Here is a 70,651-nt window from a genome sequence, read left to right as displayed (position 1 = left end):
GCCTTATTTGGGCTTTCCAAACAAGTGAGCTGATAGGTGCTAACGTTAGGTGTGAGCTTCCAGGTTAAAGACGTGCGTCTGTCAAGCGAGTTGGTGGCCCTCTTGATCTCAGATTCTAAGACAGACAAGGAGAGTAAGGGGTTAATGGCACAGATTTTCTCCTTGGCGGGCTGTCTGTTATGTCTGGGTTAGAGAGTTCGAGTTGGCGTTGGGCCTTATTGCTTGGAGGAGTTAGGGTTACTTCCTGGGCATTTTGGGTCACACTCCTTTCGTAGTGGAGCAGCTACGCAGGTGGCCAGATAGGGACTGGGTGAAGATTTTAATACCAAGATAAGAAGATGGAAGTGTTTCAGGAGTTCATTTGTTAGAAAGAAAAGTGTACTTTGTTCTTTATGTTAGGAAGTGGTGCAAAGAAGGTTTTAATGTGTTGTTTCAACTTGTTGTTTCAGGTTTCCCAGGTTTTCTGGTGTGGATCCTAGGCCACTCTTACGTCTATTGGGCAGCATGCTCGACAGCAGTTAGGCCTTAGGGACCGCAGTTGGGTTTGGAGCCTGCACGGGTTCAGGTTAGGTGGTTGGGTTTTTCGAGGATTGTGATGGGAGGGCATATATTTTGGAGACAGCACATCAGGCATAGTGGCACGATGCACGTAACACGATGTGGTACACATGGCTGGTAATGATTTGTGATGCAAACCCATTAGGAAATAAATAAAGTATATGAAGGTTGAGTTCTCGCGCCTGTGGACCAAGTTTCCTGGAGTTGTATTGATGTGGCCTAAGATAACCCCCAGCCTGCTCTGGCGTGGGGCTAGTTCAGGTTGGTTGACAGAGCAAGACAAAGGGTTAACAGGGTTATGTCTTGTTTCATTGCATATAATGGTAGAGTGGTGGTTATGCACAAGGTTATGGAGGAGGACCCCACTGAGTGCTGGTTTAGAAAGGGATGTACAGTTGTGGGAGGGCCAACTTGCATACATTCTGGTTGAAGCATGTTGTCTGTGGCAGAAGAGTCCCAGTTTAAAAGCTGAACTTATGGTGAGAGATGATAGATGTTAAAGTAACACATTATAGTAAAGGGGATGCAGTACTAAGGGAGACTGTTAACTTGAACCACTGTGTTAAGGATGAACGACCTGTCATATGCGGAGGGGGTGACTTACCGTGTCCCAAGTGGGGGACCTTAAAGCTGCCAGGTTAGATTAGTTAATGACATGGTGATGCGTTTAACAAGGAGGAAAGAAAACTGATAATGTACAAAACTGTGAAACTATTTTTTCATGTCTTATTCATAGGAAAATCAGTTTTGGTACATAGTACTCAATCCCTTTGTAAACCAGCCTACCTAAATATATCTGTTGTCACGTGTTCTATTTCTGTAACAGAGCGAGTGGTGATTGTATTCACACTCTAATGACAAAGGCTCAGCAGGCATCAAAACACTGAGTTACTGATTGGTTTCGGTGGAATTTCAAGAATGCATGACAAATAGTTTTCCCTCTCTCATGGCTGATGCAAAGGCACTGACACAGCTGTGATGCTAGCAATTTTACTTCCAGATGGCCTTGCAGCAAACTGGACCTGGCTGACGCGTAAAACGTAACAGCACTAAGGGGATGGGCAAAACAAGAGCACAACCTGTCTATTAGGGCAGCTGCCATATTCAAATGTCCAACTTAAACATTGGGCCTGAGTTGAGACACAAGTGAGACTTTGTGGCATTTTTACATCCAAAAAGTAACAGTTTTCCAATATTTTTAGCAATAAATTGTGCCACAGTTACAGGGTTAAAAATCCAATGGTTTTGGCAAGTTGGCACCACATTGCTAATCTCTTTCGCAGTATAGCTGCATGTCCGTTAGGGTCTGCTTGAGTTATTTCAAGGTAGCAACCGTTCAACAGCTTTAATGCCTGATGTGTTCATAATTTCATTTGACAGTCTGGATTTCAGATAGGATTTAAGCAACAAATTAGTTATAGTCAAAACATATGGTGACATGTGATAAATCTGGCTCCACTAGGTAAATTTTGTTACCGAACAATTAATTAATAACATTAATTTGGCAGAAGGAAGAGCAGCTGTTTGTGGAAGACCATGTTGATCACACATGTGACAAATGAGTTTATGCTTCAGAAAATTATTCTTCTAGGGCCTTCACAACCTTTTTTTCCAGGTTGTTATGTAATGTTCTACTAGCTTATGTCCTGTTTACCCGTTGTACAGTGCTGTGGAATATGACGAAACACTGTAATTCAATAGATAATAATAATGTGTCAGGCAACCAGTAATATATCCCATGATTTCTTATGTAAATGAATATTTGAATCACCTGTTTAAATCTTGGAAACACATGGATTGTCGAGATGTCCTTTATTAATCTTAAAACCGTCAAGAGCCTTCACCTCAAATTTCCTAATGTTACTCGAGGCTCTGATCTCAAAATGTTTAATTGATCTCAGATGTAGGAGTGGGTATATTTTGGTGTCTGAATTCAAATTAGTAGTATGAAAAGTTATCAGTATATTGCACATCCAAAATGCCAAAGAACATAATGCCCCATAATTTGGGTCAGGCCAAGGTTTTTCCCAGAAAAACGCTCACTAGGCAAATGCACTCAGGTCAGGGTATTATCATGGGGTTGGTTTACTTTATTATATAAATAAACTATTACGAAAGTATATATTTATAATTAATTCTCCTTATTTTCCATTTGCTCAGACGCTGTGAAATGTTATTGTTTTGCAGCTTAGCAGGCTCTCAATCTCCTCTTTTTTGACTGTGACCCCAATAAGTGCCTGGTTCTTTTTTTCGCTGTATGATATATTTTGTTGTCCATTTACAACACTTTTAATCTTCCTTTTTTGGTGATTGGGATACTTAATCACATGCCAAGATTGTGTCCGATTCTCTTTTTGTCTCAAAGCATATTTATTATTTATACAGCACATTGTTTATGTAGCAGTTGATAGCGTAAGACAGTTTGGATACCTACCTCTATCCAATGCTGCAGTTTTTCGACTATAATTTTATAGGTCACATTACTACCATTTTAGATGACAAATTAACCCCAGGCAATTCATAAAGTTATTGACTAGCTTTCTGAATGTCATGGCCCTGTGCATCGGATCACCTGATATTAAGTTCATTGGCCCGAGGCGCTGGCTCAGCATGCGCTTCAGAGTACATATGCTGTGATTGCTCTGTTCTAGACCTTCACCTGAGCAGAACTTCGATCACAGAGCATCCAGCCAAAAGAGTGCACTAAAGGTTAATATGTATTTGTTCAAATTATTTACTACACTTTAGTGGTAGTTTTAGTTCTAAATGGAAGCTTGTGATATTTCTGTCACACATTTACACACTGACTTTGCAAAGGCTTAAAGGGGTAAGTTTCACATAGAGTAGGTAGACTAGATCAACCCCCTTAAAAAAGGAACACATGAAATCATACAGGGCAGTCGTGCTATGTATGTTTCCATATCTTAAAGGGATGTTTGTTTTTACAAATTTGTCTTTTGACAAAGTCATTGAATGGAACCAATAGTCATAATGGAAAATTGGTTGATATGTATTTTGCAGAAAATTGTGTTGTCAGAAAATAAAAGAGAATGAGGACGGTGCTTATGAGATTCAACAGGGTGTGTAACTGAAGGCTTCAGCAGCCAAAAAAAAACGGTTGCTTTCTGCTTTCTGGATATATCTTCATAAATGAATTAATTTATGATAAAGTCTGTGAATATGGCAGGTATGGAAATCACAAGCTGAAAATAGATAAATGATGCCTTCATCAGAACAGGGTATATCACATACACTATGTTTTGGTAACTGAATTTTGTCACTGGAATCCATAAGATTCAATGGCCATATAATTATACCCTCTGTGTAAAATAACAATGCTTTCCAGCCAAAGTGGAATAGGGACGTTCTGATTCCAGAGCTGCAGCCGTCTAGACTGCTAATTTTAGAAAGCAGCTTTGTCAGTTGGCCTAATTAAAAAAATAAAGAGAGATCATTTTAGTTCAGGCTCTTTCACAGTATAGTTGCAGTTTTAAGCACTGCGGCTTAGTAAATCAGTATTTTATATATTTCTTTATAAATCCTAACTAAAAGAAAGTCTGTTTTCACAGGCCTCAAGCTGTTTTAGTCTTTCACAGGTTAGGCATTCATAACTTTATGAGTTTAGTTTATTTGACTTGACTATTTTTTTTTTATATAATTAAACTAAACAGTCTGGGAGGAAAAGAGAATAAGAAAGGGATTAGAAAATGTACTTTTCTTTAGTTTCTTTTTACTAATACCTGTTTGGTAGTCAGTGAGAATTTTAAACCCTTTATCGCAGGTTGCTTTTGCTAAGACTGAATGATCTATTTTATCTGTTAAAAGAAGCATACGTCAGCAATACTATTGTATTAATAGATTGTGATAGGACTTATGCAGAGGCATATTTTCATAGGCCTGAGACCATGCAGGGCCCCCGGGCAACCAAAAGTCATGGCGATGGCAGCTCATAGGAGTGATGAGCCCTCAAAGAAGTGTCTGGAATCACAGTCATTTGAGGGCACATAAACACCCAGATGTGCTGTCAACCCCCCTGCGAACAGACCCCTGTATCTCAGACACTGGGATGCAGGCATGGGTCTCCAAGGGAAGTGATGGCAACTAAGGGGGATCATGGACCCTCAAGGGGTTGTCTGGATTGAAAAACCGGCAACATCATAACTAGTTACTTTAAAGATTAGTGAAGTTTTAGTGCTAGTGCTGGCAGTGCTTGTTCACTGCATCAACTGCAATGAGTCTGCCTTAGCAGTGCTTCACTGTATCATCACATGCTGAAGGTGACTGTGGGAGGGAACTGCCTAGTAGCTGGAATCCCATGTGACCACTGCCCACCTATGCACTACACACTTTTTATTTTCAGTCATTAGTATTACCATACTGACTGAGCATACTTGTGCAGCCTGCGTTACTTGAGCATTCCCTCCGCTTATCCTGATAAAAATGCTCAAAGTGCGTAATAGTACGCATGCATGCACATTGGAATTTCAGCTTCCCTGAGCAATGAAGACTCAGGGGAGGCCGGTTTAATTTGCTGCGGTGGGAGCGTTTAATAAAAGTAAGCGGCAGGAGAGGTGAAATAGTGTCAGACGGGGGAAAAAATGTATTTAATACGTTAAATAACTTCAAATAAATACCATTTGCTGAACAGATAATACTGCTTTCTATAATAACAAAACCAAAAAAAACATTTCTGATATTGATCAATTACTTAATCAAAGCTTTATTCATGTTCACTATATACTGAGCCAGACATTACAGTGGTAGAGCATAACTCCCATCACTATATAATAAGACAGACAATGACGGTAGTACAGCAAAACTCCCATCACTATATACTGAGCCAGGCACTGATGGTGGTGCACCATAACTCCCATCACTTTGTACTGAACAAGCACTAATTGGGATACACCTTAACTCCCATCACTATATACTGGTCCAGACATTAATGGTGGAACAGCATAGCTCCCATCACTGCATAGGGAGCAGAACATTGACACCAGGTCAATACTACAGTAGAAACACTAACTTTTGTTGACTGCATCTACAACAGGGCTTGACAAATTTGTTGTGAATCTAGGCGCCAGGTAAAAAAGTTAGGAGCCAGGATTTTTGGAAGAGTTGGTCAGGAGTGATCTGATCATCATCAGCCCACTTACTAAACTCACAGCATTTGACCTGGAAGCACCCTGGACTTTCAGGTCAGTGCTGTTTTTTTTTAACCCTTTCAATGCTGATGTTCCATTGGAGCACAGCATTGACTGATATTTAGTCCCCACAAGCTTGTGGGGACAAATGTTAACCCCTGCAATGCCACAAATGTGTCATACACAATTGTGGCATTGAAGGGGTTAACGCTGCACTGTCGCTCTCAGGGAGCGATCAGGCAGCAAGGGGGTGACTCACGGGGAGACCTAAGAACCCTCTCCCCTGTCCCTGAAGCTGCCTCTGGCAGCTGGCACTCAAATTGCTGGTCTATAGACCAGCCATTGCAGGGGGAGTCTCTGGTGACTGCTGTAGGCTTCCATGCCTACAGGAGTCATCACAGGGCTTGTGGGGGCTTGTTTTTGCTGTTGCTGGTCTGCCAGGCAGACCACCAGCAGCAGAGCCCCGTACAAAACGGGAATTAACCCCTAAATGCCGCGATCGCGGCATTGAAGGGGTTAACGCTGCACTGTCGCTCTCATGGAGCGATCAGGCAGCAGGGGGGTGTTGTGTCAGGTCCCCACACTTGTGTGGGGACCCAATCAACACACAACCCCCTTCCCTGAAGCTGCCTGTGGCAGCTGAAAACGCGATTGCTGGTTTTGCAGCAACCGCGTTTTCAGCCTACAGGCTCACTCCGTGGGAGTGATCTCAGGCTCGGGGGCGGGCTCTGAGTAGCTGTGCTGTCTGGGGCAGACAGCAGCTGCAAGCGCCCCCGTGTGGTGACTCAGCCTCTTACATCCACAATTTTTTCTGGATGTAAGAGGCTGACAAAACCTAGGCGCCAGGACAAAATTCTCTGTCGCCATGGCGACCTGGCGCCTGGGATTTGTCGAGCCCTGATCTACAATAATATTCAGTTAGCGTCATTGCTAGCTGAACTTCACGAAAATTGTTTGTTATAGACTGGGGTTGTGGTGGCCTACACACTAACTTTTTTGTTGACTGCAGCTCCCATGATACACCATTGATTGAACACATAGAAATTTTAGACTGGGGTAGTTATGGCTAATCTTTACCACCTCAGATATTGAAAAGAAAGTTCTTATGTTGCGCAGTTACAGGCTGGTCTGTTAGCTGGTCTTCCATTGTTATATCATATTTTCTATTAATGGGTAACTAACATTTGCCTCCTACCAGAAAACCCCTCACTTGAGCCAACAGAAGTAGGAGATACGGAGGTATTGAGGTGGAAGTTGGGAAAGCTGGGGTGGATAATTTGCCTCCGCCGTGAAAAAATCCTGTGGACCGCCATGCATGGGGCAAGGGAAAGGAAGAGAAAGTCAGAAAAGGAAATAGATTAAACATTTGTTTGAGAATGTGACTGTTCAGTGGGTAACATCAGCAAGGTTGTTTGGTGAAATATAATAAAATAACAAAATTGTACTTGCACCAAATGCTTAGAAAACATTAACAAAGCTTGTGATCATTTTATATTTGACTACTGGAAGAATCCAAGTCAAGCAGAATGTTTCATAATGTTTATACAGTATGTGTTTTGACCATCAAGGATACATAGAAAAAAGACTACTAATGATAAACATTGTCTGTGGTAGTTACAAACAACCTGTCTGTAACTTAGACTGAGGTGGCCATCTTGGCAGGTGATTTAAATATGATATTTTAGCTATGTTAAAATATCATAGTATTAAAATATTCAGGTATCTTCCTTTCACATATCTTTTTTGTTCCATTATCAGTCCAGTACTGGCCTGAAGGGGACATACACGCAGGGCCAGCATGGCTGGACTGGCCATAAATTGCCCAATGTATCTTTTTAGGTGGTAGCCCAATAGGGGCCCTTTGATAAGTACTATGTTATCTGTTACCCCTCCCAAGGGGTATTTATTTCTACACAGGGGGATTTCCTTTCAGTTTTAGAAAGTTATAAAGAAGTGAAGTTTCCACCCACCCTCCCTTATTTTGTTTTGTTCTGGGTATGGCAGGGGGTCCCTCGGGGTCTGACGTCAGTGCAGGAGTTGGCCATTTGAGGTATGGCAACTCGGGTGGCATTAGACAGACGGCTACATGCAGGACTCCCCAATGGGATGGCCCTGGGGAGTTCATATTGGTTTCGCTACTGTGCAGGGAGGACGCCGGTAAGCGCTTTTAACATCGTTTACCCCTGCGCCAGCATTCCCAGGAGATTCCGTCCTAGTAAGCTAGGACGTTAATTGTTTATGCACTTTATTACAATGTTATTAGCTGGGGCTTTTTGTGGGATATTCATATACAGTATATCTGAAATGGCAGTCCCCTGTGGGCGGAAACAAGGGACTTCTTTCCTGGGGTGCTCTTTGGTTTAGCACTACCCATCATAGGATCATACAATAAAAGGACTTAATCACAGGAACAACACCCAATAAGATATTTTAACAATATTGTAAGAGAAAACACACATCACATGTCATTGTAACCAGCTCCATATTTATTGTGTGCTACACAGAAAATGTGATAAACAGATAATGTATTACACAAGATATTGCAATCGGTCCTACATTATTATGATTGAACATTTTTGTGTCAACAAACTCTGCCCATGTCAACATTGCATTATGTCTATAAGACAGTGCCAGTTACATTAGTGTGAGTGTCACATGCAATGTGCAATAAGTCATATGACATTTTAGTAAATACTTTTTTATGAAGCCGCTCAATAATGAAAAACTTCCCGTCCTTTTCAGACCACCATGATATCAGACCTCTTCATTAGTTCATATGTATTTTGGATGCAATCAAGAACTCTGGATAATAGATTAGCAGGACTCTCTTCTCTTTCTGTTCTAGTATGCCACAACGTTCGCTAATCGTATTGTCAAATGGTATCTTGTCAATATTATTCTTATTCATTTTCATTGTCCCCCTTTTGTAAAAGTGCTAGAATCTGCATAAAAAATTTAGTTAAAGTTGTACAGTGTGGTTACAAGGACACAAACACTGCTTGATGCAGACTTGTTGTATCTATAGAAACTTGTACACTTGTACTGTTTATCTTTAGTAGTAGTTATGGCAATTAAATGTCTTTATTACATGTGTTTTTTAGGTGCCACTAACATAGTGATCTAAAGCCGAGCAAAGCAGAGATTTATTATTAAGTATACTTTATGGCGTGCTGTTTTGGGTTTCACCTAAGATGTAGTTCAATTTTAGTCTGAATTGTACAACGGCTTAAAAAGAGCAGAGTCACTTTGCCAGCTTTGTTTGAAGGCATGCAGATCTTAAGTGCAAGAAGCTGACACGTGTGACTGTTTGGTTAGGGAAATGGATCAGTTCAGAGAACGTTCACATCTACAATATAGAGATTTGCATGGGCTGGAAATGTAATGTCTATAGTCATTTTTTATTGTAAGCGACATAATAAAATAATTTCTAATACAAACCAGAAAAACCTGATAATGTATTTGCTATTTTTTTCCCAGTTGTGATTTTGTAAATGCAGTTGTATATTCTTTTCCCAAATGTGTTATTTACTTATAAAATACAAAGGTTGAGGGAATATTTTTAAGGGAGTCCATTATACAAATCGGGTTAATCGAACCCTGGCAGTTGTAGCTCTCTTAGTAAATACAGTTTACGTTGCTATGTACCTTTTCATGCAGTCCTCAATGCTTGAAGATGCCCCATGCATTATGTATTCACAGGGAATTTCCTCTCGTGGGGGGAGGTAGTGCTGACTAATACTTCCAGGCTTTTCTCCCACTTCAGTCATTTTCCATAAGATTGACAGGATACCATTAAATTATTCCTTTTGTCTTTTGATTCAGACTTTAAGAATTATTTTTTATTCAATTTTTCGCAATTTTAATACAATCATATAAAACAAAGATCACATCGGAAGTTGAAGAGAAAACCAGCAGATCATTGTCACAGAACAGTCCTACAGCTTCCATATCGAAACATTCCGACCAAGAGTAGCACCCCCCCCAAAACCCCACTATCCCACTCCCAACCCCCCCAAAAAAAACCCAAAACAAAAATGTATTTTTTATATATGTGTAGCCCATTATTTTTATTGTTTTTGTTGTATGTAAATGCTATTTACAATATTTGGACTTCTGAGGACACTATACTTCACTTTGTGTGGGTGTGGCTCTAGCCTCTGAGAACTATCCAGAAGGAGGGGTGGCAGAACCTGACAGGGAAGAAGAGAGGCCATTTTAGGAGGAGTTAAGGCCTATTCCCCATCCAGCAAGACCAAGTGACTAACTAGCAAGTGCAGGACCAAATCCTGATCTGTTTTGCCAAGAGGTTGCTTGATACAAACCAGAGCTGCAGCTTAAGGTCTTGCAGCAAATTCATCTCTACAGAGAATCTGCTCTCAAGCCTTCCTGCAGTTAGCAAGGACTGTATCCAGGCTCCATCTGAGGACATCAGACCAGGGAAGTAACATCCTCATTACACAAAGGATATTGCTGTATATCTACCAGGGCCCCAACGTGCACCAACACCATTTACTGGAGCTCCTGGGTGGGCAATTATCCAGCTTTGGGTGGGCTATTGGGTTTCTGTATTTTTACAGTATATATATATATATGTGTATTTCGGCACTGGGTTGAACACACAGTTACTGTGAACTGCCACTTTCAGGACAAATGTTTATTTCCTGTCAACACTGTTATTGTATGTATCTGTTCCCCTATATTACAGTAAAATAGGTTTAATTTGTTTATCAGTTATTGTGTACTTATTAGTACTATTGCAGGGCCACTTCTCAGTGAGTGGATTTCCTGTATCTAAATAAATCACTGAGTGGAGGCACTGAATGCAGAATTCAAATATGTCCCAATCTCCCTCACTCATTGCGGAGGCTCAGGAGCCATATCAGCGCCAAGAAGCAACAGGGATTGTTGCTGATCCTGACCGTATTTTCCAAGGGAAAGGAAAAAGGGTTACAGATGGAGGCACTGCTGAGATAAATTGGGACTTTAAGGACTCAAGTATGGGGATTACATACCCCACTCCAAAAGAGGTTAGAGACTGGGCCCGTGTCATGCGGGTTCCACCCAGCCAGGCAATAGCAATATGCCATACCCCTCTCAATCTTGATAAAGAACAGTTCCGGGCGGCCCTCGGGCAGATCCCTGGCTTAGTGAGGCCCAGAATAGTCCAAACCAAACGTGACCTGAATGGAAAATGTGGGTTGGCGTTGATCAAGGGGAAGGCTGATCTACCTACCCGAGAACGCATCCTGACTCTTCCACTGCCTGGAAAGAGTAAGCCGGGGTGTACAATAGTCTATGCTACCAGAGATACTGATACAGATACAGACACAGATGAGGATGAGGATTCAGGTCAGATCTTTAGTATCCCTCAACCTTTATTCACTGATTCTTCCCCCATAGTAAGGCCTAAACGAAAGTTACCTAGTACCCCTGTGTCATCGAAGGTTGCCTCAGAAGGGAACTTTGTATCTACACAGGATGAAAATTCCCCTATGCTACAGGCAATACGCCAGTTAGCCAGTGAATTTGCTCGGGCTGCACACAGCCAAGAATATCGGAAGCTACAGACATTTTCTGGGATTACCCCACTCCCTAAGGGAGAAGAGGGTTTTGAAGTCTGGCGGGACGTTGCCGCCCAAGCCATAAGGGAATGGACTTGTGGGGAAGACACAAAGAAAAGGCGGCTCATCGAGAGTTTGAGGCCTCCCGCCTTGGACTTGGTAAGGCATCACCAGGTAAAGTCCCCTCACGCTACTGCTGGGGACCTACTCCAAATTCTGAGTGGTGCTTATGATCCAGGGTCAGATGAATTTGAATTAAGGCAACAATATGCTGCCACCAGACAAAAGAAAGGAGAGTCTTTAGCCAGCTTCTCCCTCCGAGTGGAGCTCATTGTGGGCAAGCTACTGGAGAAGGGAGTGATTTCCCCAATTGAGGAACCCAAATACAGGCATCGGCAACTTCTTCATGGGCTGATACGAGGAGAACCCTCTACTATCGCATTTGAAAGCTTGCTTGGCGTGAAAGGGCCTCTATCTTTCCTAGAGACAATGGAAGAAGCTCGGGCTATTGACCAGCGACATGCTCAAATACACACAGGCGAAGTTGATTCTCATCCTCTGCCATCTGGAGGTAAGAAGGAGAGAGAAAAAGGAAGGAGAGCTCCATATACCTCTCTGCCCAATTGGAAACCACTCAAGTGCCAAGAGTGTGGACTCCCTGGTCATCATACATCCAAATGCCCTCAAAAAGAAGAAGCATTACCAGTTGAGACTCTTGCTGTTGACCCGCATCTCCCAACAATCCCCTCTCGGGGTACAAAAAAGCATAGACGTCCGTATAAAAGGATGGATCGACATTTGTCTACTGGTCCCAGAGTTGGGCCCAAGTCCATAGTCTCTGTCATTGTAGAAGAGATTCATGCCACTGCCGTACTGGACACAGGATCGCAGGTGACTATTGTATTCCGTCCCTTTTATGATACCCATCTGAGCCACATTCCTCTCCAACCAGCAGAAGATGTCAACCTTTATGGGCTTAGTGACAAGGCTTACCCAGTCGATGGAGTGATTAAAATTCAAATAATTATTCCTCAACTGAATACTGGGAAGATCTGCCCCATGAATGTGGAAGCCATAGTCTGCCCTAGCCCAAGACAATCCTCAGCTCCTATTTTACTAGGCACCAACACCTCCATGGTTCGGGACCTTTTCCGGGCTTACCTGAAAGAAGTGAAGGATGTCTCTATGCAACGAATGGACGAATTGCCCCTTGTTTTGCGCGAGGAGTGCCACCGACTGGTTATGGAGACCCAACAAGGTTTTTTCTTCTATCCTAGTCTCAAGACTCTCTCATTGCAACCTGGTGAAGCTCGGTCAGTTATGGTGCAATCTGCTGTTCCATTTGCTATTTTGACAGGAGACCGGCAGTTTTGTATAGAGTCCCTTCCTGAGGAGGATGTGAAGAAAGGTTGGACAATTGTACCTGAGGTCAAGGACTGGAGAAGATGGAAGGGTACCCCTTTTGCTGTGACTGTTCACAATATGTCCCCTATGGAGGTTCACATCTACCCTGGACAGCGGATGGGAGTCATTAGCCTCCTAGAAACAATACTCCCTATAACCACCCTGTGTGCTGAAGTTAAAACACCTCCTCTTGCAGAATCTAACTTTTACCTGGAGGACTCACCGCTACCTTCTGAATGGAAACAGAGGCTCTTGAATGTGCTTTTGTCTTGTGAAGATGTCTTCTCCAGAGAAGAAATGGACGTGGGCTGTGCAAAGAGTGGGCAACACACTATAAAGCTCAATAACCCTGCCCCGTTCAGAGAAAGGTCTAGAAGGTTGGCTCCCAAAGATGTGGAGGATGTGAGACAAATCCTGAATAAAATGAAAGATGCTGGTATTATTAAAGAATCCAGGAGTCCCTATGCCTCCCCAATAGTAGTTGTGCGCAAGAAAAATGGTTCTGTCCGATTGTGTATAGATTACCGAACCTTGAATAAGAGAACTATTCCAGACCAGTACACCCTACCCCGAATTGAAGACCTTTTGAATGCATTAACTGGCAGTAAGTGGTTCAGTGTTCTGGATTTACGGTCTGGGTATTATCAAGTACCCATGAAAGATGAAGACCAGGAGAAGACAGCTTTCATTTGCCCACTGGGGTTTTATCAGTTCACCCGGATGCCACAAGGCGTGACAGGAGCTCCCGCAACCTTCCAGAGATTAATGGAGAAGGTTCTGGGAGGATTGAACCCTGCAGAATGTTTAGTGTACCTGGATGATCTGATTATTTTCGGAAAGACCCCAGAAGAACATGAAAAACGACTAGTACGGGTACCGAATCGTCTGAGAGATGAAGGGCTGAAACTATCTTTGGACAAGTGCAAATTTGCTCAGAGTTCGGTAACCTATGTGGGCCACATAGTGTCTGCCGAGGGAGTATCAACGGACCCAGCCAAGATAGAAGCAGTTGTAAGCTGGCCCCAACCAAAAACAATAGAGGAGCTGCGTTCTTTCTTAGGTTTTTGTGGGTACTATCGCCGGTTCGTGGAAGGCTACTCCAAAATAGCGCGGAGTCTCCATAACCTTCTGAAAGTAGAACCTAGCAAGGAAGGAAAAAAACCTTCTGGTTTAAAGGAGCCCATTGGAGAGAGGTGGACACCTGATTGTGCAAAGGCATTCCAAAGTCTCAAGATCCTATGATTGGGCCCCTGCTACAGGCGGTAAAAGTTAAAGATCTCAGTCAACTGAAGGGAGTACCCAATGAATCTCGCCAATTTTTCAGGAAAGAATGGAATAGATTCCAGGTTGAAAATGGATTACTATACAGGATTATGCAATATCATGATCATCCTGGTAGGAAACAGCTTGTACTGCCTCAGAAATATCGAGGAATGGTCTTGAGATCCTTACATGATTATCATGGTCACCTAGGGATTGACAAAACTTTTGGTCTGATACAAGATCGTTTCTACTGGCCCAAAATGAGGGAATCCGTGGAAAGGTATTGCCGAAGTTGTAGAAGGTGCATTAAGAGGAAAACGTTACCCACTCGGGCTGCATACATGAGCCATCTACAGAGTTCCGGACCCATGGACCTGGTCTGCATGGATTTCCTCTGCATTGAAGCTGACTCCACTGGGACCAGCAATGTCCTAGTGATTACAGATCACTATACCCGATATGCTCAGGCCTACCCTACCAAAGATCAGAAGGCCACTACCATTGCCAAAGTCCTGTGGAACAAGTTCTTCATTCACTACGGGTTTCCTAATCGTTTGCATTCTGACCAAGGAAGAGATTTTGAGAGCAGAATAATTCGAGAGATGTTAAAGTTACTAGATATAGAGAAAACCAGGACAACTCCCTACCATCCTGAAGGCGATGCTCTCCCTGAAAGGTTCAACCGGACCTTGCTTGACATGCTGGGGACCCTCTCGGGCAACGAGAAAAGATCATGGAGCCGACATGTGGAGACTATGGTACATGCCTACAATTGTACCCGACATGAATCCACTGGATTTTCTCCTTACTTCTTAATGTTTGGTCGAGAAGCCAGATTGCCAATTGACATTCGTCTGGGAGTATCTTCTGATGGCATGAACCATCGTTCCCATTACCACTATGTTCGTGACTTAAGAGAAAATTTAAAGAATGCCTATAAGTTGGCTGAACAAACTACAGCCAAACTGAATGAGAACAATAAAAGAAGATATGATACAAAAGTACGATACAAGGACCTTCAGTCTGGAGATAAAGTCTTATTAAGGAACCTAGGAGTCCCAGGAAAGCATAAACTTGCAGATCGATGGAAGGACATTTTATTTGAAGTTGTCGCAAAGATTCCTGGGATCCCAGTATATAAGATCAAAGGGCCTGAGGGTAAAATAAAGGCCTGGCATAGAAATCATCTATTGCCAGTGGCAATGTTTGGAGATGATGAAGGAAATGTTCAGAATGATTGTGACGGCTCCACTAACCATCTTTTACCTCCAACTAAGACTGAAGGAAGTGTTGAAGAGGCTCCTGCAGAAAGAAAACAGCCCTATGATGATCCCGGAGGAGTTACACTGAGCAGTGGACAAGACTGGTGGACTCCAGCTAATTCTCAGTCAGTGCCTCTTTCCTCCCTTTCTCCTCCATCTCAGTTAAATCCTCAAAGTCCTAGCTTTGTCCCGGATTCCTGTGTTAGAGACTTTAGTACTATGGGAGGACCAGGGCCTCAAGCCACTGGAATCCTTCCCACAGGTGCGGGGAAAAGAACTCGCATTGAAGACGCCAGCGGACTTCCTCAGAGGAACTTGAGGCGGGGCCGGAGAACAAGAAGACCACCCAGGTTTCTGACCTATGATCAAATTGGGGAACCAACCTACTCCCAGTCAAATCCTGTTTATGTTAAGCTAGTTAATTTATTACATAGCCTGACTGGTTTGTTGGGCGAGTGGCCCCTATTGATGTAATTTCCTGTACATAGTTATACTTCTAGTCCTGCCAGTGGAAGGCAGGAATTTTACAGGGGAAAGAATGTAGCCCATTATTTTTATTGTTTTTGTTGTATGTAAATGCTATTTACAATATTTGGACTTCTGAGGACACTATACTTCACTTTGTGTGGGTGTGGCTCTAGCCTCTGAGAACTATCCAGAAGGAGGGGTGGCAGAACCTGACAGGGAAGAAGAGAGGCCATTTTAGGAGGAGTTAAGGCCTATTCCCCATCCAGCAAGACCAAGTGACTAACTAGCAAGTGCAGGACCAAATCCTGATCTGTTTTACCAAGAGGTTGCTTGATACAAACCAGAGCTGCAGCTTAAGGTCTTGCAGCAAATTCATCTCTACAGAGAATCTGCTCTCAAGCCTTCCTGCAGTTAGCAAGGACTGTATCCAGGCTCCATCTGAGGACATCAGACCAGGGAAGTAACATCCTCATTACACAAAGGATATTGCTGTATATCTACCAGGGCCCCAACGTGCACCAACACCATTTACTGGAGCTCCTGGGTGGGCAATTATCCAGCTTTGGGTGGGCTATTGGGTTTCTGTATTTTTACAGTATATATATATATATGTGTATTTCGGCACTGGGTTGAACACACAGTTACTGTGAACTGCCACTTTCAGGACAAATGTTTATTTCCTGTCAACACTGTTATTGTATGTATCTGTTCCCCTATATTACAGTAAAATAGGTTTAATTTGTTTATCAGTTATTGTGTACTTATTAGTACTATTGCAGGGCCACTTCTCAGTGAGTGGATTTCCTGTATCTAAATAAATCACTGAGTGGAGGCACTGAATGCAGAATTCAAATATGTCCCAATCTCCCTCACTCATTGCGGAGGCTCAGGAGCCATATCAGCGCCAAGAAGCAACAGGGATTGTTGCTGATCCTGACCGTATTTTCCAAGGGAAAGGAAAAAGGGTTACATATGTATAGGAATTATTAAAGTTTCCTGACCAAAGATATGTCTCACAGACAGAGGGAACATGTCCTGTGTAATCAATATATATACGATAAAGGCAATGTTGTCCACTAACTCTACACTCAGAGCATGCGAAGAATTCTCTCATCAGTCTATTAAGTACAGCCTCAGACAGGCTGGGGACCAAAAAGACCACAGCTGGCTTGGAAATAGATATGTAAACTAAAGGCAATCTTGCCAGAAAACTACTGTAGGCTTTGACATCTCTAGTTATTGTGGGGGGGGGGAAAGGTAGACCATTTACTTTAATCAATCTGTCTTTTCTAGTACGTAAAACACATCTCCAGTGCTGACATGAAGTCCTTTGGATGAGAGATTAATACGTTTGAAGATGGAAAGTGGGAAATAATGATCTAACAAATCAACACAAATGGAAGCCAATTTACTTGCACATACTTATTATTATTTCTAAATGGCCTCAATGTCTTGATTATTTACTACAACTTTCAGGTAGAAATTGTTATTAAAATTATTTTATATTTTTATTCATGTTTTTATCATCCTAACCATATAATCTAAAAACACATACAAAACCGTTCTGGCTAGATGACTACGGTAATTTTAAAAATAATCCCTATTGTACCAGCCTTTTGCTGTTCAATTGCAAAGGTATGGCAGATGAGTTTTAGGGCTGTTACAGCACGTTACGCTTGTTTAAGCAGGGTCCTCTTCTAAAAGTCCAAATTGTTAAATGACTACTTGTTATGTCCTGTTTACCCATCCTACTTTGTCACGGAATATGATGGAACAATAAATATAAATAATAAATAGCTTTCTTAAATCATGTCTTCTCTTGAGCAAGCTTCCTCATATATGTGGTAATTGGTTAGTGAATTTTCAAGGATATCAGTTTGGTACATGAAGAAAATGTCAAAACTACCATTTATTGTAAGTTAAGATAGTTCCTGTTATTGAGGAATATTCTATGGAGGGAGAAAACTGAGCATCTACCCTCTTTGAAAATGTTTAGGTTGAGCTTTTCTATTAAATAGGAACTGACATACCGGTAAATTTATAATCGCTGAATGATTTTCTGCTGTGTGTTAAAGAGTGCAGCACGATGCACGTTCGGTATTATCGTTGACTGCTGTGCAGTGATGCTTTAACATTTTCTCTCTGGCTCTCTCTCTACAGCAAAAAGCGGCCAGGTCTGAGTTAATTAATGCAGCACTGCTCAGCATTCTTCTAGGGCTCGCAAATGGTGATGTGACAAATTGCACGTACTGAACTCTCTCTATTCCAATGTGCTGTTGGAAATTCTGTCTGGGGAAACCTGTCTGTCTGGGGAAGATTGTGTCAGTCGGACTGAAACACTGCAGTGCTTCATGGAACTGCTGGGGATTACAGCAGCCCGCACACACACACACATATCTATGTATTCTTTCAGTTGCAGCATTTTCCTATACACACACACACACACACACACATATATATATATATATATATACATTATTTTGTGTAATATCATAAATTCCTACAATAATTATATATAAATAAATATATGAGTTTTTTTCTTTTATTACTAATATTATGTTTTATGTATTTATATTATTTTAAAACAAGACCCAACTTCTGCTGAACAAATTAATGTGTAATTTGTGCCGATTCATCAAATATGGAAAAGGGAAACCATGATTTAACAAACATATGGTACAAATGACTAAAAATATTTTGTTTCTTGGGTTATGAAAACTCCCGGACCTGAAGGGGTTAAAAAAATAAATAAAAATGAAACTGTCACAAAATACACATATTCCTAATGAGGACAAACTTTCATGATTGTGAATAAAGTCCAGCTGGGTGAATTGTAGAAAGAAAATAGCAGACAAAAATTCTAGCCTGCCCTTTTTGAATAACTTTTTACTTATTTAGGATAGTGTTATGTGTGTTGCATGTTTATTTATTTTTATTGCCTTTATTCTGGTTTCCTGTACGTCCACTTAAAGAATACTCCAGGTATCTACATTTGGGACTGATGCACAGCATGGAATAAATTACTTTATATGGCATTAAAAAAAATAAAAACAACACTTGTTTGACGCAACCACCATGATGACTGTTACACTCTAAACAATAGGACAGTGAATCAATATGTTTCTATTTCAGGATGAAATCTATTTCATTCGATGCATGACTAAGCCTGCCCTAAATAGAAAATCTTCAGATGTCCTATGGAGCTTTATGAGAATTAGAATTACCCAATTAGGGGGAAAAATATGTTGTGTATTCTGAAGATTCCGTGTATAAACACATGAACCCTGACCTATAATTATATATATTTACATACTCCTTTATTATATGACCCAACTGATGCAGTCATGCAGTACCATTATGAAACTGTTCTGAAAAACGTGCAATGCAAAAGAATACATAGTTGACAATTAACAGACAGGATGGCGTAGATGTATTTTTAATGCAGTAACGTGCAAGCGGACAGTGTTGTATTGCTCATCCCTCTGACAGTGTTTAACTCAAACAGATGGGTTGCGGTATATAATATACATGTGCGTGTTCCAGGCATGAGCACACAGTAGAGAAATATCATGGGACTTTTTTTCCAGTAAAATACAACAAAATAAGGAATCGGTGCAGGCCTAGCAGATACATACTGCAAGTGCAATAAATGCAACTTAAAATGTCAAATTATACTCATTTTGGGGGAGTCCTATCTAATCCTAACATGTCTTTATAATGTAGCATTTTTACAAGTAGTGCTTGGGCAATGGAATGTAAGGTTTCTTTAAAAAAAAAACATTTATTTTAGGCACTCTTATCAGTGCAATATGGATATTGGCTCGTTGTATTTAGTGAAGTTTTAAATGTATATTTATTTTATTTCTCGTTTTTATTTAAACGTTGTTTCTAACTCTGTTCCCTCCGATCTCCCTGGCACTGATCACTGCAAGGCTCTATAGACTTGCATTGCTAACCACAATGCAATGGTTTAGCCCGCAGGGGAATAGAAGGAGAGTGGGGCGTGTGAAGACCCGGCTCCGGCGACCCTGAGGATTTCACCCAGTGAAGCGGTGATTTTCCTGAAGTTCTCTGGGTCCAACCCAGAGAGTTCCCAGGTATGCTGATCAGGCATTCCTTATGTAAGGGTGTACTGGTGCTTGCGTCGTTACCCACAATCAGTGGGCAGGAAGCCAGCAGCCTGATATCCCATGCAGCAGCTGAGAGATGTCCCTACCACTGTGGAAAATGCATCATGTACTGGTATGTCCTAAAGATAACCCCGGGACACTTTTTGAGGATGCACCTGTAGGTCCACAGGGTAGTAAAGAGGTTAAACCTACCAACTTTCCTGTAATTTATAGCCCTCTTTGGACACCATTCATGAGGTACATTTGTGGTGGAGACGTTGACCCAGAAGCCTGCACAGAATCACAAAATATGTCCAAAAATATGTACCCTTCTGGTCAAACAGCTGACCAATGGGGAATATAAATTCCAGGAGAGTTTCAGTAAAATGGCATCACTGATTCAGCTCTATCGTAAGCGATAAAGCCATGTTAGAAATGAAAAAAGACTTGACGAAATTTCTTTATATCTTAAACATAGAAACTTAGCATTTGATGGCAGATAATAACCATTTGGCCCATCTAGTCTGCCTATTTTTACAAATCAAAATGCTCAGACCTTAATTAGTCATTGGTCTTGTCTCAGATTCAGGATAGCTTTACTTTATGCTTGTCCCATGCGTGTTTGATTTTGCTCATTGTATTAACCTCTGCCAGTTTTGATGGTAGGCTGTTTCATTAACATACCACCCTCTTAGTAAAGGAAAATTTCCTTAAATTACATCTAAACCTCTATCTAATTTTAGATTGATACATTGGGTGGAGAGAGCCTGCTCACAAGTTTACAATCTTGAGGGTATTATATAATTTCTTAGTGATTTTTTTTCTCTGAGATCATTAGGAACATATTGTAATCCTCTACTTGTGGTTTCAGGACTCAGTACAGGCTTGCTACATTTTTTTTCAGGACACGTACATTTCACGTGTTGCCAACCAACACATGTAAAGTGTTACCCTGTATAGTGTTCTAGAAGACAATCATTTACTTGGCTATACATTCCACATGTTATGATAATCGTACCACATTTCCTTGATTATAGGTAGGAAATAAGAAATAGCACCACGATGCCCCGAACACGTCCTAAGGCACAAAATAAAAAAAACTGGAGCAAGATGAGAGGAAAGCAAATTCACTGTACATTCCAAAAGATATGTAGCAGATGACAGCATTCATTAAATAATATGACTAAGAAGAGCAGTATGTGCTTAAGCATGTCATTTCAAGTAGTTTATTATGGTGCTTTCATGGCCCTTGAGGAGTTGATGAAATTTGATTTTAAAATAGAAATACATTTCTAGTGTACAACGCTATTCAGCTTGTGAAATTGGTGTATCGTTATTACAGTATTTTGATACTGTATTTAATAATATCAAGGGCTTTCAAGTGGTCTTTGTATAAATCCAAAAGTTAAATTAACTGCGCTATTTACCTGTGACATTCATATACTGCTTCATGTAATCACGTTAAAATATGTTACATCAAAAGACCTATATAGACACCAGGCATGGTGGGCCATCCAAAACAACTGTAGGCCGTGTTCCATCTTTGAAACAGAAGCTTGTAGCTATCAATGGTTCAAGCTCTTAAGACTGACTGATATGTAATGTTTAGCTTCTTCATAATTATGAAAAGCAGTTTGTAGTTTAGTTTATTTGAACAAATACGAACAACTTTGGGCCTTGCTGGCATCCTAAAAAATCCAGTGACTTTTTAACACATTTGTTCTTGCAATTGATGTAGCACAGCGTATCTGTATACCAGTAGTGAACTCTGACATCCACATTCTTTGGGACGACAGGCCAACGTTAACTTATAATCTTATGTTTGTCTGTGTGTCTTAGGATCATTCTGGTACATACAATACAAAACAGCAAAACCCTTGCTGAGCCAAATGTTACAAGGCTACAACTAGGAGTAGCACATATTTGTATTAAGCGCTGCATAAACTGTTGGCACTATATAAATAAAAGATAATAATAATAATACATGCAACAAAAAAGAGGCCTTTGAAGGACATTGTTAGACCTGGTCCATCATTGGTTAGGAGGCTAGGTCTGCCTTATGATTACTACCATCTTTTACCAATTTTTTGTACCTTTATATCTTCAGTAGTAGCACCACCTAGTGTTAGTAAGAGGGATACTTCAAATGATTCATTAACCATAAAACATGCATTCTGTAGCATAAAAAGAAAAGTAATTTTACAAAGATATACAAATTCTTAACAATTCAGCTACTGTACATGAATAAACTAAACTTCTTAAGAAAAGATGGTGTTTGATCTTGGTATGTGTGTTATTTTGCCTTTTGAAGAATACTCTGACCGTGAGAATCAAAGCCGTTATATGCATATAATGCATTTTCTAGACAGAGCCTTTTGGTTTGGGGTGCATTTTTGGTGCATTAACTAGAAATAAAATGCATTGTTGCATATTTTAATTAAATTAACAAGTGGGCCCCTAGTGATGATTGGAGTGACTACAATAATATTTTTTTCTGTGGTAACAAATCACATCATTCTTAACATACCTTGATGATGTAAAACTGTATTCTTACCTAGGTTACTTCATTGGTATAAAGCCCATCCTTCTACTAATAACGATGAATGTTTGCATCTATATTAGAACAGCTTGGGGATTGCTAATAGTCATATTAAGCACAACCATTAAAGTCAAATACTCCTGTCCAAATTGTTTTGCCACAAAAAAATGTACAGATAATGGCATGGGGCTGTTTTTCAGGGTTTGGTCCCATTAGTTCCAGTAAAAGGTAATGTTAAAAGGTCATGCAAAAACATTTTCAGCAATTGTATGCTTCCAGCTTTGTAGCACCAGTTTGAGGAGGGACCTCTCTTTTTCCAGCATGATTCTGCCCCTGTGTACAAAGCAAGGTCTATAAAGACACGGTTTGATGAGTTAAATGTGACCTACAATGAGCTGAACACTGAACAGTGCCTGACCTCACAAATGTTCTTTTGGCCGAGTGTGTAAAAATTCTCACAGACAAACTCCACATTTTTGTGAAAAGAATTCCCAGACGAGCTGAGGCTGTCATAGACACAAAGTTGGGATCAACTCTATAAATGCCCATGGTGTTGGAATGGGATGTCCAACAATCTCATGTAGGTTCTTAGCAAATAAAAATTCACTTCATTTTCTGCATGGTTATTTAAACATTCATGGGATAGACATAAAGTTATCCTTGCTACGGGACCAGACCAAGGACTGATTGGCAGATTAGATGGGAAGAATGCATCTTATCTGCCAGTACATCTTATGTTTCTATGTTATCCTCCATAATGTTATTGTTTGGTTAAGGAAGTCTGTTGTAAGGGTGGGGTGAGGCAAAGAAATACAATTCAGAGCAGGAAACTGATCAGATAATGGTAGCCCTTCCACAGGCTGCTTCTGGTTTTCCATCTTCTAATCAATTACATTGATAAACATAATAAGCTTTTAATTAGTTATGAATGAATCATGATAAAATTCCAGTTTTAATAGTTCATGATTAAAAATGATATACTGCTTCTAATGTGTATACATTAGTGGAAACTCAATAACACCTGAAATAATAATAATAATTTTATTGTTCAAAATGATTGTACTTTCATACATTTACAGATTGTACAGATCCAGATGTAATATCATCACTCTTGTTGAAATGCATTCATTACCATGAGGAACAATGCATAAGTTGTAACATGTTCAGTGTCATAGCTTTATCTTGAGAAAGAAAATGCTAATCATTGGATACCAATGTTATGCTACATTTTTAGGCAATCTCAGTTTCAGGTATTAATACAGACATGCAAAATAATGAAGCTATTAGACTTTTCCATATAAAACACAATTACATGATTAGTGGTGCTTTTAAGTATTTGAGTCAGATAACAATATATATCAATAATACTTGAAGGAAAACAGAATAAAATGTTGGCATTGAATGACTCCATGGTTCCTTCAAGGTTGCTTAGATAAAAACTCACGTCTTGTGTTGTGTATTAACACATGACTTGTTGACTGACTAGGAAGATATTTTTTTCTAACAGCCAATGACCTTTAAAAAATATCTTGCTCCATTAAAATGGTGCAAAAAATAGAATCCATGTTTAATTTTCATTATCTAATGTACTCTGATTACACAGTAGGAACAAACTGTTACTTGGCAGTCTTTTGAAGATAAGTTGCAACAGATAGGTCTGAATGTAAGACTGTCTCAGCAAACAATAGCTTCCATCTTGGGGTTCACAAATGAAAACTTCTTGAACATATCTTGGTCCATGCTGTTAATAAGCCTAATGTCTGTGGTCGATAATCTTGGTTTCTCGTTCAAGAACTCTTTGTCAAAATTTGAGCAGTCACTTGCTGATTTCTGTAGTGAGAAAGGATGTTATTAAAAATATATTTATTTATACAACTTTGTAATTACAAATATGCACAATAACATATTGTCTCTTAAACAGCTGTTTTCTGATAAGACACTGGACAATCTCTGCTTTCTTCTCAAACCAAATAATTTTCCTGCAACAGCAATTCCTTCCCTTGACAGAATAGAATAACCAACAGTTATGTGGTTGGGGTAACAAGTAGCACCTCTTAAACTGGAGCTCTCCAGAGCCTGGCCAGTATTGCGACACGTTTCAGGTGATTTGCTCAAACATATGTTAATACTATCTAATTCCCATTTTAATTAATGGCAATGCTTAGTGGCTATGGTCTGCTTATGGTGATAAAATAAGTCCCAAAGATATATGTTAGATTTTATTTATAGGCCTTACCACTTTTGGCTTAAATGGCGGTTCTATTTCTCTGTTTTCTAAGCGTTTCCAGTCAATGTGCTGAAAGAATGCATGATGACGAATGTTTCCCTTCACTCCAAGTCGTCTTTCTGGTTCTCTGACGAACAACTAGAATGGCAGATCAATTTAAATAAGTTAAAGCTGCGATTTCTAATGGATTCACTCATGTTCATTTGATGGTCATTACAAAATATAAAATACATTGTTTTATTTAAGCTGATGAGCACAGTCTGGCTTTTATGATGTGTCCTTGTCAATGTGGTAGACCTAGGTCTCCGGGGGAAAAGGCACCTCATATTTCTCTTATAACTTTGCCAAAAATTACTATTAGCTTAAGTAAGCTGTCCTTAAGAAAAACACAATCTTTGATCTAGCACAATGTTATTACCCATAGAGAATAGTTAAGGGACTTCTCATTAACTGTCACAATACTGTATATTAACTGCAAGTTTCATATAATGCTAGCCATACTGTTCAAACACAGAAGAAAAATTACATGTGTGTGACATACAAATGGAGTCAACGGGAAAATAATCTATTACTAAAGGTGAAATATGACGTAGAAGTTTGTTCATCCACATCCACCTTGGAGATTTTGCTCAGAGACATTCGCTTAGCATCTTCTACTTCACAATGAATGCCCCTGAAACTGATGGCAGTTTGGATGGACCATTTCAGCACGAGCATATCGGAAATTATAGCAAATAACTATTTGCTAGAAAATAAACCTAAAACGTATAAAATCTATCTAATATCTAACCCCAGTAGGGTTCCCTTATACAACAATCAGGGGAATACTATGGACGGGTCCTGATTGCTGTTTGCAGCTCTATGACAGCTTGATCTCCTATGCACCAGCAGGTATTTAGCCCTGTCACTATAACAAGTGGACAGGTCAGAACGGAAGGGTTGGATCAGGGCCGAGGCAAAGGGCAGACAGCAGGTCACAAAAAAGGGCACTGAAGGGGATCCGATCAAAGGGGGCAAGAAGGGGCTGGGATGATAAGAGGGGAGCTGGATGGGGCCTGTGAGAAGCTGCAGGCAGTGATGGGCAAGACAGAGACCAGTCAGAGTACAGTATGATCATTCTGATTGGAGCTTACAGTGACAAGGCTATTATATTCATCAGATAGATTTATATTAAACATAGATTATGTTCCTGAGTGCTTAAGCTCTGCAATGTTTGATTTACCATCACCAACATATCTCTTGCTTCCTTGGTGAGAAACCGAGGATAGATCGGACCATCCATACGTATTGACTGGAATAGTTGATCTTCATCAATGCCATGAAATGGAGACTGACCAATTAACATCTCATAAACAAGGACTCCAAATGACCACCAGTCAACTGAATAATTATATTTTTGCCCTAGTAATATCTGTGAAAGAACAATAAACATAAAGTGCCATCACTCTTTGGCCAATAAAAAGAAAAGAAGGATTGCACCAATTGTATTACATTATATTTAATTTATGGAGCATCAACAGATTTGTACGATACGGAAATAGAGAATGTAAACAATATTCTAATTAAAAACATGTAAAATTGCTCTTGCAAGTTACAATCTATTATAACTGCTTACAATTAAATAGATTACACATTAAAAAAAAAACATAATGTACTTTACACTTATAACAGGGTGGTTTTATTCCAAAAACAGTGAGTTGCGGGTAAATTGCATTGAATTGAAACTGTTGATTTCTCATCATTGACTTTGCATGATAAAGGGTCAACCCAAGGTATTTATTATATTATTTCAGTGAAATTAAAGGTTCATCACTCTGTTTAGTGAATCAACTAGTAACTATGTTACCCAAAAAAAAAGCTTAGGCATTTAAAATATCACACCCCTCATCTGTAAAAATCCAAAATAATTATTTATACACAATACTTTCTGAACTATTAAATGCTAAATAGTTATGTTAGCCTAAGTCATGGAAACTAGAAACATTTTCTATTTCTGTCTTTAAGAATAGTAAGGGTTAGTAACAATAAAGACCTTATTGTCAATAATAATACTTCTGCAGGATCACCTCAAGTAACCTTTACTCTGTGGTATAGATCTTCCACAATTGCATATTTGCCTCAGACTCTATAATTTGCTAATATTTGTATAAATTAAAGACTTCCAAAGTAAATGGTGCGTAAATATGTTAATTTGAGCATATTATTTGATGTTTAACCCCTTAAGGAAAATGGGCGGTCCCAAAACCCATTGAAAACATGTACGGGCTTTGTCATTAAGGGGTTAATATTATTTTCCTATTGAATTACTAAATTATAAATGAAAGAACTTACCTCGGGAGCTATATAATCTGGTGTCCCACAGAAAGTGCTGGTCTTAGCATCCCCAAACATGTTTTCCTTGCACATACCAAAGTCTGCTATTTTTACGTGTCCCTCCATGTCCAACAGTACATTGTCAAGCTTCAAGTCTCTGAAAAATAGCAACTTGTCTTGAGGTTCTAATGTGGTGGGACTATAGGTAACAGTAACTGTCCACTTTAAGTCATGCTCTTCCTTTGTCTTGATCACACAGGGAAAAGGTATATATAAACTTGTCTTGATATTTTAAAAGCAAATAGGGGAAAAACATGTCAATTAAAGATGTGTTCATACCTTGTTTGGGCCAACATGGTATATTATGTTATAGGAGTTTAATTAAATAAAATGATTACTTTCACTACTTGGACTGTCCTCCACCAGTATCCCCATGTGGATGTATAGGTGCCTGCATGAGATTTTTTCCTGTAGATGCCACATATATCTTTAACAACACTATACTACAATTGACATATTTTATTCTGTTTAACTTCATAGCCAATAAAAACCACTGCAAATAATGAGAATAGCAGCGGGGACATGCATGACCCCGCATTATACTAAAATGTTTATGGTCAACATAGAAGAGGATTCAAACCTTAGATATAGGCTAACCCACTTAGATTATATTTTTCACATTTGCGTGGAAATCCTACAGATTTTGACAACAATTATACCCAATCTCACCCAACCATTAAACTAGATTACTCCAGCCAGTGCGTCAACTTTCTTGACACTAAGATTAGCATCACCAACAATGGCACAATCACTACTACATATGAGAAACCTACTGACAGCAACAAATATTTCCACTGATATAGATTTTTGGAGTGTTTCTGTGAGGTTTTTTTGGCCATTCATCTAGTAGAGCATTTGTGAGGTCAGACACTGATGTTGGACAAGAAGGCCTGACTCGCAATCTCTGTTCCAGTTCATCCCAAAGGTGTTCAATGGGGTTGCAGTTAGGGCTCTGTGTGGGCCAGTCAAGTTCTTCCACACCAAACTCACCCAACCATGTCTTTAGAAAAGGAATAGAAAAGGGCCTTCACCAAACTGTTCCCACAAAGTTGGAAGCATAGCACTGTCCAGAATGTCTTGGTATGTCCCCTTCAACATACCAATACATTTTGGATATTGCTATTGGTGTAACGGTCAGGTGTCCCCAAATTGTTGTCTATATAGTGTACCGTGGCACATAGGGTTCATTCAATATCAGTACAAATACCTAAATATATCTATATTTTTTCCATTTGTACTGACTATGTATAATTATTTTAGGGCCTTTTTCCCACATTTTTCCTATTTTTTTAAATTTTGTTTGTACTAAAGGAGTTTATCTAAAAAAGCCCTACCTTTCTTTAAAAAAACACATGTAATTTGTGTAGTTAAACTAAACGAGAGAGTGGGAAATAATGCCTGTAAACAAGGTAGCAAATGTGCTAAAAACCCTTTTAGACATCTTAGTGGGAAAAAAAATCCTTAGTCCTTAAGGGGATTAAACTCAAAGGATAGGTGCTTAACTCACTCCCTGAGAAATATTACTCACCAGAGTCATAGGGTTTCCACAAAGCAATATCCCCCCCCTCCAAACTTGACAAATTTATAAGTAATGTATCCTTAATTGGGTCACTCACATTAAATCAAGTGTACCAGCTCTAATATACTAGAAAGTACAGCCAGCAGTGGTAAGCTCATGCAATGTACAATATAAAGGAATACATCTACAGTCATACTGTTAAAACAGCTTCAATAAAGGTGTACTAATGTGTTGTGCAAATAAATACATTGAATTAAACATAGTACCTGTATACCACTCCTTTGGAATGAAGAAACTGAAGACCGCAGACAATTTCAGCAGCATAGAAGCTGCAAAGAAATATATATTAAATTAAAATCACATTCATATATATATATATACACACACACGTGTAATTGACCTAATTCTGGCGGTTCCCCACCCCTTGGCCGTAGCCAAAAAAAGTACACTAAATGTAAGTTATTTTATTTGATGCATTAATAACAGCTTCAAAATAATTGGTTTACTAAAATACATTATGGAAGAATATGACCTTTTTATAAATGCATTCAGGGTAAATGGTTCATAATTAAAGAGGAACTGCTATATTTAATATTATCCCCAATCTTCATTTTTATACATGCTATATATGAAAGATTACACATTGCTGCTGCGTCATGTTGCAAACAGGTGCTCAGGCCGCGGGTGGTCATAGAAATAGATTTACACAGGAAACATGAGGCTGTATATAAATGCTAGTGCTGAGCATCTATAGTCTGCCAAATGATGCATACTATAGGATATTGATATAGCAAGTCTGTTACTACTGGGGGTACATGAGAATCCTCTGGACATGACTTTTGTAAAACTGCATGTTCAGGGTGTAGTCAAATCTAATATTTGAGAAAAAACTACTCAAAACAACGAATCGCAGTAAAAACCCAAAAAACAAACACTTAGAGCATTTACTGTTGGCTACGGGGGGGGGGGGGGGGCTGGTACGTTCTGGCCCAGGGGGGGATGTAAAGTCTAGCATATATTCTCTCCATATTATTTCAGTCTGCTCAAAATAGCTTGAATCATTATAAAGAACATGTGTGTGTCAATCTATATATTGATTAGAAAAAAAAGTCCCTTACGTTGCCCTGGCAAGGTCAAACTTGTGGCAGGCTTGTATATGGAACATGAGATCGCCACCGTTGAGGTATTCCATGACGAAAAAAAGGTTTTCCTGTTGTCAAGAAGGACAAATCAAATTAGCAAGCGTATGAACTATCAAGATATGTATGGCTGCTTTTTTCATACAGAAGATTGCATATTAAATACATGTATTTTAGATTCACAATTTAATATCTTGAAGTTATATAACACAATTCAAAAACATCACTCAATCTAAAAGCAGATTTATCTTACTAAATAGGTATACCTATAACAAAAGTATTTACTGCTCCATATTTTGTATCACTCGGTTACCATTGGGTCAACACATATTTTCCATCCTTCTACATATGGAAACTGGAAGACCCAGAGCCATGATGGTGGGGTATGCATCGACAGCCCACTGCCAGTGAGTACTTGTGAAAAGGCAGTAAAAGGTTTGACATGTGATATGGCCAAGGAGTGGTCTGAGATAAATGCTACTCTACAGACATGGAGATCCAAGGTCTTTCCTGTTATATCTTGTTGTTTTTACCCAAAGTAATTGAAAACTAGAGATTACTCAGTTTCCCTTTATCTTAACATGTCAAAAAGTATAAAAGTGGAATAATTATTTAAAGAACATAAATATATCTCCCTTCTAAATTTACATTTAAAGGAGATCATAATGTTGCTAAAGGCTTCTGAATAAATGTTCTTGACCGGCTTGGAAATCTCTGTACCAACAGCTGTAACAAATTTTTTTTTTTGATCAGTGACATGCTTTTTTTCCAGTAAGTGAACCGGCTTTCGACTTGCTCAGGCTCTCCTCTGGTGAAAATATTTCATGCTGAGAGCTACCACCAGGGGAGGGCTGGCAGCCTAAGGCCTGGGGGGCAAGTCTAGTCAACTGGCCCATTGCACCATCAAAGCGGCTGCGAGCGACATTGAAAGCGGCCGTCGTGCGGCAGTCACTCCACCAGTGCCTAATGAAATTAAAGTGGCCGGCGTGCAAACACCGCATGCCTCAGCTCTTCATTACACCCCTTTTAAGACGTGGGAAGAGGAGCTGAGGCATGGCCATTGGGTCTGACAGCCGCATGATGCAGGGGCGTACCTAGAGTATTTGGCACCTGTGGCAGACCCTGTATGTGGCACCCCCCACACACACTTTAAAACTGCATAGTTTCTATGGTTAGGCAAACATTGACAGGGGTACAGCATATTTGTTATCATTATATACTTAGGGATTACGCAGCACCACCGTCAATGTGTGCCTATACATTGAGCCAGACACTGACAACCCCTATCACTATATACTAAGCCAAACATTGATGTGGTGTAGGCTTACCACTTTAGTGACTGGCATAGTATATAGTAGGGATGCACCGAAATGAAAATTCTGGACTGAAACTAAAAATTCAGCATTCACTTGGCCAAAACAGAAAAAAAAAAAAAAAAAACTTTAAAATACTTTATTAAAAGTAACACCAAAATTAGACAAAAAAATCAACAATAATATTAACACACACACATATATATATATATATATATATATATATATATATATATATATATATACACATATATATAACAACAATCACAATCCTATCATGCCCAGGTTCTAGCATGTGCTGGCTGACTTAGCATGATAGGAGTGTGATTGCTGTTTGCAATTATATATATCAATATATATATATATATTAATACTGTCATTGAATTATTCTGTCCAATAAAAGTGTTAACACACCAAAGTTGGACCAAAAAATAATTTATAAGAGCAATCACACTCCTATCATGCCTAGGCAGCCACTACATGCTGGAATCTGGGCATGAAAGGAATGTGATTACGGACTCCCTATGCCAAGCTATCCCCCAACACTTACACATCCATGCTATCTGGAACCCTCATTCACAAACATTCAGCATAACACCCATCACTCTCACACACTTACATTCAGCATAACACCCATCACTCTCACACACTTACATTCAGCATAACACCCATCACTCTCACACACTTACATTCAGCATAACACCCATCACTCTCACACACTTACATTCAGCATAACACCCATCACTCTCACACACTTACATTCAGCATAACACCCATCACTCTCACACACTTACATTCGGCATAACACCCATCACTCTCACACACTTACATTCAGCATAACACCCATCACTCTTACACTTACATTCAGCATAACACCCATCACTCTCACACACGTACATTTAGCATAACACCCATCACTCTCACACACTTACATTCAGCATAACACCCATCACTCTCACACACTTACATTCAGCATAACACCCATCACTCTCACACACTTACATTCGGCATAACACCCATCACTCTCACACACTTACATTCAGCATAACACCCATCACTCTTACACTTACATTCAGCATAACACCCATCACTCTCACACACGTACATTTAGCATAACACCCATCACTCTCACACACGTACATTTAGCATAACACCGATCACTCTCACACACTTACATTCAGCATAACACACATCACTCTCACACACTTACATTCAGCATAACACCCATCACTCTCACACACTTACATTCAGCATAACACCCATCACTCTCACACACTTACTAATCCACTCTCTCCTACCTTTTCTTCTTTCACTCTCACGTTTCCGTTTCCTCTTCCTCCTCTTCTTCTTCTTCTACTTCTTCTTCTTCCTGTCCTTCCGGTGCACTGAGCGCGGAAAATGTTGGGCGTGGCTTCAGTGTTGTTGCCGCGCGCACCGAAACGGGAGGGGGCGGTCCGCCCCGGCTGCCGCTCATCTGAGGGGTGCCGGCATGGTGGCACCCCTCAGATGAGCGGCAGCCGGGGCGGACCGCCCCCCTCCCTCCCCCGCCAGGTACGCATGACGGCCGCATTCAATCCTGCTCGCAGCCGCTTAGTTTTTAACTTTGCGGCCGCAGCCGCATTGAATGTCTGTCTGCCGGTCGTCCGTCCGGCCCACCGGCCCGGATTTAGGGCGGCCTGGGGGGCAATTGCCCCCCTGCCCCCCGGCCCAGCCCGCCCCTGGCTACCACGGCAAAGGGTCACAGAGATTCTGAGGACCAGAAATCAATTCTCAATCAACACAGGCTTTAAAGGGAACATCTCTGAATTTTGTCTCTTGCCATTTCTAAACATATTTTATTTCATTTGGCCTGTCTAAAATCTTGTTTCATTAAATCAATTTTGACAAATGAGATAATTGGCTGCTTAGTTTTTCTGGACAAATGTCAAATCATTACAGTATTTACATTAGTACAAAGATTAGTCTGAGAGATTTGGGGAATATCCCAATGAATAAATATTTACTGCAGACAGTAATCTGGAAACGGTGATCTTTGGCAGATACTGATTGAAAAACACTTGATAGACTTGTGCACAGCAAGAAAAATCGATAAAGACGAAATTGTCATTTAGTTTTTGCCACCTCCATTTTCAGACAACAAATGCCTAATTTTGTCACCAATATTTATAAATTATTTATTCTGCAAACTGGAGTTTTTGCTGGTAGGGTAAATGTGCAAGTGTCTTAAACTCTACCCAGGAACAGTATTTAAATGTGTGCAAGCACACTCAAATGTCTTTTTTACCAATACTCTTAATGATTTATTATTTTGTTTTGTCCACAAACTAGAGGTTTTACCTATATTAATTTTTCTATTGAAAAACAGCCCTAAAATAAACAAATGAATTATTACATATGAATGAAAGAAAAGAACTGTCTGCTGCAGTCCCTGTATATCAATAATGAACTACTATATACACTATAGCCTCTCCAATCCATCACAGCCCAGCAAATTGACACCAGGATCGTAAATCAATCTCATCCTCAACACTGTCACTGTCCCTTCTCCTGATTGTAAATGCTGACTGACCAGAGTGCCAAAGTAAGGAAAAAATCTCCCATAGAGTTTTGGACCCATCAATCTCAGTCATAACCATCAATAAGAACATTCCATTTTTTTTGGCTACCTCCACACACAGTCCCTTTCCAGGTTACCTCATCGAAGAGCACCAAAACGGGTTAAAAGGGCACCAAAACATGGCAAACAAATCTTTCAGGGATTTTGCCATTCGATTTTGTTTGTTTCATTGGGGACCCTCCTCGTTATCGGGGATTTGTACAAACTGACAAATTTGTAAAAAAAAGAATGCACAAGTCTAATACTTGATTCGGATTTCTGATCAGGATTTTGTTTTTAAGACTGAGATACTCAGTTCTATTCTAAGCTTAGAAATTGAAAAATGGATTAATGCATAAAATATAACATGAAACTATAAGAATGCAGTCCTTACATTTCTACATAAAAAGTGTGATCACTAGATGGAGCCAGAACCCTTTGAAGTATGGTTTGTCTTGGGTTCTTAATTAAACACTAATTCACCGATGAGGTCTCAATGTTACAAGCAGGATCCAAAAAAAAAAAATAGCAATTACATTGCTGTCATACATTGTGAAATACCTACATATTAGATTGCATTTTATGTATTCCAGAAGAAATTTATTACATAAACTTCTGATCTCTAAAGAAGAAGCATTTTGGTTTTATAATATAATTCTAAGAATCATCTTGCATTACATTAACCATTACTTTGCTAAAAGTTTTAATGGCCAAATATGGCGGCTTAAACTTATGATTTAAGCATTTCCCATTATATAAACTAGGCAAAGATTGGCAATTCCATGCATATCGTGCCATACATAATTAAAGTTTAATATTGTCATGATTTGTTCATGCAGTGCAAACAGATTCTGTGGTGTTGTACAAATGAGGCTGCAATAATTACTTGCATTGCAGGGCTAGAAAGGAATCAAAACTGAAATGCTAGCAGGAAGTGACTTACTGAATATTAAAACATCTATCACATCAGTGGAAAATTCACACATAAAAATATAAAGACTGTGCCAGACTTAATTCTTATTAGAGGGCTTTCATCAAACTTTCCATCCAGGAATAAATGAAGGGCCTTCTTATTAATCAAAAGCGCTGCCTAGATTATTGGATCTATATAAATAAAACATAATAATAAAAGACAACAGGACTCCAGGTTCTTAATGGTATGATCAGCAAAAGCCAAAGGTTATAACAGTGACGGGTACCAATCTCACTTATTCACTTTACTCTATATGCATCAGCAGGCCCTATTTCTTTCACTATGATCTCTAATTAAAAGTTCACCTCTGAGCTATGAAAGATCACTGTAATCATGTTGGCTGTTTGGTTCAACTGTTTTGTTGCAAAAGAAGAAAGTTTTTTCCTTTAAGGTGCTGATCTTACTAAATCTGTCATTTTAGTCTTTGAAGACTCAATAGCCTAAAAAAACCTGAAAACTTTTGAGAAGCGTCTTCCATTTCTATGGCAGCCGCCTATCAGCGTTGGATCTTATTTCAAATGACAATGGAGTGATCCTGGCAAAAGATTTTCAATGAGGCAAACTTTTACCTGACTTAAATATTTCTGCCCCTTTTTATACACGACAATACCTTACTGGCCTTAGCAACCGCAGACTGACACTGCACATTGTTGCCTAGTTTGTTGTCTATAACAATTCCCAAATCCTTTTCATTTGTCGTTACCCCTAATTCACTACCGTTGAGGGTGTGGGTTGCTTGTGCATTCCCTACCCAGAAGTGCATAACTTTGCATTTATCTACATTGAATTTCATCTGCCATTTGTGTGCCCAGCCCCCCAGTCTATCTAGAACTATGTAATATCCTGCTCACACTGTATTACTTTATCTAGTTTAGTGTCATCTGCAAACACAGAAACATAACTAAGGAAAGCTACAGTCAGTTAGTGTTGAAAAAGGGGTGGAAGAGCACCTTTAATTTATGTAGGGATTTCATCTTGCAAGATGTTCGTTATTCGGAACACTAACATTCAATTCTCTGAACTGAATTAGCTTCAGTGTTTTACACACATACGTGGAAGCCAAGTTATTGGAAATGCCCCTTCTGTAAAGATAGCGTGAAACAAAAGGTCAAGACAGTAGATGTCATTTCCCATAACATAAAAAAAAAGGAACCGGGTCAGGTTGTATTCAGCCATCTGCACTTCATTTGTAATTAAAATGAAAGTAGCATTGCACTAAGCTCAGTACGATAAAGTGTGGTTTTGAAACTATTTTACTGTCAGTTAACCACAGGAACATCTGACCACGTTGCTGTAGCTTTACACAGCTTGTAACCCACACGCGGCAGGAAAATATTATCTAAACCAACAGATAGTAAGTACAGCTCATTGTGGTGGAATTATTTTAGTCCCAAGTAGGTCGCATGAACTTCTCATTTGTCCATTGGTGGTTCTTAAGGCTTGTAGAGGAAATGTAGAGGAATCTACAATAAACTGCTTTTTTGTTGTAAATTACATTAATTATGATTCATTTGTGTTGGGCGCAAGAAGAGAGGGGCCCTTTTAGTATAAGTGCTCCAGGACTTCAAGCTCCTTAATCTGGCCTTGTGCCCAATAGTAATTTGTGCTTCAGAAAACCTGTATTGATATCCTGCTCACATCTCAGTTTGTTAAAGAGGCAGTCACGTGAAGCAAAACCTGGTAAATGTAGCTGCTTCTTGCCTCCTGGAAGGTGGTGCTGCCGGGTCTATTGTGCAGAGACACCAGTGGTGGGGGGGAAGCCAGGTGGTGTTGCAGATCATATGACGTTGCAGAGCATTATGAGATTGTCAGGATGTGATATATTTCAATCAAAGGAACAAACATGTTAAAACAATGATATGTTCCCTTAGCCGATGAGACATAGCATGAAAAGTAATTGCACTTGCAGTTTAGAAAATAAACCCTTATATCTCCATCAGGGCCGGCCCAAGACAATATGCCGCCTGGGGCGAAGTTTAAAATGCCGCCCCCCCCTGCCGATGCCAGGGGTCATTATCTACCCTCTCCTCCACTTAAAAAAAAAATAGCGCTTGGGGCCGCCTCTTCAAAAGTGCCGCCTGGGGCAATTGCCCCAATATGCTCCATGGTAGGGCCGGCCCTAATCTCCATCCACCTGAAATAATTTTATGTTTTTCATGTAGAAGAAACAATAATAACCTTGTTGTGTAAACAGTTGACTAAATAAGCATCCTCTGGCTAAGTTACCTGTGTTTGAAATGTGCAGTAAAGATGGGTCAGAAAAGGGTGCTCCCAGGCAAGCGAAAGCACCCTTTTTTCCACCATGGTACACTCAATGTCATCATCCATAATGACAACGTCTTTCTTTAGGACCTTCATTGCAAAAAATTGATTTGTGTCCTTAAATTCTGCAAGGAACACCTGAAAAAAACATGTTTTTAAAATTGATCAGTGCAATTGTTTTTGGAATCTAAAATATTTTTTATTAAAGTCAAGATGTATAAGGTAAAAGAATATCAACTGTCTGCTGCATCATGTTTGATTGATTAAACAATTAATTAGATTAGATTAGATTAGATTAGAAAATAAATACATACATAAAGGGAATTCTGGCTTAAATTAATTTCATATTTAGGAGATTTAGTTTAACATATTAAGCATAGATATGCTCTCTGGAGTGAATAAAAGGAAAAGTAACTATTGATATACCTGGTGAAGAAAGAAAAATAGTAAATAATGATATATGTTGTACACAAAAGCAAAAGCTATAACTTTTATAGCTTTAACACAGTAAATTAAGACACATAATATGACATTGCATGGTAATTTTAATTTATATATGGTATTTTCATTTAAATGGTGGTTCATTCGGGAGTTTTTTATTGACTGTAGAATAAGGGCATGGTGAAAAGGGCAATGGTTCAGGGTCCACATAAAGTTGACGAGCCCAGGAAAAAGGTTGCTCGCCGACGAGCACATCCTTTCATCATGCAGTGTGCGGTATCTGAGTGTAAAGTGTGTGTGACTTCCTTCCTGTGGGCAGGAAGACATTGAGCTGAACTGGTACATACTCTGAGTATAACATAACTGCTTGCCCACGGTCAATTATAATTTACTCCGCTTTGCATTGTGAAGGAATCCCCTCCTGTGGGAAAGGAAACCATGGCTTACCTTTGTCAAAGAATATATAGCTATATATGTAACTATGTATATGTAACACCACATCACATGGATCAAACCAAAATATAAATAAAAACCCTTTTTTAAATGTACGCAGCAGTGACATGCATTCACTAAAATATACAAATAAAAAGCAAATAATAAACAAGTAATGTATAATGTACAGTATACCAAAATGTTGTACCTCTGTTAACAGTTAATTTCTTCTAAAATGTGTCTGAATTTAGTCTGGAATTGAGGACACCCTTAGATTATATAGTTATTTTGTTTAAATAATAGCCACCATTTAATAACACTACTATAGAGAAGTGCATATATTTACCTTTCCAAAGCTTCCTTTTCCCAGCATTTTATGCAGTACAAAGTCATTGAAGGTCAGTCTGATGTGACTGCATAAGTGCTCTCTCAATCTTGAATCAGTAGAAGGTTCTTGATCTTTGATTTCCGCTGCTGGCATTTCCCAGGAAATACCCTGGGGCTCTAAAGTTGATAAAATACAAAGCAAGTATTGTATTATAACAAACTATTAATTGATTTGCCAGCAATGGGTAAGGTTTGGCTTTTCGCTGATTGTTTGTGCCAACAAGTGTCATTGTTTTGTGCAATGCTTTATGGATTCAGAAATATTACCTGCAATATAAAGACCATCATATGATGAATGTAGAATTTATGTACGTTCACAAGAGGCACTGTTGTTTAGTTTATTTTCTTATGTTATTAACAATCTTAAGTGAACCAGGGTTTTATAATCTGACGTGACATTAATGATTTATACTATGACAATAAATAGAAAGAACACCAGTGGCATGGCACAAAAATGTTCAAATTCATTTGTACCTGAAATTGAATCAGCTTATTAGAAATAAGGCAGTAATTACAGTTTACAAAAATGTTGTAAAACATGAAATGTTTTATTTAAAGCATAGAAAAATGTCACAGCCAGTTAATGAATTCAACAATCAAGTCAGTATTTTAAAATGCTGCTTATTAACAGTTACACTAACTAGTAAGGTGTTACTGTGACCTCTTAAAAAGAATAAGCATGCCCATGATGGAGAAAATGCCACCCATGCGGCATCTTTTCTGGCCAGCTTCCCCAATGTTACAAAAAAGGGTCATATAATGTAAAATATACGTAGTGCCATCGTTTTACGACAGGGATCCCTATAATATAATCCCAAACATTGACTTTAAAACCAAACGTATATACGTCATACAACATCCATGCCCAAGCTTCCCAAGCCCTGTCAGACCAATATGAATCTGGAAAATTCATATTCTTTTGGAAACAAATAAACTTTGCAGGGCCTTAATACACACATTATTTTTTATGTTTTCCCCCATGATACTTTTAATTATTATTGCGTTGAATCATTTTTTTATACATTCATTTGGTGTTCATGTCACTCAATAGATTGAAGACACAGCCAAAAATATTTTAATTGTAGTATGTTTCCCAAAAGATCTATTTTCAATAAGCAACCTACCTTTTTTAACCGATAAAACAAAAGGTTTGCCATGTGCAGCACTCAGTTCACCAACTTCAACAGGGCCTTCCCTGTAAATTTGTTCAGTTTCCTGTTGTCTCCTGTCCTAGAATAATGAAATTCATCAAGAACTCAACACAAATACAAGAGCATTTTGAAACAAATGCAACCCCTAAGCAAGGAAAGGAAATATGAATTGTTTAGTTGTTCAGATATTTGACATTTTCTGAGGGTATCCCTACGTGAAGGGACCACCGGTCAGTTTTAAAGGCGGTGTTCAAAAACTAGTTTCATTACATAAAATCAGCACATTATTTGGTATTGAATAATAATGTTACACCAATACAAAAGAGGTTAAACAGGAAAAACAGATATTTAAAAAGTCAGAACCAGAATGGGATTAGGTGACAGATAAAAAAAAATCTAATTTAGATTATTTTCCTAATTTTTCTATAGGGAATGTAAAACGGAGAATTTCGAACAGAATTTTTGTCATTACCTGCTGTTTTTTTTCTACCAATGCCAGCGCTTCTGCCATCATCTTTTGGTTAATCCCACAGAGGTTTGCAACTTTACTTTGACACTTGTGATGGACATTAACACCACAATCTTTAACAAAACAAATAGGAAAAAAACAAAAAAAACATTCCATTAACGAATTCAACATTTAAATCGTTATAGAAATACAACTTTGTTCAACTACAATGATTTGAAGGGAATCCAAAGGGCCCCAACACGTTAAAATAAAAAAACAGAAGTGTATTAACAATACCTTATTACAATGTGTTTTCCTAGTAACGGTACAGAAGATCATAATTTTTTGTTTTTTATGTATATGCATGTTAGTGTAGGTTGGAAAATTAATTTTAACGTTTTAAAGAGAAAAAAAAACTTCAAGGCCAGGTATTTGTACAGGCTGCAAATCCTTAATGTGCGATGATATTAGCATACATTATCCATTTTTATTAACATGAATAATCTAATTGTATTGTTTTATTAGACAATTTACATGTATGAGATTATGCCGGAAGGTAATTCCCTACAATCTATTACAATATTTGTAGTCATAGGGGAGTTGCCTAGAAATGTGTTATTGGTCACACTTTTAACCCCTTAAGGACAATGGGCGGTTCCTAAACCCATTGAAAACAATGCATTTTGAGCCCGTACATGTACGGGCTTTGTCATTAAGGGGTTAAAAATAGTTGCATTTATCCTGAAGGCCAATAAAACAGCCCAAAATATACAGTGTGTGCAAAAGTCTTAGGCAGGTGTCGAAAAAATGCAAAGGAAGAATGCTTTTAAAAACAGATATTTTATTTTTTCATTTTTCTCAAAATGCAGTGAGTGAACAGAAGAAGACTCTAAATCAAATCAATATTTGGTATAAACAATATGAGATCTCCAAGGTATGCCTCGTTGCAGTTTTTTAAAGAACACGGTAGCTAGGTTGTTCCAAACATCTTGGTGAACTAACAACAGTTCCTTTGCAGATTTAGGCAGCTCCCGGCAACAAAGTGTCTGTTTCTAATTTATTTCTGCTTCTTCAGCTTGGATAGGACATCTGCAAACCCCTGTCTGTCTTGAAATTTCTGACTGGGAGACAACTTTGTGACCTTGTTGTTGTGCTGAGTATTGAGGCAAAGAGTGGTCACATAAAATATTGGTTTGATTTAGATTTTTCTTCTGTTCACTCACTTTACATTTTGTTAAATAATCAAACAATATTAGCATGTCTATTTTTGAGAGCATTCTTATTTGAAAGCATTTTTTCACACTTGCCTAAAATGTTTGCACAGTACTGTATTTGGTAGAGAATACACTCTGTGTGCGCTATCCATTTCTTTTGAGAACTCATTAATAGAAAAGGATTCAATAAAAACACAAAAATTAGCACAGAAAAGAACCAAACATTGTGTAAATGCTGCTTTATGCCCTTACTGCAAGGGAAAGCCTGGTGGCCATATATGGAATTGCATGTAAAACACATTAAATCGATTTAGGCATTGCTACCCAGTGCTAGTATATATATATTCTCCTGGTATTATTACTTGCCAAAGCAAAATAAGACCAATTGGCTTTTGTTTATTGTTCACATGAGTGTTTACTACACCCCTTAATGACAAAGCCTGTACGGGCTCAAAATGCATTGTTTTCAATGGGTTTAGGGACCGCCCATTGTCCTTAAGGGGTTAAATTCATATTCATTGAAATATTTTGTAGTCTATTTTGTAGCAAATATGCCTATGTTTCCTAACAATGTAAATATATTTTAATCCAACGTAAAGTATAGTGACCAGATCTATTGTAAAATGATTATTTATCAAGATAAAACATACAGCTGTGCAATTTACAGAGCTAATCGTTTACAGTGACTGTGGAATCCAGGATCAATACCTTAACTCTTTCTATAATTTATTGTTATTAAAAAAACATATCTATGCCATAAAGTATGCTTGTAACATTTAAGTAAGCAAAAACATAATGTTATTGTGTATGTGGATATAGCTGTGTATTATATAGCAGAAAGAACAAGTCAAACTCATCAAAAGATACGCGTATGAATGACAGAATCTGTCATTGCCTTTGGTTAGAGCACTGAGAATAGCGAACTCGACAGGGGTTCCACAGCCAGTCAGTACGAAACATCTTTAGTGCTATACACAGCATGGCAAGAATCCGTTACTGCTGTCAATATAAGAACTTCACTACTTACCCGCACACTTTAATCCCTGCTTTGCAAAGCCCCATAAAAGTGTCCCGCAGTGCTCACAGAAAGTTGGGCTTTTATAATTGTACACTTTAAATCTGTGTGGCATGTCTATCTTGAATCTTTCTTTGTGGAGCTGTTAAAAAGAGGTTGTTGGGCAGAGTTTATCATTCATACACAAAACTTCACTTCATAAAATTTCCATATTTTTCTCCCATGATAGCAGTGGCTTCTAAAATGGCTACTGGTTGTGTGGGAAGGTATGTGTGTATATATATAAATTTGGAAATTTAAGACACAAATAAATCATTTACTTACCACGGTCTCCTTGCTGTTGATTGCAGAACCTGTGCATTTACCAATTACTTTATCGATACATTTCTTGTGAATTGATACATTGCATTCTGTGTAAAGAAAAAAAAGCAATGCAAAGGATCATATAGTATTTAAAGGTTTTGCACAGCTGAATAAAATATAAAAGGTTCCTTACGTCTGCACTGATATCCTTGCTTGTTAAGGCCCCTAAAAATATACAAAACATACATATGAATTGATTATCTTTCAGTTAATCTATACTAGTATACCAACATACCTCCAGTAAAAAAAAGATAAATATTATCTACTTCATCATTACAGGGACAGTAAGGGGAAGCCCCACACCTTGGCATTATAACTATACTATATATTATTCTTACAGCATTTTATACCATTATATATACACAGATCAGCCATAACATTTGTCTTGTTATCATGGCACCTGTCAACAATTATAACCTTTCATGTGTTTATTGAACACAACCATTAAACATTCACAGTGCCGGTGGAAAAAGTAGGTGAACCCTTGGATTTACTAACTGGGCAAACCTCCTTTGGCAGCAATAACCTCAAACAAGCGCTTGTGGTAGCTGCAGACGTTCAGAAGAAATTTAAGCAAGGTTCGGAAATGTAAGATTCTTCATTACAGAACTGCTTAAGATGAGCAATATTCGTAGGATGTTTGGTAGGAACAGCTCTCTTGAGGTCATTCCACAGCATCTCTAATGGGTTAATGTCTGAGCTATGATTGGGTCACTTCAAAAAGGTAGATTATCCTGTATGATACCTTGATAAACTTGGGAATTCATTGTCCCCTTGATGATAGCAAACTGTCCAGGTCCAGTGGTAGCAAATCAGCCGTAAATCATGATGCTCCCTCTGGTGCACTTTTTATGCCATACGTAGAAAACATTTTGCCAAATTTCAGGCAAACAGCGATGTTATGTGATCAAAGTGATGTCCTGCCATGGACTCCATGCATGTTTAATGTTTCTCATATGAACAGAGATGTTCCAGTTCCAATGATTCCTTCAAGCATTTAGCTGTTACCCTAGGGTCCTTTTTTTTACCTCCTGTTCAATGGATTGGTCTCCAGGTTTGATAAATCCTGACTCAAATTAGCTTTTGTTGAAGTGATTAGCCAAGCGTTTGCATACTTTTTCTAACCCACACTGTGAATGATTGAATAATGAAGTCAATATGCACAAGAACAATATAATACTGTGTGCGATTATGAGCTTGTTCATTATTGTAATTTAGATGAAGATCCCATTAGTGATAATGATAATATATAATAATAATATCTCACTGCTGCTATCAGTACCATGGACAACATTATGACAAGAATAGTTGGTATTTGGGAAAATAGTTAAATAAACATTCTAATCTTCTATCTCTAATCTAATATATTATTTCTTCATATAATCTACAATTAAAATTATTTTTAAAAAGTAAATATGAAGACTTAAACATGTTCCAAGATCATAGTACTCAGATACAGCAAGCCATTTATTAGATGAATTTTCCATTTCCATTGGCTTTCAATCTGAACTTGTGATCTGGATGAGAGATTTTTGATAGACACGAATAACAGCAAGAGTATAGCTAATAAAATGTACACCTCCTTCTGGTACATTCACTTGAAAGGTTCATACATTTTATAGCTTCTATTAATAATACATTATTCCCATCTGTGAGCAAATAGCACAATCTGAATAAAAGTACTGCCTGCAATCATCCACTTGCTGTCAATTACCATTTTGCCATTTACAGATAGCAGTTACTCCACTCCTTTTTTAGCGCATACAGACCATCAATATAATATACATAGTTTAAATACTTGTCTCTTTAATTGTATATGACATCTGGCATTTTGATATAGCTATGTAGTATTGAATAGTAATACATTTAGAAAATAACATATTTTGCACACAGTATCTAAAATACTTTTGTATTTTTTGTGGGACCTTATATTTTACAACAGAGATATGCATGGAAACCTTTTATGTGCAGGGAGGATATTTTTCCTGATATACCTATAAGCAAAACGTAAAATAATAAACATAAGCATGATAATCTGAGATTCTTTTTTATTTTGTGGATTGTAGTACGATTATATATTGGACATTTTAAGCATACGTAATTTGAGCCTGCGACTGCTAAGTCACTTTTCTTAAGCATGCCAGTTAAGAATGGGTAGGTCTCTTTCTCACTCTCCCCCTCTCCCTCTCCCTCTCTCTCTCTCTCTCTATATATATATATATATATAGATATTTATTTACTCACAAAGTCCATTGCACACCATTCCAAATATTCCAAGCCTGGTGCTAGTAACCAGCAGTTTCCATACATAGCACTCTGAAAGGATGGTCAGCACTCCAGGTATTTAAGTTCACAACTTCTCTTTATTCAAACAATGTCGATGTTTCAGTCATTGCTGACTTTCATAATAAAAGTCAGCAATGACTGAAACGTCGACTTTGAATAAAGAGAAGTTGTTAACTTAAAGACCTGGAGTGCTGACCATCCTTTCAGAGTGCTTTATATATATATATATATATATATATATATATATATATATATACACAAACTCTTAATATATATCAGGCCTATATATATCGTGTTTCATCTGTCTTTCAATTACCACGTATCTAGGATTAAACCAATGCCTCCACATATTGCAAATAAAAATAAAAAGGATATGGAAAAAACTTTAGAGATAAATTAATTACCAAACGAATTCATGGCAAACGGAACAGAATGTTGGTTGTGGGAAGAATGTTGCTGTAAATTCATGAAGCTTGACATTGTGGATTTTGGCTTGTTTGATGGCTCCTCTGCGCTGATGTAATGCAAACTGGCCTTCTAAATCGGCTTCATAATGCTCTTTGGGATCTGTGAATATATGCAAAATAAAAAGACTTCAAATCTGTGCAGTTCCTTGAACAGAATATTTTGTACAAAATGGGGAAAACCACATTGACATATGTAACGTAAGCTAATTACACATATAGAGATACATATAGAGATGAGCAGCCAGATCTTCAGCCAGAAGGTTACTGCAAAAGACTTGATTCAGGCCCTATTTGCTGCCGTCGAGCCTAAGGTTTATGTTTCATTTCAATGGTATTTCATTATTAAATTTGGTCCTTGAGAATACAGACCTCTTGCAGTTCTAAGATTTTTCTATGAAAATGTAATGAAAAATCTCTGCCTTGCTTAGCTATCTTTGTATACATGTTCTAATATGTTGTAACATATTACTGTTATCTCAGTCTGGCTAAAAAATAATTCTTAATCAAAACCAAAAAAACGTAACAGTAGGTTGCTTTAAAACAAACTGTGTAAGTGTTGTGTCAAAACTTAAACGATACACTGAAAACAAAACATTTACATACCCGACTGTTCCAGAAAGTATCTTGCGTTCATTATCATTCGGCCTTGCGGTTTTAGTTCTATCTGTACAGAACACAAAAGAGGTTGTGCATTTCCCATTCTACCATTCCAAAGTAATATCATATCTTTTTTTTACACTTTTTCCAGTGAGAATTTTCCATGGAACATTTAGTTGTATAGAGAAGCCACTATCTATACTTATAACAGATATGTTTAAAAGTTCTATTTCCAACACGGAAAATGATCTTACATAATTTCGGAAAAGACTTGTTAAAATGTAATCTAAGGGTTTCTCATGTTAAGGTGTGGTTTGTTACTATTACCATTACAATGACCACACACTCTGGTTAATGAAGGACAACCTTAAAAGATACATTATATTAAAAATAGGGCTAGAGTGTCTAACATGACAAATCATTCTTCCTGTTAAATTATTTATTGAATAAAAGTTGAATAAAATCTTCTGGACTGCTTGAAAACAGTATTCCTAAAAATAATAGCTAATTGAATATGAATATCCCCTTATTAGTCAGATTCTTGCTTGAATATGTACACTATACCCCTAATTGGTATTCATATAATTGCAAATCAAAAAAAAAAATGTATTACCCAGATTTCCATTTTCCCACTGTTCTTTTTGCAGCGCTCTGCCAGAGAATTCAACTCTATGGTCGTTTCCGAAACCATTCCTTCAGGCTTGCCCTTAACAATAACATGCATTACTCTTCCTTTTCGAATATGAGCATCGAATGTGCTTTCCCATGGTGGGTACATGGTCGGTTTCTTCTGGATATATACCTTTCCATTCTCTGCTTACAAAAGGACATATTTGTTACTAAAATGTGTTAACTCATGAAAACGATTCTGTTATTGTTTTTATCAGCACCAAAGTAAGTTTAAATAGTAAGTTTAAGTCAATTATTTTTAAAATAGGTAATCTTGATTGTACATACTCATAAGCAAGATGTAGAATAACAAAAGATTTCCAGGTTCATTTCATCTAGGACATTCTTGATTTAAGAGGCCATTAAGGGTTAATGACACATGTTAGGCAATTAAGTATTAATAGTCTGGGAATCATTATAAGCTTAACAAGACAAATCAATATAACAGTCAATGGGGGAAATACTAATACACATATTCTGTTTCATCTGTTAGCCCTGGTGGGTTAAAATGCCACTTATTTGAGAATTAACAGTCTGGTAGATTAAGACCTGCTTCCCCAGGATGATAATAATCAACAGAGGTGAACTTCAAAAAAATAAACCTTATTTGACTACTTAATTATGTGTAATTTTAATTAAAGTATTTTTAGTTGAATCTATTTCAATAAATATCCATTTATGACTTTACAGCTAATAAACATTCACAGAAGTCTAAAACAAGCCTTTGTTATTGGCAAAAGAGAGCAAATTAGTTGGCAGCTGCCTCATTTACAGAAACACCAAACTAACCACAGAATAAGCAGCTCTGATTTTTGTTTGTGTAACAAGTAAGAGCATGACATTAACTTGGTAACAGAAAATATTTTTTAATGACAACATTATTAGAATAAGATTATAAATGAAAATAAATATTACATAAAATAATATAAATAAGAAATATATATTTTGTCTTCTGTGAATAAATCCACTGTAAAAAGAGTCTGGTACAGGGTGCTATATTATTTGAAAAAATAAAAATGTGCATGCTAATATTGTTTTGATTCAGCTGCATTGGAGGGTTTTCCAGCATGCACTGCCGTTTTAAGGTTATACCATATGATCCTAATTGGATTCAAGTCAGGACTTTGGCTAGGCCACTCCAAAACCTTTATTTAGTTACTTTTGAGCCATTCAGGGGTGGACTTCCTTGTGTGCTTCAAATTATTGTCCTGCGCTCAACCGCGCTTGAGCTTTAGGTCACAAACTGATGGCCAGACATTCTTCTCCAGGATTTTCTGTTAGAGAGCAGAATTCAAGGTTCCATCAACTATGGAAAGTTGCCCAGGACTTGAAGCAGCAAAGCAGCCCCAGAACAGCACACTACCACTACGTTTGACTGTTGGTATGATGTTCTTATTGTGGAATGCTGTGCTAGCTTTACGCCAGATATAATGGTACTCATGTCCACGGAATATTATCCCAAAAGTCTTGGGGGTCATCAAGATGTTTTTTGAAAAATGTGAGACAAGCCTTTGTTCTTTTTCAGTGGTTTTCACCTTGCAACTCTCCCCTGGAGGCCATTTTTTCACAATATCTTTCTTATTGTGGAATTGTGAACTCTGACCTTAACTGAGGCAAATAAGGCTTGCAATTCGTTACACATTGCATGACCTCTTGGATAAGTCATCGATCCCACTCCTGAGAAGGTTCACCATTGTTCCAAGTTTTCTCTGTTTGTACATAATGGCTCTCACCATGGTTCCCTGGAGTACCAGAGCCTTATAAATGTCCTTTTAACCATTTTCAGACTGCTAGATGTTAATTACTTTGTTTCTCATCTGTTCTTGAACAGATTGCTGTATCATGTGCGGCTTTTTGAGACCTTTTTGTGTACTTCACTTTAAAAAACAGGTTCAATCAAATTGATGTTTAAATTCAACAACACTGACGATAATCATGCGTGAGTGTACCTAGTGAAATTATCAATTTTAATTTGGTTAACTGGCTGGATTAATAACTAAAGGGGGCATTTTTGTTGCATGGGGCCTGGTAGGATTGGATAGCCTTTTCTCTTCAGTCCATGAAATAATCATATCAGATCAGCATTTTGTGTTTTTCTTTGTCTAATAAATAAAATTATTTGATGAATTATTTGTTAAGTGTAACAAATATGCAAAATTAAAAGAATACTTTTTCACAGCCCTGTACATATCTCTAATGGAAATTGTGGGTACAATTAACCTAGAACATCATGATTTTCATTAACATTTTAGTTTTACAGGTCTAAAAGGTCTGTATAGTATTAGGATATTATAATAGTTTTTAAATATTTACCTGTTTCGACAGCTTCTTTCACAATCACAGCACAGTAAGGTCTTTGTATCTCCTCCCCAGGAGGCTGAAGGTAAGGTCCAAGTTCAAAGTTGGAGAGACTAATCCGTAGAAATGGAGACATAACTTCTTCTGTCATTGGAAAAAGAAAAACACAAAAGTTGCTTCTATATAAATTGAAGGTTCCTCTAAATTCAGAGCAGTTATCTCTGACAGGCAGCCGTAACGCTAAAAAAGTTACCACTCTGCAAAAAAAAGCTGATCTTTCCCTGCGGGAGGAAGCTGTGCAGTGGTCTGTCTGTCGATAACCACATTTTATCACACTAGTGTCAACCGTGCCTTTCCTGATTTAGCTGGTCAATCAGGAGGCATAGTCATGCAGCGTCAGGACTTGAGCACCTGTTGTCTTCAGTTCAATAACGCCATGCTTACTGTTGTAATATCAGTTACAGCATCGTGAGACTTATTTATACAAGCTGTGTAGTAACAGGCAACACACTGTTACTTTATCCAAAATCATAACAATACAATAACAATATAATGTCAATCAAACAATGTTTCATTTTTTAAAATAAAAATGTGAATACTCACAAAATATTTGTTTGGAAGTGCCAGAAAGCTACTCAGGAAAATTATACTCGTGATTTAAATCATAGAAATGATCAGGGTTAAGGCATATCAAATAATTATTGTGCATCTATTAACCCTTTGCATGCATGCATGTGTGCCTGTTAAAAGTTAACAGCAAGTCTTTGAATGACGTTAATCTGTGTCTTTTAGAAGATAGTTCCATTGCAGAAGAAATTGTTTATCACTACCATACTTTACTACCAGACTTAGGGCATTAAAACATATTTTGCTTATAGTAAAGCCAATTTGTGTCAACAGAGTAGATTAGGGCTTGCCTTAAGTTGTATCTTTATGTGGAACATTGCCAGCAATACTGTATCACCTTGTTGCCATGGCATCTCTAGGAATCATATTTAGGGGTCACATGGGAGGACAGTGACAAAAGTAGGGGTAATTGTAAAATTGTATACATATTGTAATTGTATACATATTTATATATATATCTATAAAAAATACAGTACATGTACACTATATGGACAAAAGTATTGGGGCACACCTCTTAATTATTTAATTCAGGTGTTTCAATCAGACCCATTGCCACAGGTGTATAAAATAGAGCACATAGCCATACAGTCTGTATTTACAAACATTTGTGACAAGAGCTCATTGAATTGTGATAGTATGCCACCTTTGCAATAAATCAGTTCATGAAATTTCATCCCTGCGTGATATTACACAGTCAACTGTAAGTGGTATTATTGGAAAGTTTAAGACTTTTAGAACAACAGCAACTCAGCAAGGAGGCGGAAGACCACGTTAAGTCATGGAATCACCAATATCGGATCGAGTGGTGTAAAGCAAGCAGCCACTGGAGCAGTGGAAACGTGTCTAATGGGTGAGTATGGGTTTGGTGGATGCCTGGAGAATGTTAACTGTCTGACTGCATTGTGCCAATTGTAAAGTTTGGTGGTGGAGGGATAATGGTATGAGGCTGTCTTTCAGGGATTGGGCTAGGCCCCTTACTTTCGGTGAAGGGAAATGTTAATGCTTCAGCATACCATTGGACATTTTGGACAATGTTCTGCTTCCTTGTGGAAACAGTTTGGGGAAGGCCCTTCTCCATTCCAGCATGACTGCCCCAGTGCACAAAGCAAGGTCCAAAAAGACATAGGTGGATGAGTTTGGTGTAGAAGAACTTGAGTGGCCCACACAGAGCCCTGACCTCAACCCCATCAAACACCTTTGGGGTGAACTGGAACTGAGATTGCAAGCCAGGCCTTCTTATCCAACATTAGTTCCTGGCCTCAAAAATGCTCTACTGGACGAATGGCCAAAGAATCCGATAGAAACATTCCAATATCTACTGAAAAGCCTTCCCAGAAGAGTGGAAGCAATTATAGCTTCAAAGGGAGGACCAACTACATAATAATGTCTAAGTATTTAGAATGCAACGTCATAAAATTCCCTGTCAGGTGTCCCAATACTATTGTTCATATAGTGTATACACACACACAAATATAAACACAAACATTTGCAAAACATTTTTAAATTAACAAAATTCTTTGCTTGGCTAATTGTCCTCCACTAATTCTACAATGCCACTATGCTTACGCTGACTAAGTATCCTTAAGAGTTTCTAATACGCATATCATAAAATCTTGTCGGCTGAAGATCACAGGTACCTCAAGTGTGCGTTTGTTAAATGATATCAGTGCTCCCTTGCAGAGCCGTAGCTAGCCCCTTTTGCCCATTTAAGGTGAGTTAAGGCAGGCACTTTGATATAAGCTTAAACTGCAGAAGTGTGGCAGAATTTCTACACAATGATAACTCAGCAATATAGTTTAGCACCTTTGTCTTGGACACACTGCTGTTTCAACCTGTTTCCATGTTTCTGCCTTGTTTCTCTATTTGGATAAGTAAGTAAAAAATATGAAACCTTGATAATGATCTGCCTGTGGAACCTAACAGTGACATTGAATCGTCAACCATTTCGTGTCATCTGTTTTCTAAAATATTCTTCAACTTATGGTTGCTGTCTTCTAATACAAAAAACAATTATTAATTCTACAAAATGCCATTGTAACCATGTATTGTTTTGGCCTTCTTTTACCTGTAGGTTTTGCTAGATGGTTCAACTGATCAGCTAGGTAGCATAAGCGGCACACACTGCAACACTTTTGCCAAGCCAATGGCGGAAATATGTTTAGACATCCAGTAAATTCTGTGGTCTTTATCAAGTCAAATAGCTTCTGATAATTGTGAGCTTCTGGTTGTCTGTGCGGCTTCTCTTCTGGACACGGGATCTACTTTAAGCAACATGTCTCAGAACTTTTTCAGACGTGTTCCTTTTTTTGGCTTTTGTGCATATGTGACACAATACATTCTAATTTAAAGGCAGTAATTTACTGCCCAATTTACTGCCCAATATCTCCACCTGTAAAAGCAAACCCACATAAATCAATCTAAAACATAAGACAATTAAACATTTAAGCATTGTACATTATTCAGTACATTTTGAACGGCATTCTTCTTTCTATATTGTAAATTATTTGTAGCTTATACAACAAATAAGAATGAATGGAAATCATTCTAGTGCTCCATTTTTTATTTTTTCTAAAAAAAATCCTTTAAAACTTCTTCTTAAGTGGCTATAGATTCAGCTGCATTCCTTTGCTATCTTTAATATCTATGCAGAAATAAGCATAGATAGCCAACTTGTATATCTACAGTGTTGAAATGAAAGTCTAATAATCCTATCAGGAACCACAGGACTTGAATCAGTTTCCCTTAGCATGACAGCCCATCAGCCTACCTGCTTTGTCACCGGAGGTTCAGTGGTTGCTGGGATTTCCGTCCTCCATTTCCGTGCGAAGTGTACGTCAGATTTCTGTGACACTTGTGGCCCGTCAGGGCCTTTACGACTAGAGTTGCTCCCTTGCAGGAACATTGCACGTCCTGGCCCTGCATTACTGTTGTTTATTGAGCCATATGTCCTGATTGTGGACTCTGACTACATTCCCATGTTTGCCATTTTGTACCTGGCCTGATTGTGATTGTTTAGATTTTGACCTTTGCTTGGACTGTGATTGATCTTTGGATCATTCCTTTGGAACCATGTGTCCCACCCAGAGGGCTACCTGCCGTGCACCCCACCCAGAGGGCTACCTGCCACGCGCCCCACCCAGAGGGCTACCTGCTGTGTGCCCCATCCAGACGACCTCCTGCCGTGCGCCCCATCCAGAGGGCTTCCAGCCTAGAGACTTAACACCTGTATTTGTTGTTTATATCATCATCTGCAATACAGATCATATCACTGTATTCTGCCTGTGGTTTGTTTCTTGCGCCTGTCTGTAACAACCCCCAAAGTCATTATGCATCCCTGCAACCCTGACAGATCCTTTGCCAGCCTGAATGCGCAGTTTCATTTCCATGACAGCTGGAGAACACATATTATATATTGTATATCACAAATACCCTAATTTTACAGGCACATAGAAACCTTTAACTTGTAGAATATACTATCTTTTTAAAATATCATACATACTTCTATTTTTTCAGTTACCTTATACATGGGGAACATATAATTGTTATTTTTTTAGAATCTTCAAGAATGTACTGCTATTTAATCTTTGTAGTTTAGTTGTGTTTCAAGTTCTGTTCGTTAAGTATGGCAGTTGTGGCTCATGATTTGTGCTGTGGTTTTTATATTTCCTGGTATTGGGTAACAACTATAGACAGGTGACTATGCTGTGCCCAACATTATGTAATGTCTATAGGTACATCCACTCTCTACCAACCCTTCTTTTGACTAGGTTTTGCATTGCATGGTCATGACTATAAGAGTTACAGAAGCTGAACCCATAATATTATGTCTGATTTACATTAACGTTTCAAGTTTTCCTATTTTGGCAGCTGTTAAAATTAACAATAGACTTGCAATTTACATGAAAGTTTAAATAGCATTTTTTGCTTTTTGTTTTTTTTATTAAATATCCAGTTTAAGTGCTGGTGCCAAAAGATTGTCAGAAATCAGAAGTGGTAATAGTATTCGAAAATGTATTAACATTTTAGTAAAGTACTGTGAAATTGACATCTGTGGTGAGGAAATTATTTTGTCCAACAGTATCATTAGAAGAGAACAACAACATTTTATGGTAGACAGATTATGATCAGTGTGTTTCATTGAATTTGATTTGTTTAGATTTTAATGCAGTTCCTCATAAAACCTTAGTATACAAACAGAAAAAAGATTAGTTCAGGTCATATGGGAAGAGTCTGGATTAAAAACTGGTTTAAAGACCTCAGAAGGTTGTTAACAGACAATTCTCCCAGTAGACAAAAGTGGCAAGTGGAGTACCGTAAGGTTCTATCCTATGTCCAATTCTATTTAATGTCTTAATGTTTGTCGATAGCATAAAATTAAATAAGGTAATAGAGTGTGAACTGGACATTATCTCTCTCCAAGATGATTTGGTCATTATTTTGTTTCTGCATAAGTCAATAATAATAAGAAAATTATTTTCACTTAAAGAAGCAAAAAAGGGCACTATATCACACATGGTGTAGAAATCACCACCCACAGAGGTTATGCTATTGGTGGCTTCAAATATGTCTTCAACTTCATAACCCCCAGAGACTCTGGTACTAAAGCTAGGAGGCAGGAACAGAGCCTGGTCATGTACTGCAACGTTATTTGTCCCTGCAGCTAAAGTGAGGCTGCATGCACACTATATGAGCAGTGAAAAAATATGCAGTTTAGCTATGGGGGTGAGTGAGGGAAGGAGGGAGTGGGTAAGGGGGAGGTGTAAAAGTGTTTGTGAGCATGCATGCACAAATGTATGTATGTATGCATCTGAGCTTATATGTGTTTGTGTAAGTGTGTGAGCATGGATGTGTATGTGTAAGGGTGTGTGAGCATAAATGTAAATGTGTGTAAAAATGGATGTGTATATGTAAGTGTGTGTAAGTAATTATGTGTGCATGATTATTGATGTGAGTGTGTAGCTTGAGGAATAAGCAGAATTCTAGCACTTCCTTTTTGATGGTGTGGGTCCTGTAAACCTCCTAGTTATGTTTCTGGTCACTACTATAGGTACACTATATGATCAAAAGTATTTTACACTCCTGTTTATTAGGTTTAGGTGTTTCAGACACACTCATTGCTAACAGGTGTATAAAATTAATTATCTAGACATGCCATGTCTGTAAACAAACATTTGCATTAGAATGGGACATACTGAAGAGCTCAAGATTTCTGCCAAGTTTTCTTCCAGGTCCACAGTATTATTGCAAACTGGAAGTGTCAAGGAGTAAGAGTTCAGCTATGAAGCAGTAGATTACACACACTCAGAACGGGGTCAGTGAGTGTTGAAGCATGTGGCTATTAGCATCACTCACTATAGAGTTCCAAACTGCCTTTGGAAGCAACAATCAGCACAAATACTTTGTGTCATGAGTTTCCATGGCCAAGCAGCTGAACATAAGCCAAGATGGCTTATTCCATCAGGAATGCCTACCCTGTTGCAGACCTTTGTATCATCTGCGAAAAGACATACCTCATCATTAAGGTCTTTTGTAATATTGCTAATGCAAATCTTATAAAGTATGGGTCCCAATACAAAGTGGTAACAAGACCTGTCTTTGAATATGCATCATTAACTACAACTTTCTGCTTCTTGCCACTTAGCCATCCATTAACTGTTTTATCATCCAAACCCAAACAGGTTTATCAATCTTCTATGAGGGTCAATGTTAAATGCCTTACTGAAACCCATACAGGCTATATGTACTAGTCAGGGGCGTACCTAGAGTATTTAGCACATGGGGCGGATCCTGTATGTGGCACCCCCCCCCACAAACACTTTAAAACTGCATAGCTTCTATCGTTATATACTGGCGTAGAAATTGAAGGTGGTACAGCATTACTGTTATCATTATATATTGAGGCAGACATTGACGGTGGTACAGCATAACACCTACCACTATATACTGAGGCAGACATTGACGGTAGTACAGCATTACACCTATCACTATATACTGAGGCAGACATTGATGGTGGTACAGCGTAATCCCTATCGCTATACATTGAGCCAGACATTGATAATAGTGCAGCATAACTCCTATCACTATATATTAAGCCAAACATTGATGTGGTGTAGGCCTACCACTTCATTGTCTGGCTTAGGGATGCACCGAAACTTCTGGACTGAAACTGAAAATACAGCATTTACCTGTCCGAAACCGAATATGACCCCCCCACCATAAAAAAAATCTCACACTTTTATTTAAAGTAAGTAACACAGCAAAATAGGACAAAAAATTCATTAACAATATTAATATATATATATGATTGGTAACAGCAATCACACTCCTATCATGCCCAGGCATACCCAGATTCCAGCATGTACTAGCTGACTTGGCATGATAGGAGTATGATTGCTGTTAGCATCTATATACATCTATCATATACACAAACACTTTAACAGTCACTCACTAATTCACACTTTCATGACGTCATATTTCGGCGCTTAGCATGAGATGCCGGGACCGCGGCGGAGTTAGAAGCCTCGCGAAGGAGATGGAGGGGCACCAAGCGGTTGTTAGGCACCCCTCTGTCTCCTCCGCGTTAAAAAAAAAAACACACTGTTTCTGATCGTGGAACGGATTTACATTTAGATATTTAACAATCTTTTGCTTTAGCATGGTTTCCATTAATTTCCCAGCTACTAACATATGACTTGCCGGTCTGCAATTGGCAGAGTCTTCACTGCTACCTTGCTTGTGAAATCGTACCACAATTTCCAACCTTCAATTCAATAGCGACTGGTCTGCTTAACGGTTTTGCCAGGAAACTACAAAGCTTTATTTATTTATTTATTTATTTTAAATGACTCATGATAATGGGTGTATCTCATCAGGTTCTGTGGATGTATCTGTTTTTACTTTGGAGTGTTCCGAGAACACTATTCAGAGAACAATTAACAAACACTCTTTGCCAGTCATTTTGATTTAATGTACAGTTGCCTAGGATGGTAGCCTAGAATTGCTGTCAAAATTGGTGTTGTTACTATAGCAACCAAATCAACGCTCCAATCATCAAGAATATTTTTTTGGGTGCTATGAAAATACCGTACTTATTTTTTTATACATAATCCTAACATTATCTTCTAAAATAATCAGAATCTACCATCTGGTCTAACTGGATTTAGATGACATCCGCAAATTGATAATTCTAACAAAATGCATCTAAACTTTGGAGATACAATTATAATTATGTTTCTTGTCGAGACCAAATTACCCAGAGGGGAGTTGTTTGCTACATTAAGTACTGTATTATACAGAATATGTACTCTGAAGCCCAAAGCTCTAAGCAATATTTAGCTTTCACGGGCGTTGACTTTCCAAGTTGGGCAACATGTTAAGATAAATCTTTGAGTCAAAGCAGGTATCAAAACAAAACCCAACATGATCTCTGAAGCCACAAGAGTAGAAAATGTAAAGCTGTTTATCTGTCAATTTAAAGATTACGTGCAGTGTATTTTATATTACATCATGCTACATTTAGCACGAAAAACAATGAAAGAAACAACAACAATAATAGAATTATACATACTTCCATACACCATTTGTCAAACAGTGGCCAGCAGCTCGTACAATTCACAGAAGTCTAGCTTGTTAAAAAGTTATGCCTTCAAACGGTTAAAATTTCAAACCTTGAAATCTCGTAATTGGTTTCATTAAATGCCATTATTCTCATTGATTGTTTATTCCCTTTTTCCTCCACATAGTTATACATTTTATTCCCCAAATGTAGAGAAATACTAAGATCCAATATTCAATGGGGGATGTTAAATATGTTAAACAGCATCTTAAATATTATGTGGTTGTTTTTGCAGGTGTGACATCCTTGTTTGTGAACGATATGAAACTTCAAAAACAAAAAGAAGCAGCTCACTGATGTCACGGCGTGATACATGGCTATTTCTTAAACTAGTATACTTCTTTCTGAAGATATGTAACTCTTCAGAAAGTAGTAAATAGTGCTATCATAATAAGCGCTCATAATAATTTCCTAAATCAAGTGAAGAGGAGCATTAAAGCACTTTTTAAGTGATCTAGAATCATTACAGAGGACAATATACAAGACTGAAAACATAATTTACATTATATATATATATTATAACCATATATATAATCATCTACTAACCCAGCTATAATATTATAAACTCTCTCTCATTGCGGCTTCACATGACCCATTGTGTCACAATATACCAAGGGATGTCAGCACTTAAGAATGAAAGAACCATACAGTACCTTGACTTTACAGCAAGCGACGATTCAGTCTGAGCCCTCTGCAGCACAACACTGATAGAACTGTACAACCCCAGCCACAACCTTACCTCCTCCATCCCACATTCACTTGTAAGACACTCCTCTAAAGGCATTAACCATTTCATTGACATGGGCATCCTCAATATACTGCTGTAATTTTTTGGTCACTAACTGGGTTCTTTACACAGTTACTGCAAATTCTAATTCTTATTCGTAATAATTTGGTACTGATGGTTTGTTACTGTTTTGCCTTTGGAGATTTCTTCCCTATGTTTCCACAATCAATTTTACATTTTCTTAAATGGAATTTATGGGCGCATCAGTAAAGGTGCATTTTCGTTGTTCAGCCCGAATACCGAACATATGAACATGGCGGCGGCAAAACGTATACCAAGACACACAACATGAAGAAACTTCGTGTTTGTCTTCATCTTCATTTACTAATGTTCCTGGTCCCTTTCCCATCTAGCCTACCTTATCTACGCAGCATTGCAAGGGTTAACGGGAGAGGAAATCGGAGGCCCCTTCCGGCAACCAATAAAGTCGTTCTTATGGCCCTTTAACTCCTGACGGCGAACCTACAGATTTCCGCTCCCGTTAACCCCTGCGATGCTGCGTAGATAACGGGTGCGGAAATCTGCAGGTTCACGTTAGGAGTTTAACTTTAACTCTTGGAGCGGGGAGACAGGCCAAGTTCCATGTCAGAAGTGAAAGGGTCGTGCAACCGACTTTATTGGTCGCCTGCAGGGGCCTCCGCTGGTTGATGCCAGAATTAATTGATGCTAGAGGAGGCCCTTGCAGGTGACCAATAGACTCACTCGCATGGCCCTTTAACTCCTGACCGCGGAACTTGGCCTGCTCCAAGAGTTAAAAGTCCGTACGAGCGACTCTATTGGTCATTCGTACGGACCTTGAACTCTTGGGACAGGGGGACCAGTTGTCTACCCCGGCCAAGTTGCGTCACCAGGATTTAAAAAGTCTGCACAAGCAACTCTATTGGTCGCCGGCAGGGGGCTCGTCTGCCATCAACCAATGGCAACATTCTAATTTTGCCATTTCATGAAAACACAACCTACTTAAGAAGGAGCAGGGGAAACGTGCTCTTTATGTCAGTGTGTCTCTAAGCTACAAAACTATTGTGCTGACTGGTGGTTCCCTCCAGCACCATACAGCAATGGCTCTCAGAACGTCCATGTTTTGGTGGCCACCTATGCAGTCACTGTTCTTGTGGCAGCTCACACACTAGTAAGCGATGACAGGATACATCCTGGAGTTTTATTCCAGGACTATACTTGGTTTCAATGTGTGAAACCTGGGCTAGAGGAAGTACGTAAACAGTACACTGATCTGAAGCTTTGCAAACTGTTGTTGACAGAACCAGGAAACTTAGACTCAGAAAATTGTTTCTATGACAGAAAATATTTTTGCATCAAATGTTGCATAGTTGTTGGGCTGAAATGTGTTATGATTCTATTTTTACTATATGTGGTATGCAGGGGAGGACTGGCACCTTCTGTCCCAGGCAGCAGGTACAAATGAGTGCCTCCCCTTGCCCCTTGCACTAATATGCATGCCCACTTTAAAAACACTTGCTAAAACATAATCAATCATACCTCACTCTCTAATCACCTCATACTCATCTGTGAGCAGGACAGAAGACAGGTAAGTCTGTGTGTAAGTGAGAGAGTACATGTAAGTGTGTGAATACTTGAGGGGGGTCAAGGGGCCACCTGGCTTTGTTTGCCCTAGCTCTTCCCTGCATAAGTTCCAGGGTACCTATCTTTACTTTACACCCTGCAATCCTTGTGCGACACGAGGTATAAAAAGGGAGATCTGTTCTTCCGCCAGAACAGACTGAGTTAGCTATTAGGATCATTTGGTTATAAACAGGAAGTGTCAGGGAAGCATAGGGCAAAGTTGGATTATAATGCAATCTTTGCTGATATATCAGTGGAACTTGTGCATCAAATGGCCTGGTTATGCCCTTGGTGAATGTTAGAGCAAGTAAATGTACTTACCTAAAGCAGGGGCAATACATATTGAAATATTGTAAGTGAGAAATGCTATCTGTCAGTTCCCCAGTAATCTAAAATTCACTTTTCCTCTGAAAATAGATCTGAAAGATATATATCTATATATAGAAACCTCTTCCTGCATAGAGATTGCAAATATTGGATGACTGGATGGCTTAATTATGATTACCATGTCCAAAGTCAATGTCTTGCATAAATATTTAATCAAATCTCCAGCTCTGTCTACTAGGATGTATGAATCTTCAGTATGACCATTCAGAGCATTTCATTATGAAATTGTAAAAGTCTCAGTTCAATTCCTTTATCCTTCCATGGAACACTTTTTTTCTACTCTTGCATACAAATCACTTAAAGGCACAGTTTAATAAAGTTTAAAAAAAAACCAACCATGTGAAGTGGTAATTCTGTTGCTGCAGCTGCCTCATCCTCTAACATTTCTTGCCACTGATTGGCTGCTTAATGCTGTGTGTGCGGTGGTCTGAATAAATCCCACCTGCAGTATTTGCCGAGCCAGAGCTGGATCTGACTGGACGTAAGTAATTCACATTAGGGATATGTGTTTGTCCAAACACATTTCCTACACCGGATAGCCTAAAGGGGTGGCGGGAAAGAGCAAATACATATGAAGGGATTCTGCAGGACCCCACCATGCATTTGCAAAAGGAACACCATGAAAATTCAAAGGGACCACACAGCTACCATATGCATTAAAGTTAATATGACTGCTGGAGTGTCCCTTAAAGTCACCAGATTTTTAATCATGCCCACTTGGAAAGTTGTAAAGCTGTTGTATTGATTACCATTACGTCGGAGGTACTCACTAAAACACACACTGTCCTACAGTCATTGGTGGACCTTTGGCATACTGCATAGCTAAACAACCATACCTATTAGGCTAACCCAATCTGAAACATTTCAAATAAGGGATAGGTGTTTTAACCTCTTCATAACCAAAGGGTATATTGTTCCAAAAAGAAATAGTTGTCCAACCCTTTACTGTACTCATATCTCATAGTTTTAAGAATAAATATGATGCCATATTTGTACTTGGTTATTTAGTATTAATAAAAAGTAAGTTGAAAAAGATAAGAAAATACATATTTTATCATTTTCCTGCAATGACGTATATACAGTTGGAGAGTGAATATTATGAAGTGTGCAACAGTTTTTCCTTCTTCAAAGTTTCATATTTGTCAAACTTGGTGTACTGTTCTCCAGAGGCAGCCCACAAAATATATGTTTCTAAATATTAGATATCTCATGGTATTTTGCTAGGGTCACTTTGAAACATTTCACACAAAATTTCTCTCTTTGTAGCAAAAATATGAACCTTTTGCACAAGCTCTCCAATCTTTGAATTTCAATGTGCAACAGACAACCTTTTGTGCTTTCATCTTTCAAACTGTCAAGTCTTTAATGATCAATAATAAACAGGGTGCGTATAAGCACAATGTTTGGTGGGATTATAGAATAATTTAGTCCTACTTATTTTATTAATGTGAGTCGTACTTAAGAAGAACAATCTCAATGATTTGCTCCACAGTGATCATTGAACAGGAACAAAGAAGAGAAATAGAAAATTGGAAAAAAATTAATTAGGGTAAAAGTAAAACATACTTCACAAATATCTTCTTCATATTTTATCTTTTACTCTATTTAGATGTGCACTGATTTTCTATTGTATCTTTCTTGTCAGTCTTTAAAGATTGCTTTTCTACTCTCTTGTCTTATTTGGAGTAATTTAACAGTAATGATCCAATTGCACTGTATGCATAAAGCCAGCTCCTATGTTGTCAGAGATCTACTTCTTAAAGAAAAGCAATGAGAAGGAATGAGCAGGAGTAAGCATCAGCGCATTTCACTAAATTCTCACAAGAACAATTGCTCAAACCTATCTTTTAATTTGGAAAAGTATGGTTTTCTTAATAGAAACAACTAAGTTTTGTAGCACTTTAGCATCAAAAGGCAATGCAGGGATCGTTCAACTGAGAAACACTCCCTGTCACTATACAATACAGAGTTTTTTCTATGCGAGAGAATGAAAAGCAACCTTTCTTGAGACTTAAATCTGGTTCAAATAATATCAAAGCTATGTAAAAAGTAGCAGGCATTTAGAAATGATCAAACCAATGTGACGCATGCTTTTAAAATATTGCACATTCTACAAATCCTACAAGTCTACAAATTTCAAAGAGAATTGTTTTTTAAGAATGCCTATTCTTAAATGAAAAAAACCTAAGAACTATAGGACAAGTATGGGACATTTGCATATTGCATATAATGTCCCGCTCATCTAATTGATGATCACATTATTGAAAAATTAATTTACTTGAAGTGCTTGTGAGAAGAATTTTATATTACCACATAGCGTGCTAGCACCTCAGCCTTGCCTTCAAAGAATGGGTGCTTTTAAAAGTAGAACAGAGTCTCATTTGAACTTTACAAAGCTTTCATGCCATCAAAAGTGTGTCTGACCTTTTGTGATTGCAACACGAACTCTCTTTTTGGTTAGGAAGGTCTGAAGCAAGGTGCAAGACAGAATGTTATAAATAGTGATAATACTACTGCTTGAACTAATAAAAATTACTACTCTTAGTAGTATTACTAGTCACTTTTTAAACTACGCAGAAACAGTTGTACGTGTGTACACATTTGCAAATCTAAAAATCTGACCGCCTCTCAAAAATCATTAAAATAAGTTAACACGTAGACAGAAATAAATGTTAATATAAATGGGAGATTAAAAATAGAACAAAGCAATGCAATATTTTTTAAGTTTCCTATATTTTAAATATTGCAGTATAGTATAATGTATACACTGTTCAGCCATAACATTATGACCACCTACTTAATATTATGTAGATGCCCATTTTGCTGCCAAATCAGCCGTGACCCATCGAGGCCACCTTCTTCCATTGCTCCTTGTTCCAGTACTTATGCTCACCTCCCCATTGTAGGCACTTTTGGCAGTGGACAGGGGTCAGCCTGGGTACCCTGACTGGTCTGCAGCTACACGGCCCCTACGCAGCAAACTGGGGTGCACTGTGTGTTCTGATACCTTTCTACCAGAACCATAATTAACTTTTTCAGCAATGTGAGCTACAGTAGCTTGTCTGTTGCATTTGACCACACAGGCCAGCTTTCACCCCCCACATGCATCATTGGGCCGCATCTGTGTGGACATTAACTGGATGAGAATTTCTGCCAAAATGGCGGTGCTTCCGGTGACGTCCTCACCTCGATCCTTCAATCAGGGAAGAGGATGTCACCTTATTGGAGGATCGGGGGAGAGGACGTCACCTCAAGTGCTGGCATTTTGGCAGACGTTTGCAACAGGTTATGTCCGCAGACAAAGATAGAATATAAAAGAGAGAAGAGAGAAACCCCTCAAATAGTGTACAACTCTACATTAAAAAAACCATTCCCGAGACTAACAGTTACATTTAAATAACCACATGGAAAAGATATTAAGGAAGAAATTGAATTATTCAGCCCCAGAAAACCAGTTGGCTGTGACAGAATGAATTATATGTGCATTAAGTATGTATGATGGTAGAGTTTAAAAAAATGATTATTAGACACTGTCAAGCAAGCTCTTATTCTTCCTGTCTCCTTTAGTGCAACTGCTTTGGAACAGAGGGTTATCCCAAACTTAAAATAAGGACATGTTTATCAATGGTAAAAACAATCCTACTCAACACTCCATCTAAAACCCAGTAGTATGTCCAGTTATTTGCTTTATAATACTCATGTTCTGCACGGTGTCATTGATGCTAAAGGGGGCAATACACAGTATTAAAAACTAAGGGTATGCAGACATATGAACTTGGGTAATTTTTCTTTTTTTTTCTTTGCTGCCATGTTTTGTTTTATGATTGTGCCATTCTGTTATAACCTAAACCTTTTAAAGATGGTACATATATTACAAATTCTCCAAGGGTATGCAAACTTTTAATCACAACTGTACATGGGGTGAGTAGGGCAATGACTAAGTCCAGGAATATAGACGAAACGCGTCCGTGACTACTACTCTATTGAAGATTTTTGTTTCTTTTTTCTTTTTTTCCTGTGTCATGGAGGAATTTACCACTTTTAAACTTGGAATTAGAAATAAAAGGTAAAAAAAAGATTTTACTTTTGAGCATGAGCATCGAGCATGCAGTGTAGACCCAGTGGTGCTGGCTACCTGGAGACAGAGAGCAGCGACAGGAACACAAAAGAATGTTATTTCTAAGAGAACCCCCACTTGAAAGAACATAATTGAACTTTGAATGCTCATTAAAAACCCACCTAGTCTTCTAATAAAATCTACCTGCATCCTAAAGAAATAATCTGTCACCCTCTTCTGCAAGATGTTACCACAGTTCTCTTGCTACAATGAAGTCATCTTCACCAAAGCAATACTCCCTTAAACCTTATTTCCGCCACAGAATTTAACACCATCCAACAGATTGTAAGCTTGCAAAGTCTGAGTCATGTTCTCCTTCTGTACAAATATATTTGTACCGGTATATATTATTGTCAATTTAAAATTGTCTTTGTTAAATATTTTCACTGTTGCCTTTTGAAGCAGTGCTACAGAATATGTATAAAAATGTAATCTAATATTCCACCTAAACAATCGCTCTTGTAAAACAGCTTTTATATTGCTTTCATAACCTGAAGAATGATTAGTGGCTATTTTATGTAACTTTGCAAATAAATTAGAACAGCACAGAGAAATGACAAAAAAAGAGATAAAAAGAAAACGCAAGAGAAAAATAAATTTCAGTTGCTGAATAGAAAATATGACAAAGGTTCAGCAACCAACACTTGGAAGATGAAAAAAAAATGATACTTGTGTGAACGACTGAAAGCAACAAAGAACTGGAATAGGAAGGAAAAGGTGGGTGGCATCAGATATCTACACTCAAAGCTGAAAACAATGATCATCTTTGTAAAGGTAAAACGGCTAAGAGTCACACTAACAATAAAGAATGCTCTAACATCATAAACGAAAAATAACATATTAGGTTAGTAAGGTAAGAAATCTTTCATAAATGCAGATGTGGGTATTTGTAAGAGGAAGAAGAAACAGGTAGCTTGGTATATTGTAAAATGCATGTCAGGTCAAGTCATATACTTTAGCTAATCAGTTTAGCAACTTTGGCTTCCTGAAAGAAATTTTGTATGGATATTGTTTCAGTAAAATACAAACACCCCTAGACTTTTTTTTAGACAGATCTTGCCTCTCTTTTATAACTGGATTCATATTCTTTGTTTTGCAACTATTACTATAATTTGGACAAATCTACACATTTATGTACTAGAACATAATCTTACATTATTTATTTGTTTCTCACACTCAATCGGCCTCGATCTTATCTTACAGTTGCATATATATTTTATGAACTATAGTAAATACAGTATAATTAAAAATCGCTTCCTTTGTTCTAGGGGAAAAACTGCATATATGCAAGAAGAACTTGTTAAAGCTGGTATATCAAGCACTGGCTACAAACAACTGTTTTGAGAAAAAAATGATCCAAATGAAACAAAGGTAATGGAATAATAGTGAGAAATCTTCAATCACACCCAATTCACATTGCAAAATTGCTCATATTTTATTTCCAAAACAAACAATAAAACAGGATTTTTGTAATCATTTCAAATTGTAACAGATTACAGTTTGTGAATTCTTTCTCTGATTCAGAGGAAATTTGAGGTTTTTTTTTAATTTTGAGACGTATAATTCTACTTCCTTCACATATGATAGATGCATTCATTGAAAGCTAAGCATTTGTGAGGAGTGGAAAAATCCTTTTTATTTGACGTAAAGGAAATTGATTTAAACAAAATTCAGACAGGGTTACAAGAAATGTTACGGAAACACAGGTTCAATATGCTAGCCAAACCTTTAAAGTAGGTGTCTTTTACCAAAGAGGCCTGGGTCCTGTTTCTTTTCACTCATGTTAACCCATAAGGTCCCTTTGTGACAAAACCACTAAAACTGAAATAAAATTCTATGGACTTTACATTGTAAAAAGGAATATAAGTATACAGAATGTAAACATCATATTGATAGGTTTAAATTATAACTTTTGTAAAAAGATTACTTTAATTAGATAAATACTTTCTTGAAGAAAACCATATTTTATGTTCAATTACATATCAAAATTGTCAGCTTTCCAGGCACTTCCAGTAACAGTGCTGTGCCAAACTAATTGTTAAAGTATATGTACATCTGTTACAAATGGTTAGGGTAGGATCTTAGATATGTCCCAAAGACATTTATTAGCAATCATCTTCAGAGAGAGAAAGGTGAGGCATAGCTCAGAGATGTAATCAATTTGAATATTCTCTCTACACTGATACCTAGTGGACAAGTAACAAATATCACTTCGAAGCTGTAAGTATAATGTGTTCTTGTTTATTTTATTTACAGGATGTCATTGCTATACAATATTCTGCATATGACATAATAACACAAACAAAGGTTTAGTTCATGAGGTCTCTCTTTACTGTTCCAGTGATGTGGGAATGAAAAACGGTGAGAATGCTTTCTTGCAGTTTGACCTTGTCTGTTTGGTTATATGTAAAATGCTCACAGCTTGATGTACATACCTAAGATAGCTTGGCATATCATAGGTGAAAGCAGGGCCGTAGGAGGGGTGGGATGAGAGAGGCACTAGCCCCTCGGGCACAGCTGCGAGGGGGAGCACAGGGGGTGCACAGCCACACAATCAGCAGCTGCAGGACTGGTTGGGGAGATCACATTACCCCTCTAACCGACCCAACATTAGGGAGTGCGAGGTCTGTCACTTCAGACCTCTGCTTCCGTGCTCCCTAATCACTACGCGCTGGCAAATGATTCAGAGCGCTGAGATATTATGTCATCCCCTCTCTGCATCAATAGCCTGCACATAATGATGAGGGAGCACTAAAGCAGAGGCCTGGAGTGACAGACCTTGCGCTCCCATAATTGAATAGAGGATGGAAGGTGAAGGATGGAAGGTGAAGGATGGAAGGTGAAGGATGGAAGGTGGAGGATGGAAGGTGGAGGATGGAAGGTGGAGGATGGAAGGTGAGAAAGGTAAGATATGGGGAGAAAGGGGTGTAAGGGCAGTGTATGTGTATATATATATGTGTGTGTGTTTGTAAGCTCGTGTGTGTATGTGTAAGAGTAGTGTAGGTATTTGTGTGTTTGTAAGCATGGTGTGTGCATATGTGTGTGTGTAAAGGCAGAGGTGTGTAAGGGCAGTGTATGTGTATATGCGTGTTTATGGGCAGGTGTGTGTAAAGGCAGTGTGTGTATTTGCGTGTTTATGGGCAGGGGAGTGTAAAGGCAGTGTATATGGGCAGCCGTGTGTAAATGCAGTATATGTGTATATGCATGTTTATGGGCAAGTGTGTATAAAGGCAGGGGTGTGTAAGGGCAGTGTATGTGTATATGTGTGTTAATGGGCAGCTGTGTGTGTAAAGGCAGTGTGTGTGGGCAGGGGTGTGTAAGGGCAGTGTATGTGTATATGTGTGTTCATGGGCAGGTGTGTATAAAGGCAGTGTGTAAGGGCAGTGTAAATAAAATAGCCTCTGTAAAAAAATAGCTAGGGGGGCACAATTTTCTAGAGCTACGGCTACTATGGTACTGCTCTGAAAAATGGTTGTATAGTTTGCTATATGGGAAGTCTCACTCTGGCACCACATTTTATTAGAATCTGTTTTTTTCTCCAATATCATAGATGCATTTATGACCTATAATGACTAGCCAATCTCTGTCTATAATAGGGTTTGGGCAGCTCAGTATTTGTGGTATTAATGGAATAGGAAATCTGGATCACCTTCTATGCTATAAGGTCCTGGGCTGGAACATCTGTTTTTTTTCTCAAGTATTGTCCCTTTACTAGCCAATCAAACATATTATGTTATGACTTGTGGCAACCAAGCAGTGCTTAAAAAGTGTTACTTGTCAGCAGGTAAAGATATTCTGAATTAAATCACCTGGAAGTATGGTTTCAGCTGTCTCATCCCAATTGGTATCATTAAATAATAGTAGAATATGTAGTGTCAACTCCATACTTTGTGACCCTAAGAATTTGTCTATTCTCCCTGCAACACCGAGACTAGTGTAAAAACTCAGAGACGAGTGAGCACATCCTAAGTCCCCACTTACCCCTCCCTTATTGTATTGAGTATTTGTCACGAAAAAGTAGTTGGAGACACCGTGGTCAGGTAGGACTCCAGGGCAGAACAAGTTCAGACAAGCAGAGGTCAGGATTCCGGAGAGCAGGATAGACGATAAACGTAGCCGAGGTCAGGATTCAGCAGATCAGGATAAACGATAAACATAGCCGAGGTCAGGATTCAGGAGATCAACGTAGTCAGGCAAGCCAAGGTCAAACACGGGAAAACAGGAATGTAAACGCTATCTGGGCACTAGCACAAGGCATAGACAACCATCAGAAGGGAAGGTATAGCTGGTCTGAGGAGCTTAAATATGGAACCGCAGAGGAAGTTAGAATTTCCTGCCAAACCATCATGATGTCACTTCCGGTGTCCGGAAATCGCGGCCATTTTGAGTGTGGCGTAGTCTGCCTTCATAAAGGCCTGTAGTTCGGGAGTTTGCCACTAGAGGGCGAGCGCCGAAGTGGAGTGCCGTGCGGCTGGAGGTCTGCCTCTCCTGCGTGGCTCCTCGGAATATGGTAGCAGAGGTGGCCATGCGGTGGAGAGGGGTCTCCCTCTCCTTCGTGGCGGCTGCTGCGGCGGCATGGGAACCGACGACAGGTGAGTAACAGTATTAGGGTTGTAATAGACTGTCTACCCTAAGATACCAGTTTGTTTTGACTGGATGCTAATTAATCAGCGGAAGGCTATTATTTTTATTATTTTTAAGGCAGCTATAATGTGATTAGTTTCACATCTCCTCTTTCTAGGTGTTTTCTATAATAAATTTGGCCTTTGCGGCTCCATTATAAATCACTCCCCGTGTTCAAGCATTAGGTAGGCCCAGTATCTCCTACTAGACAATTACATTGCAATTAAGAATCAATCAGCTTGGGCAGTCTTAATAAGAATCTCCCCCAAGGAACATGATCTAATGAAAAATTAAAATATGTTATCGAAAAAGAGGATAGCATTTCAAAGTCAAAATATGATTACTGTGGGAAATAATTAATGCACTAAATATGACAAACTCATAATCTAATTTAATATGCAATTCTTTGTAAGCAAGTGAAGTTTAATCATTTAATTAAAGTGCAATAAATCTATGTTGTGTGCATTAGTACAAGGACGTGAACACATCTGATACAATCGCTTTCCCACTGTAAATGTAAGCCACTTCTTTTAGAACCAATTTTCCTTTTAATTAGGTGAGGATTGATTCTCTGCAAAGAAAAAAAATTACGCATTTCCCTTTATTCATCAAAGAGAAGTAGAATGTTTGAACACAAACTTTACCCGTCTGTCACAGTTTCACTACAAAGACCAAATTAATGTTTGGTAAGTGTATTTCATGTGAAGTATTTATTATATATATATATATATATATATATATATATATATATATATATACACACAGTTGTCAGATCTTTGTTCTGTGCTGAGTAGGGTTGTTAACATTTCACTATATAGCTCTTTTTGTAGAGCAGCTACTCTCCTGCCATCTGCAGCCTGTAGCCACCAGCAGACATCTTCAGATTTTTACAGTGGACAATACTTTTGCTCTCCAAAGACATTGTCTACACTGACTTTACTCAAGTGGGTTTTCATTGCTGTCTATTTGTCTTTGCAATATCTTCTAATATCCTTCTTTGTTTATCTATGTAATAGTATATATTTTAATAAAGGTTTGCAAAGTGGCTCACTCAGAAGAAGTTAAAGCTTCGAGTAGCTTTCCCACTCTGGGAAGTTACCAAGCATGTACACAATGCACATGTGCGTACACAGTGCACATACAGTATGCATATACACCTTGTACCCATGTACACACACATATACCATATCTCCCAACAGTCTTAAGAGTCTCTTTTTACAGAAAGGTAGCGATCTTTCAGGAATTGCAGCGCCGTCCAAGGCAGCTTTCCGCCTGTCCCACCTTTGCATGCAGTGGGGAGCATATGCCAGTTATGGAGATGCTTTCATCAGGGGTCATATGTTTTTGAATAAAAAGCGTAGGGTCTAAATAATTAACTGGAAATTTCTGAAAAATATGATTTCCCACACATAGAAGTTATACCGTATTGGCTCGGATATAGGCCGCCCCCGTATATAGGCCGCACCCTAAAAGTTTGGTGCTTTTTTAAGGAAAAAGTTTTTTTTCTTTAAAAAAGCACCAAAAAAACATGCTGCCGCTCTGTCCCCCCCCCCGAGATACGCTACCACTGTCCTCCCTCCCCGAGATATGCTACCACTGTCCTCCCTCCCCGAGATACGCTGGCACTGTCCCCCCTCCCCGAGATACGCTGGCACTGTCCCCCCTCCCCGAGATACGCTGGCACTGTCCTCCCTCCCCGAGATACGCTGGCACTGTCCTCCCTCCCCGAGATACGCTGGCACTGTCCTCCTCTGCCCCCCCCAACTTACCGGAGCAGACTCCCGGGTGTCTTGCGGGGCCGGCGGGGGACATCTACGCAATACAACTTCCGGTGCCGGCACCGGAAGTTGTATTGCGTAGATGTCCCCCGCCGACCCCGTAAGACACCCGGGAGTCTGCTCCGGTAAGTCCGGGGGGAGATGCAGAGGTAAAACGCATCCGCACGATGCGCTTAGACAACCTCTCGTGCCGGCACCCCCCCCGTGGGAAGTGCTGGCAGGGGAGGCTGTCTGAGCGTATCGGGGAGTAGGATGCAGGTCCCCTGCACCGCTGCGGGGGATCTGTATCCTAACCCCGCTGCCTGCCCGGCGCCCGGGACTGCATGTCCCAGGCGTCGGGCGCTAGACCCCGAATATAGGCCGCACCCCCACTTTAAAGTCTTAAAGTGGGGGAAAAAAGTGCGGCCTATATTCGAGCCAATACGGTAATTCTCTCTGGATTTTTTTTAATGTAAAACAGGTAAAATCATTGAGGTTTTGCAACACTTCTAAGAATAACATTTTACTTTTTAATAGCCCTATTTTTGAATGTTAAATGCAACAAAACCATTTGGCCCCTTCAATGAAATTTGCAGGGGATTGGGGGAGGGTTGCCGCCATTTCTGTTACACAAATTTTACAAACTAAATTTTCTGTTTGGTTGTGGCCGATTTATTTT

At 38.6% G+C, this 70,651-nt stretch overlaps 1 protein-coding gene across 3 annotated transcripts; it reads right to left on the bottom strand.

Annotated features, from left to right (window-relative positions):
- Positions 1 to 23,898: 23,898 nt before the first annotated feature.
- PRKCQ (protein kinase C theta) lies at positions 23,899 to 51,414 on the bottom strand. 3 transcript variants are annotated; one of them, XM_053465413.1, is made up of 18 exons: positions 51,171 to 51,414; positions 48,494 to 48,622; positions 46,125 to 46,327; positions 45,518 to 45,578; positions 44,852 to 45,014; positions 42,295 to 42,326; positions 42,123 to 42,208; positions 41,811 to 41,940; positions 39,594 to 39,703; positions 39,095 to 39,200; positions 37,930 to 38,087; positions 36,675 to 36,848; positions 29,546 to 29,637; positions 28,694 to 28,756; positions 26,867 to 27,005; positions 25,758 to 25,946; positions 24,545 to 24,673; positions 23,899 to 24,138 (listed from the first exon to the last, which is right to left on the bottom strand). In XM_053465413.1, the coding sequence occupies exons 2-18, from the start codon at positions 48,612 to 48,614 to the stop codon at positions 23,983 to 23,985; spliced, it is 2,112 nt and encodes a 703-aa protein (XP_053321388.1). In that variant the 5' UTR covers positions 48,615 to 48,622; positions 51,171 to 51,414; the 3' UTR covers positions 23,899 to 23,982. The 3 variants fall into 3 exon arrangements, with proteins under 3 accessions (XP_053321388.1, XP_053321386.1, XP_053321387.1); XM_053465411.1 differs by lacking the exon at positions 51,171 to 51,414 and having other exon boundaries at positions 48,494 to 48,821; XM_053465412.1 differs by lacking the exon at positions 51,171 to 51,414 and having other exon boundaries at positions 46,125 to 46,324; positions 48,494 to 48,819.
- Positions 51,415 to 70,651: the final 19,237 nt, after the last annotated feature.

Source organism: Spea bombifrons, chromosome 4 (assembly GCF_027358695.1).
Source record: "Spea bombifrons isolate aSpeBom1 chromosome 4, aSpeBom1.2.pri, whole genome shotgun sequence".
In the NCBI taxonomy this organism is placed as follows: Eukaryota; Metazoa; Chordata; class Amphibia; order Anura; family Pelobatidae; genus Spea; species Spea bombifrons.
This window is presented reverse-complemented; position numbering and strand designations above follow the sequence as displayed.

Coding starts and splice junctions, on each gene's coding strand:
- PRKCQ (XM_053465411.1), bottom strand. CDS start 48,629: ATGACAGAAGAAGTTATGTCTCCATTTCTACGGATTAGTCTCTCCAAC. Junction 28,757..29,545: donor TTTGACCTTGCCAGGGCAAC/GTAAGGGACTTT, acceptor ATTTCTTTGCAG/CTTCTATGCTGCTGAAATTG. Junction 24,139..24,544: donor CGCCATTTAAGCCAAAAGTG/GTAAGGCCTATA, acceptor TTCTCACTACAG/AAATCAGCAAGTGACTGCTC.